The sequence below is a fragment of the Populus trichocarpa genome, chromosome 2 (genome assembly GCF_000002775.5).
Source record: "Populus trichocarpa isolate Nisqually-1 chromosome 2, P.trichocarpa_v4.1, whole genome shotgun sequence".
Taxonomy (NCBI): domain Eukaryota; kingdom Viridiplantae; phylum Streptophyta; class Magnoliopsida; order Malpighiales; family Salicaceae; genus Populus; species Populus trichocarpa.
The window spans coordinates 23968568-24040656 of record NC_037286.2 but is presented as its reverse complement, the minus strand read 5'-3'; the positions used below and the strand labels follow the sequence as shown (position 1 = coordinate 24040656).

Genomic DNA, 72089 nt, shown 5'->3' with positions numbered 1-72089 from the left:
ACAGGCATAATTAACAGGTTGTAGAGTTGCTTTACCATTTTTTAGGATTGTTTTAATGTTTGATTGTGTTTTAAAAAAATTAATATTTTTTACTTTAATTTTTTATATATTTAAATTATTTTAATATACTGATATCAAAAATAAAATTTAAAAAATAAAAAAATATTATTTTAATACATTTTAAATAAAAAATAATTTGAAAAGTAATATTTAATACACTTCTAAATAATCATTTAAATAATATATGAGATTGTGACAACTATTGTTTTTTAAAGTATTTTTATATATTAAAATAATATTTTTTTTTATTTTTAAAATTTATTTTTAATATCAATATATCAAAACAATTTAAATTCATAAAAAAATTTAATCTTTTTAAATATTTTTTAAACATAAAAACAAACACAATATTAATCATAGATATCCGGTGCAAATGGCCAGATTCAGAAAAGACGGAGAACGTGGATGACGGCCCATCCTTGCCTTGCCTTTCCTTTCCAATATTCCTAGGCTGCATAATGGCCCAAGTGGGCTTGGGATGGCTTGTCCAAGCCCAGATTACGTTTTTTTTTCCTTTTAGATTTTTTTTCTTTATTGTATGTTTCTTTTTATTTTTGTGAATCCCTCACATTTTTCTCTCTCATTTATTGTTTATTTATATAATAATTAATTATTTAAGGAGACTAAGTTATTATTGAATATATAAATTCATTTTATCAGGTTGATATAATAATAAATGAAAGAAAAAATAGAATGAATTTTAGTTCTTTTCTCAAAACAATCGTTTTTTTTAAATATTAATTATAAAAAAATATTTAGTACCTTAATGGAAAAAGAATTAGTATGGGAATCTTAAAATAATAATTCTTTTCGCTATTGAGTGGACAAATATTACCAAAAAAATAATTTAAAAAGGATAGTCAAATGAATAAAAAGATGTTACTATATATGGATGTATAATTTTTTTACTCAAACAATAATTTAATTTTCCCATTAATTGAAAAAATATATAGCTATTAATACATTTTAAAGATAATCAAATTGGAAAAAAAGAAGAAGCTTAAAATCACATTCAAACGCAATACATTCAGCTCAATTTATTACAAAATCATCAAATTAAGATGAAATCAAAATTAATTTATATCTTATCAATGATCTCTCATCAAACACAAATTAATCTCACTTCTAATATCTCATCTTTACACGTATTTTTTTAACATCTCCATCAGAACATTACTCTATTCTAAGCACTCAACCATGTAAGAACATCAACATACTCCTGGAGGATAACTCTAAGTTTATGCTAATCAAATTAATTTTTCTGCTGCTCCTTCATTTAGATTTCCAGCTCTTTGATGGATATTTATAATATATTAAATATTTCATTATACAAGCAGCAGTTGGATAACTCTAAGTGTGTGTTTGACAACGAGATACACTCTGTTGCACCAGCATTTCACAAAAAAAAAAAAAACATAACAAATAACGTCTTTGTCAATACGATACATTACGGTTGCACCGGTATTTCACCAATAAAAACACAAAAAATTATGTTTTTATTGTTATGGATCGATTTGCCGAACCATGTTAAATAGACAATTTAAAAAGTGAAAGGAAAAAAAAAGATTAAAAAAGAAAAAGGAAATTAAACACCAAAAGAATCAACATAGAGGAAATATTTGTGGACGTAAAAAGGGTAAAGACAAGTAATAAGCCTCAATGAACCGGCCATTAGGTGCCATATCCATGATGATATTCTTCAGCATTCGAAGGGGAGCAACCATGACACCCCACTGGATCACCGGCCGTGACACGAGGCAGAACCCTCGCCTCTTATTCCCTAGCCGTATCGTGCCAACTCTCCGCCTCCTTAGCCTCCTACGTCCCCTGCACCACCCCACTAACACGGTGGAGTTTGAAAACATGGATACAGTGATAGCACCTCTCTTGAGCATGCTGTGAGCTAGCTAGTGGTGATGTGTTCTTCAAGTGTTGTGGTTATTTTCTTTCTTTCTTTCTTTAATTCTTATATACTGTGTACGTTAAAGGTGGATCTAGTGTTAATCATGATGGGCATGATAGCAGCAATTATAACAATCATTATGTTCCAGGCCTGAAGCTACAGCCGAATTTAATACAACAATCATTATATATTTACTTGCTTTAAGCTCGTGCTAGTAATCATTAGCAGAGATGGGCTTTTTCTAAACTTAAAGACGAGTTAAAAAGAAGTGGTAGGTGAGGTGTGCTGAGCACTAAAGAATCCAATTATGTTCTAAGTGATATGATTACACACTAGAATTTAGACTATTATATTGTTTAATCTATGTTTAATCTCTATAATTAATCTTTTTTCTTAACTTAAGAGTTAAGAGAGGGCATTGGCGCAACCAATCCATGTGTTGGCATAGGGCTAGCTTTATGTGTTTGAATTGTTGTAATTTTTACTGTCATAATAGTTTAAAAAATATTTTTAATTATAGTTTTAAAAAAATAAATATTTGGTTAAAATTATTCTAGAAAATGTTTTTGCATGCAAAATGAAAAATATTCATAAATATAAAATATATTATTTTAGCTTTTATAAAATCTAAGTTTAGAATGTAATTATATGTAGAGTTCATTGCAAAAGATAGAAGTTATTTGATTAGTTAAATGATTTTTTATATATATAATTAGGTAAAAAAAATATTCTAGACAAAATGTTTTTTCCTCGTACGCTGCGTGATTAACGGGATTTACAGCTCACCTATGTTGAATTAGCAACCCAAGATTAATTTAGTGTAGAAAAAAAGACAATTGTTTATTCAATGTCTCAACTTTAGTGTTTTTGGCAATCTAGTGTCTTTGTTTTTATTGTTTTTTAGAATGAAATCTTAATTATTTGAAAGGAATTAAAAACAATTTCTTGTGTTCTAAGAAAATAAGGGGTTTCTTAGAAAAAATGAATTTAGTATTTATTTATACAATTTTAAATATCCCATGACTATTTGAAAATTACAAGTTAAATTATAATTTGTTTGTATTGAATACAAATTTAGAAAATGCTTTAGATTTGATACAAGAGCCTGGGACTAAAGTTGTAAGGGATTATAGTGAAACTTAGCTAAAAAACAAATCTAATTTTATGAACGAGATCAAGGTTGTAATTGTTTATTTTTGTGTTATAATTTGTTTTTTCAAAATATTTTTTAAATTATTTTTTATCTAAAAAAATATTAAATTAATATTTTTTTAGTGTTTTTGATAGTTTTATTGTAAAAAAATTAAATATATATATATAAACCTCATTTTAATATATTTTAAATTAAAAAATACTTTTAAAAAACACGAATATTAAACTGACGATATAATGTTGTAGTGTCGTCTTATTCCATTATATCATGTTTCTTATTTTTCTCCCTTTATTCACAAAAAATTGCTTCACTCTACCAATCTTTTCTTTGCTGCCGTCAATGGTTTTCCTTCAACAGCTTCCCCTCCTTTGTTTCCTCCTCCTCCTCCTCCTTCTTCTAGTTTCAGGAATACAAAATCTAGTACAGATTTGGCACTTCTTTGAGTTCCATTAACGACAGATCAAATTCTTAATATATTGTTTCGTTTGATATTGTGTTGCTCTCATATGTCGAGATCCTCTCATGGTGTTTTTGTTAAGTTATATATATATATATATATATATATATATATATATATATATAGTTAATTATGTGTGTGTGTGTGTGTATTAATTTTTTAATTGGATATTAAACATTAATTATAACTACAATTTTTTATTTTTATTAAAAGGGAATCCTTAAACCTGCAGCAAACCCAGTGGGGAAATTATTTAATTTTCTTCCTGCCCAAACCCGATTGATATAGGATAGGGATACGAAAAATATAACCTGCCTCAAACCTGTTTGTTCTATTATTATCCCTAGTAGGTGGAAACATCATTACTTATTTTTATTTTAATTATTTTTTGTTAAATGAATTATAATTAATTAGACATGGGAGTGAATTAAGAGAGGCCAATATCTTCATTGACAAATAATAAGAGGAGTGCCAGTAGACAAATTGATTATACCAAGAGCCTCTCGCAATCCTTCTCTAGGGGCCTCCCGCTTTACCGATTTCTCGGAATCGGAGGATCATCTGCCTGAACAAGAAGGAGCTGTTCTCGATGTGAGATCAGCAGCAAAAGAAAGAAGCATAAAGACGCAGCACCACCTGCTCTTTCAAGTAGTTTTTTATAGTGACACATGTAAGTAGTTTTTACAATAAAAAATAAAATAAATTATTGAATGTTTATTTTTTACAAAATAGTATAATTATAAAGTGAAAATAAATATAATAAATATTATGATAAATATATAATATTTTTAATTTTATTACTAGTATCTAGTAAATATCTACAATTGAAAACTTTCGAAAATTGAGAGAAAATAATACTTTATAAGTCATTAAATGTTAATATTTATATTTTAATATTACAAAATTGCAATATAGTCTCCTACAACAATTAATATTAATATTATAATATTTATAAACTCTTTTATTAAAATGAGTTGTTTTTTCAATAAAATCTACTAATATCCAATAAATAAATAAGCTTTTAGTGTGAGAATATTACGAGTACCATAATACTATTCATGAATACTTTTGTTTCAAAATATTTTAATTTAAATTATGTATTACGCAAAAAACGTTAATAGAGTTTTCTAAAAAGTACAATCTAATTTGCATGAATTCTTTTATCCAGATGAGTTAACAATTACCAAGAAAATAATCAAAGATCTCTTATAAAAAAAAAAACGAATTTAATAATTTATGAAGTTGAAGATTTTAATATTTTGCCTTTTATTTTCTTGGTTAATTTAAAACATCTTTTAAAGTTTCCATAGTAAAAATAAAACATCAATAAATTTCTACATTGATTCGGAATAATTTATAAAACTTATTTTGTATTATTCAGGATTTAACATAATGTTTAAACAGACAAATAATCTTAGGTAGGTATAAGATTACTTATTAATAGAGATAAATTAAGATGATACTTCATAAAAAAAAAAAGAAAAAGAAAGCTTGTGATTTTAATCATGGATTTGATTAACAGTGGATAAGTCCAGTTTACAATGGGCTCTTCTCTTAGTTTTGGATTCGAATTAGGACCCAAGGCTCGCTTGTATATGACATGGTAGGGTTAGTAAATGAATTCAAAAGGACTCCAAGTTAGCTGAAACCCTAAATCCATTGATGAAGATGAAGATGCTTGAGCCTCCCAACTAGGGAAAAGACGAAGAGAGTGAGGAGAACTGGGATTGACATGACAGATTTATTCTTTATGATGTTTCAAGTTTTCTAAGCCATCATAAACACAAAAGTCTACATAAGAAAGACAAAATACACATGTAAGAGCATCTCCAACCGGAAAGGCAAATGAGGAGGCAAAGTTAAAAACGTGTCCTTTTAGCTTTTGTTCTTTTAATTTGTCATTCCAATGCAGCAGGCAACCGAGAAGCCAAAATGGCTGTTTAAATTGGGAAGAGCTATTTCTACAGTTTCCTGTAGAAATAGCCAAAAAGAGATTAACGTTGCCAACAGCTATAAAAATAGGTGTTGGTCAACAATATTTTATTTTTCTTTAAAAGCAAGGAAAGAAACTTGTTTTCTTTTTAAATCTTGTATTGTGCCCCACTCTTCTCTCAAATTTAGAAAAACAAGAATCAATTATTCTCTGGTTAATTAATAACATCGGTTGTGTTAATTAGCTTTTTATATTTTCTCTTTAATATCTTGATTTTATAGATTTTTTGTTGTTAATTTGATATTTGTGATGATTTTTATTTCTTTGTAATTTTATGTTTTTGATATGGGTTAAGGAAAACAATATTTTATTTATGTTGTTATCTTTGACAAAATTAAGAGGAAGTAATAATGGTAGCTAATATTGATAAAAATATAGAGTGACATATTTAAAATTTATTTTTGATTGTCTGTTTTAATTTGAGGTTAATTATATTTTGTCTTGTTGAAAATGCAATTAAACCAGTATATCAATCCTCTCTTAGTTCCAAAAAATAGTCAAATTGTAATGTTAGAACAAGTAGAATGCAATGCTTGTTATTAATTCACATGTATGTAAACTACAAAATTGCTAGACATTGAATGTGCGCTTCTTTTACACTCTCCTACAAGGTTTTAACTTGAGGTTTTTTTGTTGGATTTGTTACTCAAATTGAAAATCGTCAGCAAAGTGGAATGACCGAAGAATCAAGGGTAATTTTAATATTCGTTTTCATGTTAAATTGTTTAACATATATTTTAACATTATTTAATTTCTCTAATTTTTTACTTACCAGATTAATGATGCTCGACAAATGTATGCTTCTTGCGTTGGCAAACGATTTCAACTAGAACATTGTTGGGTTATCATAAGAAAAGAACCCAAATGGCAATTTGAGTGTGCAAGTCAACATCAAAGGTCAAACAAGAAACAAAAAAGTCATGTCAATGCAAGTTCGACTTCATCAGTTCCATCTACCCCTGATTCTGTTAGTTTAGGAGAAAACAGTGAACCGTTGATTTATCAAGATAGACCAATTGGTCAGAAGGCTGCAAAGGAACGACTTAAACGTAAATAAGGAAAAGATAAAGTTGGGGAGACAACTGTAACAAATATCTTACAACAATTCAGAGATACTCTAGTTGAAATTGAGGATCAAAAGAAACAAGACAGAAAAATTATGTTAGAGCAACAAGCTATGATGATTCAACAAAGTCAAGAGAAACAAGAATTGGACAGGATTGAGAAAGAAGAACAAATTATGAAAATGGATATTTCTAATTTGGATCCAATTTCTGCAGTGTATTTTCAAAATAGAAAGTTAGAAATTATGCAAAAGAGGGGTTTTAATTATTAATTAACTAGATTTATTTATTGTTTAATGTAATGTATTTTTAATTAACTAGATTTATTTATTGTTTAATGTAATGTATTTTTAATTAAATATTTAGAAATTTATTGGTTATTTTAAATATATTGTTATAAAAGTGGTATTAATTCATAATACTTTTTTGAAGTTCTTCTAACACTTAACAACAATAAGTATGATTAATTAACTTAAAAGACAACAACCATAATGAAAAAAAAAAAACATAAAAAACTTGAAAATTATGATGACATAAGAAGTTCAAAACTAATGATTCTACTCGTTATCATATTGTTCCCATAAATGTTCAACCAAATCTTCTTGTAGTTGAGAGCTAGTTGCTCTATCCCTGATTCGATTATGAGTTTGAAGAAAATCATGTAGTTCTGGTATTTCACCATGTGACACTGATATAAAGGAATTGACTTCACATTCATGGTCAAATCCAAGGTTCATTGCTCCTTCATCTTCAATAATCATATTATGCATTATTATGCAAGCTTTCATAATATTTGCAAGCGTTTCTTCATCCCAATATCGAACAGGTTTGGAGCACTCCAAATGCCCGCCCTACATCCTTTCTTGCAGACTCTCGCTTACTTGCAAAATATTTTCTCTTTGCTCCTAATGGCCTTGGGATTGTCTTAACAAAAGTTGACCAATTAGGATAAATCTCATCTGCTAAATAGTATCCCATTGTATATTCTGCCCATTATTTGTATAATTGACAGGAGCAGTACGACCTTCAGCAAGTGCAGCGAAGATAGTTGACCAATCAAGAATATTAATATCATTTAATGATCCAGGCATACCAAAAAAGGCATGCCATATCCAAAGATCTTGTGAAGCCGCCGCCTCTAGAATTATAGTTGGTTCACGACAATGACCAGTATACATCCCATGCCATGCAATTGGGCATTTCTCTCATTTCCAATGCATACAATCAATGCTCCCTAACATCCCTGGAAATCCACGCTGCTCTCCAATTGATAATAATCGACAAACATCGGCCTCGTTTGGTGCCCTTAGATACCAATCACCAAAAACTTCTACGATTGCTTTGACGAAAGCTTTAAGACTTTCTATCGCAGTGCTTTCTCCAATTTGAAGATATTCATCAGTAAGATCTGCAGGAATACCATATGCAAGTATTCTGTGAGCTGCAGTTACCTTTTGAAGCCAAGATAAACCAAGAACACCGAGAGCATCTGTCCATTGTTTGAAATATGGATTATGAGCTTCCACTGCATTTGCAATCTGAAGAAAAAGACGACGACTCATCCTAAATCTTCTTCGAAATTGAGTTTCAGTGAATTTAGGATTTTCAGCAAAATAATCATTATATAACCTCAACTCACCTTCATTTCTATTACGATTGACAATATTGTGGTAAAAAATAGAGCCACGATACCCTGTTCTCCGCCCTTGATTATTCGATTCTTCTTCAGCAACCACAGCAGCAGCAACTTGAAAAGCAAACACAGGAGTGTCATCATCAAAATCAAAAGCATCATAAAAATTAAAATTCGAATGATTCATGATGAATTTTAATGAAATATATTTTTGATTGGAGAGAAAACAATGGAATGATGAGAAAAAATGTTAAGGTATATGATAATATTTATAGATGGATTATTTTTTTAAATTTTGAAATATTAGAATGTTGGCGGTCATTTTTTCAAAATTTGAAATTTTAAAATTTAAAATGGTGGCGGTCATTTTTTCAAAGCATGAATTTTTTAAAAAAAAATTAAAAATCAAATTTTAAAATATTGATGGTTTTTTCAAAGTTTGAATTTGAATTTACTTTTAAAAAATTAAATTTTTAACAGTAACATAAAAAACTGAAAATTAAAAATATTCATATAAATAAATTTTAAGTTTAATTTTAAATTATATCTTTTAACTTTCATATTATTTCATTAAATTTTATATTATTTTTATAAATTACTCATATTTATTATATAATTAATAACATCATAATTATATCATATATAAAATATCTAAATTAGTTACATAATTATATAAAAATGAATTTAACATGAAATATATTAAAATATAAATGGCTTTTCTAAATAGCTTTTTACCATTGGAATGCACATAATCAAAAAAGCTATATTTATACTATTCAAAAAGCTATTTTATCAATTTAGCTTCTCAATTTGGTTTTTTGCATTGGAGATGCTCTAACATGTGTGGAAAATTTGTAATGAAGGAAATGTGAACTTTCTTTCTTAATTTAATATCTCAAAGTAATTTTCTTTGTGTTTTTTTTTTGGCTTTTTAAATAAAAATATTTTATGAAAAAAATTATAAAGTGATTAATTATAATTATAAAGATTTTTATTGCAACAAAATATTGTTCTTGATCAATATGAGTAGATATTTGGGTGTAATATAAAATATATAATAATATAAAAGTATTTAAGTGATCAAGAAAAGATTTATCACTGTTAAAAAATTAATAAATACAAACAGAAATATCGATAGAAAAAATATCACCAATAAATTATAATGATATTTATCGGCGAAACATGATGTCGTTGTTTTATACAGTATAAATCAACGAAAAGATTCCTACTAATGTGTACCGAGAGAAATATAAGTAGAATTCAAGTAATAATCAATGTTGATCATCCTCAATTTAGAATTTTTCTCTTTCTAAAAATGTTTTCTTTCCCATCAAAATTTTCCATTTTACTCATTTCTCTTTTATATTTTTCAAAAAAAAAAATGGAAAAAAATGCAAAATTGATTGAAATGACTAAATATTAAATAGATATTACAGTATATATAGGAATCAAATATATATAGGTTTTTAAAACTATGATGCCCAATTGATTCATTTCATTAAATCACAGGAACTAAGTTGTTATTAACTATAGGAATTAATATATAGTAGCTTGAATAATAGGGAATGGCAATATATATATATATATATGAACATGCTGGCGGCATAAAACTTTCTGCGTCAAGTATAGTGATAGTTGGAATGGGACAATTAGCCATATTGTATTTAATTAATAATCTGTGAATTACCTGTGATAGCTGCAATTGACTTAAATTCTGATCACACATTCACAAACACACGTCGCTTCTTCGCGTACAGTATTTGCTAGAATGTTTTAACAATTTCATGAATATCTTATCTATCAGGGCAACTTGCAGGCCACAATAAGTACATAAATTGTATGATATGATTTTGCATCACAAAGGATATTATGTTTGATTTTTAATTCGGTAAATAGAAATTTTCGGTAAAAATTATAGATATTTATTAAATAATAAGTATATTAAACCGACTAGCATGATTCTATACTGAAAAATGATTTATATTTATAAAAAAATTTACGTTGTAATTATATAAATGATATTTAAACTTGATATTATCAAATTATTTTATATAAAAAATACTAAGTTTTAATTATAACTAGACGTTGTACTTGCATTTTAAATATAAATAAATTAATTTATTGAATTGATAATAAATTAAATTGTTTAATTTATTTAATATTATAATTTAGATTTGGACTAACATATTAGAAATCTAATGGATTATACACATTAAAAATCATTGATAAAATAAAATAAAATTAGAAGGATTAATCAAGCATGAATTGATTATAAATAAGTTTTAGAAGATGATGACTAATATATAATTAATACGGGAATTAAAATCTACATTTAGAAAAATTAAGTAAAGACTTAGTTGATTAAATTTTTAATAACTATTCTAAAATAAATATATGATATTTTTTAAAAAACAAAGTGATATTTTATAATTAATAGCATCTAAACAAACCCAAAAGATTTGAATTCTAGACATTTCATAAGGTTTTGGTTTCTATAATCATTGATATGGATTATGGATTAAGATTTCATTAATATAAAACTATATTTAAATATGAAAGAAACTTTGAATTTATCACAAAAAAAGCATATAATATAAACGTTTTAATCCTCTTTTCCAAGGCGATGTGTGTCTTAGACTCTTAGGCCATCGTTTGTCATTTTAGGATGTGAATTCTACATGCAAATATATGAAATTGAAAAGAAAAAAACGACATGTTTTCTTAACCACCAAATTAATCTCTTAAAATTGATTAATGTTTATGAATTAAGACATTTTGCATCTTGCGAATTGCAATACATAGACACTTAATTTTAATTGATTAATGTTCCCTCAGAGTTCCCTGTAATTGCACGATGCGATGCAAGAAAACTACAGGCAACTTGTTAATCTTTTGAAGTATGAATGAAGTGTTCAAGAGGGTCTAATCCCCTCTCCTCCCCATGCTGATAACACACTGAGAATCAAGACTTTGGAAACAATTTTAGGGCAATTTAAGGCTAAGAACACCACTGTTCTATCTTCACCTTAACCTCAAACATCAAACCACCGTTGCCCCCCACTCATCACAGCCACCACGCCGCTCTCATCTTCAATATCAAATACCATGGAAAGAATTATCAAAGATGGGATGTGAGAGAGAGCGAGAAACCTCAGTGGGCTTAATTTTAATATTCACTGCACTAAAAAAACTCTGTCACGAGGAGATCAAGAAGCACGAAGAATTGGTACTCAAGTTCTTTTTGAAGTCTGTAGCTCTAAGTTTTTGGTGGTGGTGCTGCCAACTTCCCATGGCCCATTGTTGGTTATAATGGCAATCTGTGACTGAATAGATTGCCATGATGATGCCCTGGATGCACATCTTCTTCTTTGTGCTCTGTAAAAGTTAAGGAATTTAGATTTCTTTTGTTCTGCTGGAAGAATTCTACTCTGGTGATGGCAACTCAACAATGACGAGTTAAAAAGTCTAATCAATTACATGCCTATTTGTAAGGGAAAAAAACCTATTAATTATTGTTTTTTTTTCTAAATAATATTATTGCTATAAATAAAATCATCTTTTTCTTTATAATAATGAATTTTGTTTAGGTACTGATGGATTCTCCATCTCGGCGATTAATAAATTAATTGATGAGCTTTCATGTTGAGTTGTAGAATAAATAGAACAACCAATATTAAAGTAATATTAGACTGTAATGTGTAAATCAATTAAGAGAAAAAAAGAAGAAGAAATACCCTTTCGATATATATATTTTTTATTCAATAATAAGCTATATTTTTTAGACGGCTTGCAATAATTGAGATTAAATTTTTATTTAAACAATCTTTAAAAAAAAAAAGGCCTACTTTCCATGTTTCCATGAATAATGACTCCATATGTCAATTTCATGAATTTCAACTTGACACATAACCTGATTCAAGAATTTAGATTAAAGATTAGGTAAATAAATTTAAATTCACTCAACTTGACACATGACCTGATTCAAGAATTTAGGTTAAGAGTTAGATATGGATGAATTTAGATTCACTCAAGTGAATTCATTATTTTAATTTTTTTTAAAATTATAATAATGTTGTTTTGAAAAGTTTTTTAGAAAAAATAACTAAGATTTCACTTAAATTTTAATCTAGTCAATCAAGTTATTGCTAAGTCAATTAAATTTGACCGGATCAACTCTATTTTATTTTATTATAAAACTCTATAAAATTAGTTCTTGGATGATCAAGTAACCGAATTCAGCTACAGTGGATCATGTTTAATAACATTAATGATTTTTAGGGAGTGTTTGTTTGATGGAAAGTGATTTTTCGGAAATCACTTTCTAAACTTTCATGTGTTTGTTTGTCATTAGGAAAGTTGGTCAATGGAAAACACTTTCCAGCCAAGAAAAAATTTGGATTGATTTTCAGGAAAATGTTTTCCATTTTGGACGGAAAACACTTTCCGGAAGTTGTGAAAAATTTAGAAATGTCATATTATTTGTTGATTATATCAAATGTGGTCCTCAAACTTTTGATTACTATATATATATATATATATATATATATATATATATATATATATATTGTTTTGAATATTTTTTTTTTCAATTTCATCCCTTAGAATTTAATTTTTATATTAACTTTGGTCCTCATTTTTATAATTTTTATTTGCTTTTTCCTTATCATTTTTTAATTGAAATTTTTTATCTATCAAATTTGGTACTCATTCTTTTGATTGTTACTTATTTATGGAATGGTAATTATTCTTATTTTAATTTCTTTATCTTTTAATTTTTTTATTTGTTAGATTTGATCTCTATTATTTTGATTATTATTTATTTTATTTAAAATAATTTATGAAATTATATTTTTTTTCAATTTCATTCTCATTCAACTTTTTAATTTGTAAGATTTGTTTCTCGTTATTTTAATAAACTTCAAAAAAATAAAACATTAATAAGTTATTTTTCAGCTTATTTTCTATAATATAACCAAATACTGAAAAATATTTTTCAACTTATTTTTCATTACACTATAAAAATTAATTTAATTTTTCAAAATTCACTTTTCACCAAAGCAAACAAACAGTAACTAATTAGTGGAAACTGCAAAACTAACGGAAACCAATGGGGGTGGCACAGGGATAATCGTGACAAATCTCTACCTCTTTTGGCAATCCAGCTGGTTCACATTTTCTGCATAGCTATGGAAAGGCTAATCATGGGGAAGACACGTTGAGATTCTTTCTGGGGATGGCCGGCGACGTCTTAATTGATGCAGCAGATTCACAGACTAACAACACTTCAATCCGGTGACTGCTTGCCATACATTGGAGTTCTATTGGCCAGAGCTTCCTTTTTCATTGTCTTTTACTGATAAGAGAGAGTTTTAGATGCTTAAGCAAAAGACTTTATTCTATTGCTCCTGCATGCTCTCGATCCAAAAGAGCACCAGCTTTAGATTTTCACACCTTTTATTTCTTAATAAAACAAAATTTACAAGTTTCTTACATATTCAAGAAGAAAATAAAGCTAATTCTTATGGGAAAAAAAGTCTCTCTTCACTTACCAAAAAAAGATTTTAACCATTAGATTTATGGGATAAATTAATATAATCTAGTCCTTCAATACAATGTGTTTTTTAGTGAAAGAATTTTGGTTAAATTAGCTATTATTGTTATAAAACCTAGTCTAGCTCTTGGACTAGGTTTGTCATGGAATCGAACAAGGATTTAATCTGATTAACTATAAATGATTCAAGAGAATAGCTTGCAAGTCGATTAACTTGATAAAATCTAAGTAAAATTCATATAGGTAAACTCCAAAGATTTTATTTTAAATACCCAAACAATTTGCGAGCCTTGCAATAACTCATGTTTCCTAGCATCATAAAGTCCATTTCCCCCTTTCCTTTGCGTTACGCAAGTTACATTCCTTTCCTTCCACGTCCAAGAAGCCATAGAAGGAAAGAATGGGTTGCGAGAAGGGCTGAAAGCCAAAACTGCAGATAGGAAAAAATGTTACAGAATCGCCACCGTATCTGTCGGAACTCGGAAGGATTTGATTCATCTTCTAAAACAGTAAACATAATCTGTAAGAATCCATAAGCGCCAAAAAAGCACGCGTCCATACGAGTCCCCGAGCAAACAGAGTAAGAAATCCCCCCATCCCTGCCCCCTATTAGTCGTTCTAGTCCCAATGAACCTTATAGCACCTAGCTAAGACACTTAGCCATAACATTCCATATATAGCATAAACAGACAGACCAAAATGTTAAAACAGTAGGTGGTAGGTACGTCCCAACTTTCAAGGGATGTTTGCCATCATTATTGTTGTTGTTATGTTTCCTTGGAAGAGCCCTTGCTGCCAACTGGGTACTTGATGGCATTGAGTCCCACTTTCCTCAGAGCAGCTTTGCCTAGGTCAATACCACAGATATCAGAGAGCCTGACAAGGTATAGCAAGACATCTGAGAGCTCTTCACCAAGATGTACTTTATCCTCTTCTTTCCAATCAGGAAGTCCCTTTGGGACCTCTCCTCTCCACTGAAATATCTCCGATAATTCTCCAACTTCACCCACCTAAGAATCATCACCGTGTAAGGATCACACAGAAATAAGCCTTTAAAACACTATGATCATAGACAAAAGTTACTCTCTCGTTTGTCATTTTTACTTTATAGAGGAAAAGGCAAGGGGAAAAGGTGTGTTCCAAATATTTCTTTTGACATGGATCGATGACAACAAAAAGGGCAATCTTTTTGCATAGTTGGTCACGTTTGACTAGAGATAAACATGAAATAGTACGGCACCTGTCTCACACACCTAACTTGAGATTTAATTCCTAATGAATCAAATAAAACAAATAATTAAAACCCAACTCGTTAAAAAGATGAATTCATCTGGTCAAAAACAAAAAGGTATAGACAGAAAAATGAAAGAAAACTACAGAGAAACACATACAAATTCATTCCATATGCATGATCATGCCTCTTTTTTGGGTCATGCATGCAAAACCAAAAGGTTCATATAAGTCTTAAGTACTACATAGGCAGACCCAAGAAAAAAACAAGAAACCATAAAAAAAATAGTTGTAACACAACAAGAGAAATAAAGACAGAAACAAGAACATACCAGAGCCAACAGCAGGTTCCTGGGGCTATGAAACTGGTCCCAGTTCCTTTCCTTGGCAAACTCAGCCATTTTTCCCTTGAGGAGATCAAGAGTGACACTTTCTCCTTCGGTTGCCTTTGTCATACTTATTTCCCCAAAAGAAGAGAAGAAAAAAACTTACACGAGAGAGCAAGAAGCAAGAAAAAAGCTATATGAAAAGTTGGGTCTTGGGTGTAACTTTCTTGGAAAGGGTCTGAGTGTTTATATAGACAGAAAAGGGGATAGGTAGGGGAGAGAAAGTGACAGGCCAGAAGACAAGAGGTTGCTTTGAGCGCCGGGGGGGGGGGGGGCGGCTTCAATCTATATATTGTGTAAATACTAAATAGAGTGATTTCTTTCTTCGCTTGCCTTTTCAGGCTTCGAAGGGGAAAAGCCAAACGGGTCATTGCCAGTTGACTCGGCTTTTACATATTGTTCGGAGCTAATTCTCTGTCTATAGTATTAATTTAAATCTAATAAATAAATAAGTTAAATTCAGATATTAAAATAAAATAAAATTTAATTCATTTTATTTTTATATTACTTTATATTATCACTTTAAATATATATATTTTTAAAAAAGTAGATGGGTATTTGAGATAAGGTAGTTTTAATGGTAATTTCTCTTTTTTAATATAGTAAATTGACTTCTAATTTATTTTTAACTATTATAGGTTTTGTTTGATCGAGGACTTCAATTTTTAAAATTCATTAATCCAATCATTGTACCATTAGTCTGTAAATACTATTAGTCTCTCTGTTATTAATTATTTGGCTGTTACATTTAGAATATGCTTTTTATTGTTAAAAATCATAAGAAATAGAAATAGATAAAAAAAAAAAAAGGGGAAAGATTTAGACAGATGGTATGAATATTAAAAAAAGATTGAAAAAATAAGGGCCACCAATTTTTTTTCTTTGATTTATAATTACATGTCATTAAAATTTATGAAATAAGAAAATAACTAAATATATATAAAAAAGCTCCATTAAATTCAAAAACACTTTGTTTAAAAAAAAAACTCAAAGTTCAAATCAATTACAAAATAGCGCCAAAGATCTAATATCCTCGTTCAATAACATAATATATAAATATAAGCATAGAATTTATTTACCAAACAACCTTAAACAATGAAAAAATAAATAAAAATGTTTAACTAATAAGAGGATATAGTTATATATCTGAGCTATATATATATATATATATATAACTTTTCCTATATAAATTGTTATGTAATTGAATCTAACTTTTAAAACTTGTTTATCAGTAAACTTGTTTATTAGTAAATTAGTAATCTTATAAAAAATATAATTAGTAAGCATTTAACTTGTAGGCTTGTAATTTTCATTGTTATTTAGTAGACTTATAGTTTTTTTATATAAAGAAACAGAAAATACCAAAAATATATATCAATCTATATTCTTTTGTCAAGGAATTCCTTTTAAAAAATCCAACCAGAACTAAAAAAAAAGAATTAAATTTGGTTTTAAAAAGAAAAATTGACAAAATTGAATCAAAATCTTCAATTTTTTATTTTATTTTATTTTCTTAGACATGGATAAGACTGCTCTTGTTACTTGAGAAGATAACAATATTATCTTACCAGATGATAGCTGTGATAGCTTTACATTGCCACTTGATGGAATCGATTTATTGCCTTTCTTTGGGACCAATGAGAGGAAATCCCAACTGGAAACAACCAATTTGGAGATATGTATGTGAGCTAAAACTTGCTTGTCATCCTCTTAAATGTTCTTTGGTACTGTGTTTTAAATTGTATTTGAGTGCATTTTAAAAATATATTTGTTTTTAAAAATTATTAAATTAATATTTTTTTAGTACTTTTTGATAATTTTGATGTCTTGGTGTTAAAAATAAATAAAATATATAAATAAAATATTATTTTGATATATTTTCAAATAAAAAACTCTCTATATTACAATGTTAGAGAATAATATAAATCATATCCTGGATTTCACCTAACAGCTTAAGCTTTTGGATTGAGATAGTTTTTTGACATAGTATTATAGCCTTGATGATCAAGTGGTCACGGGTTCGAATTTCATCATCTTCATTTATTTGATAAAAATTAAGTACAAGATAAAATGAGTTTGTGCAAGTTTCACTTAAAAAGATATTTTTAGAGAATAATATAAATCATATTATAGAACCTCACCTAATAGTTTAAACTTTTGGATTGAGATGATTCTTTAAGCTACGATATCAAAAACACATACAATTATTTTTTTCTTTTTCTTTTTTCCTTAGTTGAGTCGGTTAAGGGATTCATCAAGTCTTCGATTAATTACATCACTGGATCAACGTTCCTTCTTAATATTCTTCCTTTTACCTTAGTGGGAATTAAATTGATTCTCAAAATCACTGATTTAAATCCGGCTTAGCCAACCCACCCCTACCTGAAACGGTTTTTAAAAATAAATTATTTAGGAGTTGATGTATGATCCTAGTTAAAAACTCGTTAATTTTTTTTTATTTTAAAAAATTTAAAATGACATTATTTTGAGTTTTCCAAAAATAAACCCTAGTAAAAAACTCCTGTAGATAAACTCTGTAGCTTTATTGACACACAGTCCATCATTGAAGGGAGTTAATTGCTAGTAATCAGCGGAAACAAGGACCTAATTCGAGCATAAGAAGAGTTCAGGGATGATTTTGTCACCACTCTAATCTATGAGGTTAAGAAAATCGGCTCTCTAATCCGAAAGCATGGGTGCATGGTTGTTAAAAAAGTTGTCAGATCATAAAATCTTAAGATTTTACAATCCGAGACGGAATCAACCATTTAAATAGTATTATTTTAATAATTTTTTTTTTTAAAAATCAACACATTAAAAATTGAGTTTTAATAAAATCTTCTATCCTATCTGTTTTTACATTTCAAAAACATATTTTAAAAAATTCAAATTTTTTTATTTTTTTTTACTTGAAATTAATATTATTTTAATGTTTTCAAATTATTTTGATGTAATAATGTCAAAAATAATTTTTAAAAAATAAAAAAAATATATTATTTTGATGTATTTTTAAATAAAAACATTTTAAAAAACAATCGTAACCACACTTTGACAAATCTACTCCGTATAAAAAAAAAAAAAGCAAATCAATCTAATTTTTTATCTGAATTTACCCCCCCCCCCCTCTTTATTGTTTTCTTGAAATCCGAACATGATTCAGAAGCATGAATCACATGATTTGATATTTTGAAAGCCCTTAAATTAATTTCACTGTGATGAAACAATGTTTTTCTTATATTCATTGTGAACAAACCTTGTTTTGCATTAGCACAATATCAGTTAATGGACACAAAGATGATTAATGCGTGATTTTTAAGAATATTATTTAATTAAAAATATATTAAAATAATTTTTCTTAGATTTTTTTACATACCAAAACAATTTAAAAATACCTAAAAAATATTAATTAGTTACTAGTATATTTTTTAAGATAAAAAAATTTTAAAAAACAATTTAAAAAGTATATCTATCCACGAAAACAAACACTCCATACATTACATATCTGTTATTTATGATACAATTAATTAGTTACAATAGTTATTAGAGAGATGATTAATTAATTACTAGTATATTATTACCAGTAAAAATAATGATGTGGATATTATTTTTATTAATCATTATAGAGTTTGTAAAAAAAAAAAACAGGCTCCTCCATCTGGATTGTCGTCCTTCCATTAATTGTTTTTTTTTTCTTTCTTTCAAATCAGGGTGTTTTCATAACATGTATTGTGTTTTCTGAATTGTTACCAATAATCAAAATTCACGAAATAAATTTATTTTTTTACCAAAAAGTATAGTTTAAGGTACTCAAATAAAAAATCTAGCTAGGGGCTAAGTCCAGATTTCAAAATAATTTTTGATAATTAAGCCTTGTTTATTTCTTTTTTCATTTTAATAGTTCATTGAGTGATATACCGAGCATTTGAATTGTAGAAAATCATAAGAAATATTTTAAAATATTTTTTATTTATAAAAATATTAATTTGATATTTTTCTATATTTTTTTTTATGATTTCAATGTATTGATGTTAAAAAAAAATAAAAAATATATTTTTAATTGAATAACATTTTTATAACCCTCTTTTTTTCCTTACAAAACTCTTAAATTTAAGATTAATAAAGGTATTTAATTGATCATATTTGGTGAATACAAGTAATTAAACAAACAATGTATAAAATACATTTATTTCTAAATTGTCTTAAAATATATATATTTATGCAGACTACAATCCAGCTACAAACAAATGATACGAAACTTTCAAATGCTTAATATAATTGTTTGACTAGAGCTTGAATTTCTGAAGATTTTATTCTGCCAACTAAGCATATTTTCCCATTTTTCTTAGCTCTAGCAAAGATCATGTGTGTCGACACCTCTTTCAAGTGATGCAATCGTGCTGTAAGCATTGCTTAAGTATCTTTATTATTTTGCATTTAAAATATTTCGTGTCCATGTAGCCGTATTGGAGGAAGGATTTTGTTCACATAGTTTGATTAATTAGATATTAACAACCTTAATCTCCAAGTAAAAGATACATGATCTTGTCTGAAATTATTTAAGCATGTCATGTCCCACAAAAACACGTTCTTGATTAATTAATGCAAGCACTATTTACCCTTCTGTATTTTTTAAATTTATTTTATTGAGATCCTGTTTGTTTTTTTAAATTAACATCGAGTTATCTTACGTGCACCTCAACTAATCCTACGGTCCTATACTTTACATAATGACTATGATTCTTGGCACAATCAATTGATTATTTAAGTGATTTATAATATTGTTTGGTTTGATATTGTGATAATTTTATTTTTTTCCCCTAATTACATGAAAAAAAAACTGATTAAAAATAAGCTTTTTACTAGAAAAATAATGTAATTAGAGGTAAAAACGAGATCTCACACACCCATCATCTTCCACTAATAGTTTATTACCGCATTTCACGGGCATTAGGATCCCAAGTGGGGAACTCTATGGAATTAAGAATTTAAGATAGCTAGAGCAAAATAATAGTAAATAGTTAACTTGTTTTATTTTTTATTTATGATAAAATGTATTTTAGAATTAGCTTCTAAAAAACTATTTTTAGATAGTATTTTGTTACTGTTTTAAAACAAATAATATATAGTAATATTAGATAATTATATCCTTTCGTTTTCAAATCATAAAAATTCATTTTAAAAATATTACATAAACATATCTATTTTTTTATTTTATTTTAACAGCCAAACATATCTCTATTTTTTTTCTACTTGTAATTTACATCCCATTACACTAATCAAAACAACATGAAGAAAACTTGGGACTAAGAGGTTTGTTCTCTATGTGGTTTCAAGTTCGAGCCCTGTGATTGCTCATATAATGGTCACTGGAGGCTTACATGGTCTTTAATTTCAGGGCTCGTGGTATTAGTAGAGGTGCGCGCAAACTAGCCCGAACACCCATGTTAAACTAAAAAAAAAACATGGAGAAAACGTCTCCTATTTAGTTTGATATACTAATTAATAATAAACTCAAAAATTGAATTAAAAAAAGAGAACCAAATTATTTTGCCGACATAGATAAGGATTCACATGCTAAAACGTTAATAAATCTCTTCCTTTACTAGCAAATCCTTGCAGCCTCAGGATCAACTTTCAAGTCGCTATCAATTCAAAACATTATCGTAGACCGAAAGTGAACTTGTATGATGAACATGTGAGCATCACCAGCAAGATTTTTCAAAGATTCAACATGTATTTTTGGGCATGTCTCCTTGATTTCGGCTATAGAACAAAATAGTGGCTTAAAGTTTTGTGAGGAAAGCAGGGCAATTTGACCCTAGAGTCTTAGACTTGTTAGTGTCGGCCAAGGAAGGGGCACTCGACAGGGAAATGACCCGTGAGAGTTCTTGTGTTCCTTTTTCTGCTAATAATTTCGTGTTTCATACCGTAATTGTGATGTTTGGAAGTGTGTAATTAGAAACTAAATATAAGGGTCGAGTTTAATAGATTTTAAATTGGAAATTTTAAAAATAATAAATATTTAGATAATGGTGAGATCAAGATATTTATTTAAATAAAATAAAGGGGAAATGAGTGGACATTTGAAAGAAAAAAAATCAATCCAAATAACAAAAATAAAAATCCTAAAAAATTCTCAATTACCATACCCTTCACTAGGTTGACACTTAACCTCCAAAACGAGTTTACTTGTTTAACCTTTTAATCCCCCCGCCACCTCATGCAAAATACCGAGCATAATTAAATAAAGAAAATATTAATATTAATTCATAACGACTCAAGGCATTAGGTTTTTAAGATTATTTATTAAAAAACTAATGAATTTTCAAAATAGTAAAATAAAAAAATTATTCAAATTGAAAATACAAAAAATAAAATGCATCGCCTATTTTAATTTCACATTTGATTGATAATTTCAACCCAAATAACATTGGTTAAAACCCGAAACAAAAAATAAAATAAAATAAAATCACCATTGTAATGAAACAATTTATTGGGCTATATTTCATTCTAGCATAATGTCTATCCTCGGGCCTTGGCCCTCTTTGTTTCTAAGGTCACACAATTTAGTCCCTGAGCTACATTGGCTGATAGTTGAAACTGGCAAGTTCTGTCTAGCCCACTCCCCTTATTTATTATTTCATTTCATTTTCATCCACAAAGGAGAGGCCCAGTGGTTAAAAATCTGCTCAAATTATATGATTTGGGCCATGCCCTAGCATATCTTAAAATGAGAATACCCAGTACAAATGTTGTTGACAAGGTCTGTACATCGTAATAAATAAATAAATAAATAAATAAAATCTGATTTATTATGACAGTGATAAGATTTGTTTTACCTATCTGAAGAAACTAATTTACACATTTCTTGTTGCCTTGCCTATCCCAAAAACCTCTTAATAACAAGTTCAAGGAGTTGGTGGGGATGGATAAAGAGATATATTCTATTTTTTTATTTTATTTTGATTTTATAAGTTTAAGATAGCTTTTTCCGGTTATGTTTGAAAATTTAGATTAAAAAAAACTATAAATTATAGTTTTTTTACGGCCAAGATTTCAAGAGAGAATCTTCGATTAAACTCACGTAAAATTATAGTGTATATTGATTAATTAAATATTTTTAAAATTATTGTTAATATAAAATGCAATTTTAACCACACTAAAGATAAATAAATAAATCACAGTTATTAAATTAGACTCAACAAATTGACCTGAAAAACTTATAATTTAAAACCTGACACGTATTCACTTTTAAGTTGATTTGAAAAAAATATTTAGCCGGTGAAGCTTCGCAAGGCATGCTGAATTTTTAGTAGCCAGATTACCTATGATAAAACCGATCCAAACTTAACCGAAGCAACATCGAGGAACTTTTATTGATCGAATTTGAATCCAAAAGTTAATTCAACAACCCATCCACCTAGAACTTTTTTCAAGTCGCCAGGTCCAACACTAATGCAACCGAGGCTTGTGGCCCAGCGGCAGAGGCAAGGTTTCATCTGAGTTCGAGTCTCAGCATGCACGTCTGTCACCCCCGCGGTGTCTTACTTGCCTACTGGGCTTGCAGGGTGTTCAGTGGGTCCGGGGATTAGTTGTGGTGCGCGTAAGCTGGCTCGGACACCCTGGTTTAAAAAAAAAAAAAAAATTGCAATGAACACCTGCCACCTTTTTCTTCATAAAAAAAAAACAACTAGAATGTAATAATTATGAAATGAGAAGTGGGCAGCTAGCCCAGCGAAGTGAATGATTGTCTACCAACAAGAAAATGCAAACCAAAATGGGATGGTCGAATATTCTGAAACGAAAGGGAAAGTGCAGAGAAGCTGGGCCAAGAAATGCATGATGCATCCAAGTTTGAAATGTTGGCAACACTTGCAGTGCATGTTTCTGTGCTCTGCAGATGGGACCTCCATGCTCTTACGAGCATCCTTGGCTGTTTCTCTAACACTTTGCTAAATTTAATGGAATCAAACCAGTTGCCCATGTGATCCCTTGTTAGCTTGTGTCTTTGTTTAGGGACCACCTCAACATACTTGTGCCCACTTGCACATGATTCCATCCCTATGTTTTTTTTCTTTTCACATTTAAGGATATGTTTTTTTTTTTAATACGAACATTTAAGGATGTATTTGATAAAAGTGTAATGGAGTTTGCGAATTACAGCAATGGAAGCAATTAAGTTCTTTCTTTTCCCTCTATTTTGAGATGTGTTCTACGGGAGTCAAATTGGTATTTTTTGGTCGAATTTTAACCTTAACAAAGCTTTATAATTTCTTCGTATTTTTTACTTAAAAATACCACTTAAATAGTTTTTTTTTTTTATCTCTCGACAATTATTATTAATTTATATATTTTTTTAATCTCATACTATTGGAGAATATTATATATGTCAGTATTAGTTGCCTAGATTAGTGGTGGTCCTTAAGGATATAAGCATAAGTAATCTAGGAGCTGATGATTGCATATATATCCCATATTTTTAGTCTAATTACATGATAGAGATAGCATCAATAACTAGAGGCAATCCTCCATATATACACATGTATTTTGTATGAGATTGATATATAGAACTTGAGTCTTTTTTAACTTTTAATTCCTTTATGGTATCAGATGGTAATACTATTTTCCTGCTTGTATTTTTTTGTAATTTTTGTTATGGCTGTATTTTTTTGTAATTCTTGTTATGGCTGAAAACAGGAGTCATGATACAGTTGAATTTTCAAAAGAGATGGCTATCTCCTCATCCAATATTGTTGATGGAGACACCAACACTTTTTTATAAATTGAGTTCAGTATTGTTGAATGAATTTAATTATCTTCCTTGATCAAGGGCAATTACAATTGCACTTGCTGGGAGATAAAAGTTGGGATTTTTCAATAAAGCAACTAAATCTGTTGATGTTAACTCACTAGAGTATGAGGCTTGGCTGTTAAAGGACTAACTAGTTATGTCTTGGATTCTTAATTCAATGGAACACAATCTTGCCAAGATTTTTAGTTACTTAGAGTCCTCTCTGGATTTTTGGGATGTTGGTCATGATATGCATGGCAACCAAAACAATTCTGCCTGGATTTCTTAGATTCACCAGGACATTACTAGTCTTCATTAAGATGGAAAATCATTTGTAAGTTTACAAGGAAGTTTAAAAGGTTTGTGAAGCGAATTGGAGAGATCTATAGACCTTATATCGTTGATGCGGATGTCTTGTAGAAACGAATAGAAGAGGATTGTATTTTCCAACTACTAGCGGGTCTTAGTCCTGATCGATTTCGAGGACTTAAGGAGCCATATTTTAATGAATATTGAACTTCCATCCTTTAAGAATGTATGTGCCATAATTCAAAATGAAGAAGTTCATAGAAAGGTCATGCATCGTACTATTACTCCAGGTGCTCCTGATGTTCGTCTGTATCTTGCTCGTCCATCATTTGAAGAAAAACTCTACAAGGGTAAATGTTTGAATCTCAAATGGAAATAATATCACAATATTGGACATTCAATTGCTCGTTGTTAGAGCCTACACCTGGAGATGAAGCCTAAATTTGCAAAGGATCAGAAAGGAAAATGATTCACTGATCATAAGGCTCGTTTAACTACACATTCTACTAAATCTTTTTCTTCTAATCTTCCTGCCCTGCTAAATGATTTTGCAAGATATTTATAAGATAAGCACGATCAAGGAGCAGTACAAGATAGAGATGTTAACTAAAGACATAATCAGCCTTCAGCACTTCTTAGTTAGTTAGTTTGTTGGTTTATTAGCTTAGTTTGTTGGTTTATCAGCTGATGTAAATTTTGAAACTAGCCAAGGTATTTTGATTGCATTTATGACTGCATTAGAGATTGGTAATTTACATGATTCATTGGTTATTGATTTTGATGCCACATATTATATGTCAAATAAATTAACCAAAATTTATCTGATCTCTATTCTTTTTATTTTGTCTCTATGGCTAATGAGAGAGGTGTTATAAAAGGTTAGGGTAAAATGAAACTTGTTTCAAACATTATAAAGTCTAATGTTCTCTATATTTTTGCTTTTCTTTTCTTTTTGTTCTCCAACTCACAACCTTATTTAATTTTAAAGTTTTATTTACTCTTTACAAGGTTATCTTTCAGGGCCTCATCACTAAGTAGATGATTGGTAGAGGTTTTCATTTGCATGGTCTCTACTATTTCTCTCCTGACTTTCGGTTTTCAAAAAGATTTCAAGTTGTCTTTACTCTTTTCAATGAGCATCTTTTATGGCATCACCGCCCAACACATCCTTTAACGTCTATTTTTAGTAAAATAATTGTGGTTTTGCCCACATGAACTATCGATTATGATATTTATCATTTCTCTAAGTCTTTTAGGCTTCCTTTTAATTCATCATTGTCTACAACTACTCAAACATTTAAAATTATACATTCAGATGTTTGAAGACCTTTTTTCACTTCTCTTGATGGTTTTAAGTATTTTGTAACCTTTATTGATGACTTCTCTAGGGTTAATTGGGTATACTTATTGAAATCAACAAGCAACATTTTTGGGTATTTCAAAGATTTCTATATGTTGGTTACTATTGAATTTTTAGCTCATATTAAAATTCTTTGATATGAAAATGACATAGAATATATGTCTCATGACATGACAAACTATTTAATCTCTAACGTCATATTGCATCAAACTAGTTGTGTTAGTACACCCCAATAAAATAGGATAGCCGAACGTAAAAATCATGATTTACTAGAGAAGACTTGAGCCATAATTCTTTAAATGAATGTTCCAAAATATTTTTGGTCTCATGGAGTTCTGAATGCCACTTATCTTGTAAATCACTTATCCAACCGATTGTTGGATTTTAAATGCCCTCTTGAAGTATTGCAAGATAAAAAGCCGGATGTGTTTCATCTAAAAAATTTTGCTTGCACTTGTTTTATACATTTATTGGCTACTCAGCATGACAAGCTTGATTTTAGAACAATTAAGTGCATATTCTTGGGCTATTCGTAAACTAAGAAAGGATACAAGTGTTATGATTCTACCTTCAAGAAATTATATATCATTAGAGATGTATAATTTGTTGAAACTAATCCATATTTTGAGGATACTAGTCAAGGGAAGATACTATTTGAGTCTTTCCCCTAACCCAATATTGATTCTTATCATGGACATTCCACTGATTGGCTCATACCAGCTCAGAACCCCACTAAAAGTGCTTTACCTTCTGTGAGTGCCTTGATGCCAACTCATGATCTCACTAAAAATGTTTCACCTTCCATGAGTGCCTCTGATGATAACTTGGATTTTGTTGGTGTTGTATATCCATAAGCTATTATTGGCTTAAATGAACTGCAATAATTCATTGCACAAGGAAAACCAGTATCTTCTCGACATAATCCTTCACGAGCTCATCACCCTCCTTCAAAATTACAAGACTATATTGCTTATACAATCAGGTATCCAATTACTAAATCTCTGACTTATCAAAGAATATCACATTTGCACAAAGCTTTATAACTATCTCCAATGTTCATGAGCCCAAGAATTTTCAAAAAGCTCAATCTCAAGTTGTCTGGCAGAAAGTTATAGATGAAGAGTTGACAACTTTTGTGGAGAATAAAACTTGGAGTATAATTCCTCTTTCACATGGCAAACATGTAGTTGGTAATCATTGGGTGTTTAAAATGAAATTCAACTTTGATGGTTCTATTGATTGACATAAAGCATAATTTATTGCTCAAGGCTTTACTCAGAAGTTCGGTGTTGATTACAAGGAGATGTTTATCCTAGATGCTAAGATGACCACTATCAGAGTTCTTTTATCAGTTGTTATTATTAATAGGTGGTCTTTGTCTCAAATGGATGTTAAAAATGTGTTCCTGCATAGAGATCTTGAAGAAAAAGTTTTTATGAAACTTTGTTCTAAACATTCTTAAAGTGGAGATCCCAACCTTGTTTGTAGACCCCATAAATTCATTTATGGTTTGAAACAAAGTCCTCGTGCATGGCATGTGAAATTGAGTACTACTCTTGAAGCTCTTGGTTTTTCTAGGAGTTCGGCTGATTTTTCACTATATGTCTGAGTTGATGCAATTGACAAACTGATGGTGCTTATCTATGTGGATGATCTCATTATCACCAGAAATAATATTGATTTTATTGCTCAATTAAAAAAGAATCTCCAGCATCATATTTCAATTAAGCATCTTGGTCTTTTGAATTACTTTCTTGGAATTGAAATGACAATTTCCAGCAAATGGTTGTTTTTAAATCAACATAAATGCATTTTATATTTGCTTTAAGATGCTGATATGTTACAAATTAAGTTTGTTGCTACTCTACTATATAGAAAATTTAAGCTTGATTTTTTGGGAGAAGCTCCTGGTTTCCCTAGTTATTATTAAAAGCTTGCTAGAAAACTTATATATTTGACTATCTCATGACCTGATATTACATTTTCAATTAGTCTTATTAGTCAATATATGCATGCTCCAACCATTCAACATCTAAGTACAGTGACACACATCTTGCGGTATTTAAAAAAAGGCATTACTAGTTGTGGCATAGTACGCATCTTGCAGTATTTAAAAAAAAGCATTACTAGTTGTGGCATAGTTATAAATAATAATAGGCACATTAACATTATGGGGTATTTCGATTATGATCGGGTCAGAAATGCACTTGATCTTTCTACTACTGGTTAATGTATGTTTGTTGGTGATAACCTAGTTTTGTGAAAAAGTAAAAAACAGCAAGTGGTAGCTCCTTCTAGTGCCGAAGCTGAATATCATGCTATGGCCTTAGCAAGATGTAAGCTTGTATGGCTTAAAAGTCTTCTTGCTAATCTAGGTTGTTCATGCATTACTCTAATGACATTTTTTTATGATGATTAAGCCTTTATGCATATTGCTTTTAATCTTGTTTTTCTTGAACGGACAAAGAATATTGAAGTGGATTGTCACTATATTCATTAACAAGTTCAATCTAAGCGTATTGCTACTTATTATATGTGTAAAAATGACCAATTAGCAGATGTGTTCACCAAAGTTATGTTGTCTACTTAGTTTCACCGGCTTATGAGGAAGGTTGGATCCATTAATCCTTTGGAACCAGTTTGAGGGGGCTATTGAAAAATATTCTTTTGCATATATGTCAATATTAATTGTCGAGATTAGTGGTGGTAGTTGAGTATATAATCATAAGTCTAGGAGCTGATGATTGCTTATCCCATATTTTTAGTCTAATTACGTGATAAAGATAGCATCCATAACTAGAGAATTGAATCTTGTATGAAATTGATATATAGAATTTGAGTCTCTGTCGACCTTTAATTTCTTTACATACCAAACATATACATGAAATTGATATGCACCCAACCTTTCATGATAAACGTACCTCCAAGAAAAATGTAGCTTTCTTTCTAATGTTCTTCGACCAATCATTTTTATATTTTTTTGGACCTATATATAAGTTGTAACTATAACTAATTTGTAATAATTTACAGTAGCTATATATATATATATATATATTCAGGAAAGGATGTTTTATATGGATTCATGTTCCTTGGAAGCAGGCTATATATACAGGGAAAACAAACGAAAATAAAAAGTAAGGCCACCATAGCAGCTCATAGACAAAATTATTAAGCATAGTTAGTGTTATTAGAAGCAATAGCTACCACATTTGAATATGTGTTAGATAACAAGGTACAATTATATTTTTGTAAAAATATAATTGAATTGAAAATGATAAAATTTGACATGTTTTTCACATGATTTTAATAGTAATATATCAAAATTATATATAAGAAAAACATCTAAAAAAATATTAACTTGTTTTTGGGTATAAATACACTTTGAAAAACATTTTTAAAGGCATTATCATATATACACAATAATTCTCTTCCATTCTCCTGAATTTTACAATAATTATACGCACACTAGGTGCACATGTAGAGTTTGAATTATGCAGCAAAATGAAAAGAAAAGAGAAGGGAGTTAAGTTAATTATAGTCTTGAATAAAAAAGAAACAAGAAGCGTTCTAAAATGGAAAAATAGAAGTGATTGTTAAAGATACACAAATTAAAAGAGATAGAAAGATAAAAATATAAAATAAATATATTTATGTATAGTGTTGTAGTGAATTCTTTTATTTTTAAAATTAAAAATACAAAAAAATATGATATCTTTATTTTTACCGTCTTAATATTTAGTGTTCGAAATAATAATTAAAAGCCATCTCATTAATAAATGACAGAAACTTACAAGTATATTTTTCTTAAGAAATTGCATAAAAATATATATATGTTTTATCAGAAAGACAAAAATTCAAGCACCTAAATGGACGCTACAAAAGCTAATCTTGACAAGCATTGAACTAGCTAATCTTTTCAGGCCAAAAAAGAAGAAAAAAAGAAAGAAGAAGAAGCTCTTTAATTAGAGCTTAGACTTTAGACCACTAGTGGCATGATTCTTGATTAAAAAACCACACCATACAAGAACTCAACTGGGAAATTAAGTAATTATATAATCGGAAAGGACCTTGCTAGCCAGCCATCACCTATGACAAATACATTTGTAGTGGTATGCACTGTGTATTGGGTCGTTTCCCTCTACAGGAACTTGCTCAGCTCTACACTTGTATTTGCATCCTCTACATTCATTGTAAGTGCAAGTCGGAGCTGTGGAGCCAATCATCAATCTCTTTGAAGACATCTGCTCTTCATTGCCACCCTGTACGTGCGTACTTAGGAAAAATCAAAGAAAATTTACCGATAGATTAAGCAAATCTAGATACTTTTTTTTGTGTGTGTGTAAATGCTTGTTAACTAGTCCTTACCAGCGCCTGTGAATCTTCCTGTGATGGTGTACTGATACTTTGATGATAAGGCAGCAGCTCTTGATTTCTGGATCCTGCAATACATAAATGAATTGTGGTATCAATAAGCTAGATAGATTAAGTAGGTAAATTTGGGGTACAAATAAAGAAGATAAGGTGGTCAGCGTATTTTCTTGACAACCAAACAGAAGAGAAAAGATTGCAGTACTGCAAGAAACAACAAGTGAGCTTTAAGCTAGACCAAGCAGTATTAAAACTTGAACGAAGGATACAAGGATAATATTAGGAACCCAAAAGGGTAAAAAGATTCATGTAACCTTGAATAACAAACGCTGCAAGAATAAAGGTAAAGAGAAGGGAGAGTAAGTAGCATAGTCTAGTGTTTGCCATTCTTCCCTTTGTATCAAGAGGAGTAAACTTATGAGCAGGTGGTGAATATATTTGAAGGATGGATGAGGGAGAAAGAGAGGGAGGCTGAGAGGGTGAGATTGAGAGAGTTTGTGGTCAATCGATGCCAAGAAGAGATAGACTGGCAAGAAACCTGCAAAGACTGAAGGGGTCCCCAGCACTTTTAAAGAAGACAAGAGTACCTGCTAGAGGCTGGAGCTAGAGCAAGCATGGGATCAATCACTGGAATGTACCTTAAGATTTGAGTGTTTAAATTTTTATATATATATATAATATTATTTTGATTATTTATAAATAAAAAACACTACAAAAAACAGAATGAAAACGCTACCTTATCTGTAGTCATTGAACTTTTGACCATTTAATGCTTGGGTTATTTTGATGAATTTTGGAGGGCAACAGAGGCTTTTCAGGTAAGAGAATCATTTTGATTTTGTCTGAAGTTAGACATCATTCGTACGCCTGTTGAGGCGGAAGAAGCGTGGAGACATCTTACGATTCTTACCTACCGATAGAAGGATCCAGGGCTTCCAGCCCTAGGAAACAGCCACCCCAGCTCCACAGTGAATAATACCAGGAAAGATATGTTGGAAACCTGTTAAACACTAGTTACAGTATTTTGGTCAAGTAAACAAGCACTGAAAATCACACTGTGTTTGCTTAAAATATGCATGAACTGTGCCCCTGCCATTTAGAAAAGACGGCATGGTACTAGCACCGTTTTCAGCGTATCAGAATCAGAACGCGATGAAATTCAAACTTGGGAAATGATGTTTCGAGATCTTGTTTTATCCTCTGTTACTGCTACATCTTGCTCAATTTTTTTTGTTTTAAAAAAGCATTTTTTTTTTGGATTGACTAGTAGCTCATGAACTAACCCGTCTCCCTTGCAATCCAAGCCTAGAGTTAGCCTCGCCTTAATTGTTACAGTATTTTGGTCAAGTAAACAAGCAAAAATTATGTCTTAGTTCGAGAGGGTGTATAGTATTTCTTTTCTGCATGCCAGGGAGTTTTGAGAAATCCAAGCTTTTCATATATATATATATATATATAGAGAGAGAGAGAGAGAGAGGGATTGATTTTTTGAACGAACCACACTCTTTCGTATACATTAAGGTCTCATTTATTTGTTAAAAAGTAATTTTTTTAAAAGTAAATTTCGAGAAAGTGAATTATTTTCTGATATTTTGTAGTGTAATGAAAAATAAATTGAAAAACACTTTTCAATATTTGGTTATGTCATAAAAAATAAGCTGGAAAATAACTTATTAATGTTTTATTTTTTTTCAAGTTTATTAAAATAATGAGGAACAAATCTTACAAATTAAAAGGTTGAATGAGAATGAAATTGAAAAAACAATATAATTTTATAAATTATCTCAAAAAAAATAAATAATAATCAAAATAATAGAGATCAAATCTAAAAAATAAAAAAAATTGAAAGGTGAAGAAATTAAAATAATAATATATAATTATCATTTCATAAATTATTTCAAATAAAATAAGTAACAATCAAAAGAATGAGAACCAAATTTGATAGATAAAAAATTTCAATTAAAAAATGCTAAAGAAAAAGCAAATAACAATTATAAAAATGAGAACCAAAGTTAATATAAAAATTAAATTCTAAGGGATGAAATTGAAAAAAAAATATTCAAAACAAAATATATATAGCAATCAAAAGTTTGAGGACCAAATTTGATATAATCAGCAAATAATATAATATTTCTAAATTTTTCACAATTTCCGGAAAGTATTTTCCGTTCAAATTAAAAGAAAAACACTTTCCTGAAAACCAAGCCAAATTTTTCTTTGACTGGAAATTTTTTTCCGTATACTAACTTTTCTAATGGCAAATAAACACAGAAAAGTTTAAAAAATGGTTTTTCATAAACCACTTTTCAAGAAACAAACTCACCCTAAAAATCTATTAATGAAAAAAAATCGAGAAAAGCTTGAACCCAATTCCTACATAAATATAAGCACAATTGAAGTTTACATGGAGTTATACGTTTGAGTATTGATAAGACCTCATTTCAAGTTTTTTTCGCAAAAAATAATAATCGGATTAACTAGTTTAAATCGATCCATGTCAGCTTTGAACCGATGAATAATCGGATTAACTCGTTGGATAGGCTGTTTATATATATATATAACTATGCTATTTTGTTTAGTTTCCGGTCATTGGGATTGAATGGTTTTGTCTCCTGAGTCTCCTCCCTCTCTTACAATCCTCTTAAAAAATAATGAAGCCCTCGAAGATTTCTTTATGAAATCTGAACCACAATGACTTTTAAGTTATACTCTCAAAAGAAAAAGGAAAAACAGAAAAGAAAATTTAAAGTGTACATAAAAATTAAATACGACCCCTTGATTGAGAGATCTATTGGGTGGTCATGAGCCTTGTTAAAATGGGATAGTTCAACTGGTCAGGTTTTGGGTTTACTCTTTAATGGTTACGAGTTCGAGTTTCCTCAGGGTTACTGGAGGCTTACATGGTCATTAACTTTAGGGTCCGTAGGATTAGTCAAGGTGTACGCAAGCTAATCCAAACACCCACGTTAATAAAAACAAATGGTTTATAAATTGTTTTTAATGCCTTTTGAAATGTTCTACACAATATAATTCTTATATTTTATATATAATACTAAAAACTAATAAAAATAATCAATTTTTTATTTAAGTGTTATTTAATTGGGGTGAATTTAATTAAAACTATTTTATCAGACACTTTAAATGTCTATATTACAATCCTTACATTATTGGTAACTTTATTATTAGACGAGGCTCTGCAATATTACATAAATATAAGTAAATTAATTATCATGATAATAATAGTTAATTTACATTGATAAAACTAAAAAACACAAGCATCAAAGAAATTCTACTAATTAACAAAACTCTAAAACGCATTGGATTTTTATTGTACATGAATGCACTGTGAACCAAGAAACAATTCACTGTGGATTTACTGTACATGTATGTACTATGGACCAAGAGACAATTAACTGTGGACTTGCACAGTTGCTATAAATATATTAAAACGCATAGGAAAAACACTATAGATTTACTGTGGATGCAGACTCATTGCATTATGAACGACACTGTAGCCATAAACTGTTTGCACTGTGGATGACACTGTAGCACCTTGAGGGCATTGCCTTTGCTGTGTTTTTGGTCAAGAATTGCGTCTAGGGGCGTTGTCTTTTTTGTGTTCTCTGCCAAGAGCTGCTGGGTCTGGCTTAGAGCCATACCTAAATCGCTTCCAAAATGTTCCAATAACTTTGGGTCCAAATATGTCCACTTTTATTTGTTTTTCTCTCTAGATTTTTTCCTTTTCTCTTATTTAATTTTGGCGTAGCTCTCGGGCCAATTAGTAGAATGTGTACGGCACGTAGGAGGGAGTTCGGTCTATGGAACCACCAAGAGACGTGAATAATGCATTTCAACAACATAAGGGAAGGGGGTATATAGTTCAGATGGACTATCTCCTATGACCTACACTTATAGAAGTGCATCGAGTTCTCCTACATATCAAGCAACCTACATATCTTGATAGTTTCATAAGCATCTTTCTTTTTTTCCAATAGCATTAGGTCCAGATATTGTCAATTTTATTTATTGCCCTTTTTAGATTTTTTTTTCTTTTCTCTTATTTAATTTTCCCCCCCCCCCAGCAAGACCCGTCGGTGCTAGATCTTGCCTCAAGCAGGACCCAAATGTTTTGGGTTCGAACCCCTTAGAGTTGGGTCCTGCCCCTAGCATAACCCAAAATAGCTTTGGGTCCGACTGCATCCAGACTCATCATTATCGGGTCTTGTTCCAGCATGACTCAATAGCGTTTGGTCCTACCCCCAGCGGGATCCAAATAGCTTTGGGTCTGGCTGAGAGCATGACCCATTTGAGTTGGGTGCTGCTGGAAGCAGACCCATCTGTTTTGGGTCTTGCTGCGACCAGGACCCTTCAACGTTGGGTCTTGCTTGGGGTAAGACCATCAGCGTTGGCAGGACCCATAAACATTGGGTCCTGCCCCAGTAGGAAATTCAAATTTTGTTGGGTATGGCTCCTTAGGTCTGTCATCACATCAAAATAATACAAAAACATCAAAAAAAATATTAATTTGAAATAAGAAAAAAAATAAAATAAAAATTCAAATTTTCTTAAAAGCTTTTTGAAATGCAAAAAGAAACATGCTTTAATAAGAAAATTCATGCCAACTTCAAATGAAGAAAAAATTATCATCAAAATATCTTAGATAGAAAAAAAATTCAAGGGATAGAAATTAGTTGTATGTGTATTATGTGCTATTAATGGTGATACTGTAGAAAGTACTTTATTTGAAGATAATGATGGTGCAAATACATTCTGTACTTTTAATCCAACTCAAGCATTTTTAAATTTGAAAAAAAAATTGTTATTGACCCGTTGTGGAGCGCGGGCCAAAATGCTAGCTATTCTATTATTACGTAATGGTTATTTGTGAAAATATTTTTAAAAAAACATATATTGACATAATATTTTTTTATTTTTTTAAATTAATTTTTTGTATCAACATCATACAAAAACATCAAAAAATATTAATTGGAATTAAAGAAAAAAATGAAAAATTTTAAAGATTGTGCTCCTATAGAAAATACTTTATTTGAAGATGGTGATGGTACAAATACATTTCGCGCTTCTAACCCAACTCAGGAATTTTTATATTTTGAAAAAAAATTGTTATTCATATGCTATAGAGTTCTAGCTAATATGCTAGCTGTTATATTATTATATAACGGTTATTTTTGAAATATTTTTTTAAAAAAAATATTTTAAGATAATATTTTTTATTTCTTTAAAATTATTTTTTATACCATCACATCAAAATAATACAAAAATATCAAAAAATATTAATTTGAATTAAAGAAAAAAATAAAAAATTTCAAGATTGTGCTACTGTAGAAAATACTTTATTTGAAGATGGTGATGGTGCAAATACCTTCCGTGCTTTTAACTCAACTCAAGCATTTTTCAATTTGAAAACAAAAAAAATTTTACTCGCTGTGGAGCGTAGAACACAGGCCAATATGTTATCTGTTATATTATTATGTAATGGTTATTTTTAAAAAATAAAAAATATATATTAAGATAAGATTTTTTTTATTTTTAAAAATTGATTTTTTATATCATCACATCAAAATAATACAAAAACATAAAAAAATATTAATTTGAATTACAAAAAGAAAAAATATTTTTTTTTATACGGTAAAGAGGAAATAAATTGTTGTGACTTTTTTTATATTATACAAAAGTAGGGTAATGATAATTTTTTCTCTTTCCAGGTTGGGTTGAATTTCCTGATTAAAGCATGCTTATTTTTGCGTTTAAAAAATTCTTTGAAAAAAAATTGACAATTTTAAATTTTTGTTTTTACTTCAAATTAATATTTTTTTATATTTTTGTATTATTGTTTAAAGATTATTTAAAAATAATATATTGAGATTATGTTTGGCTGGGCACCTAGATCCAAGCCTTTTAGGTCTAGCTGGCAGCCATACCCAATGATATTGGGTTTTCTCTCCTCTTCAAAATCCATGGCTAAACAACAAAAGCTCGACTCCATATCCACCCAAACAACAGAAAGAACTGCCAAAGAAACAACAACAATAATAAGAACCATAAAAGGAAGAACCTCAACAAGAAGAAGAGGAAGAGGAAGAGGAAGAGGAGGAAGAGGAGGAAAAAGATAATGAAGATGATCCATATGAAGAAACCAATCAAAATGCTCAGATCTCAGCTATTGAGAATCTCAACGATGATGGTGACGAAGATGAGGAACCGATTGAAAAACTTCTTGAACCGTTTGGAAAAGACCAGTTAATTAATTTACTTCGTGAAGCAGCGAATGGTCACCGAGATTTTGCAGATAAAATCCAGCAAGTGGCTGGCCAAGATCCGGTTCGCTGGAAGATTTTTGTTCATAGGCTTGGTTGGGATACAAATGTTGAGGCTTTGATGAATGCGTTTAAGCCGGTGCTGGACCCTTTGGGCCGATTGATGCTGTTGCGCAAACACAATAACCAGTTTTGGAGTATACGCAAAGGAAGAGTTATTTGAGTAATGTGGGAGCAAATTTGGATTAGCAAAAGCTAATGAGTTTCTTTTTGAAATTTGGAGAGATTGAAGAAGGACCATTAGGGCATGATCAGCCATACCCAATACTAGACTCAAGACTTTTAGGTCCGACTGCCCAACCAGACCCAAGATCGCTGGGTCTGGCTAGGCAACCAGACCCAAGGGTAACGTGGGGTCCTGGGTCCTGCCGCAAGCATGGCAAAACCCAACACTCTTAGGTCCTGCTTGGTAGCAGGACCCAACATCTAGACCCAAGAGGATTGGGTCTAGCTGAATACAAATCACGAGAATATATATTCTTCCTTGAAATTTTCATTGAGAAAATTAATTAGTAGATTGTGTTTCATACATAAACCTTTAATAAAAATGAATATTTAATAAAAAAAATAATTAATTAATAAAAAAAAAAACAAAGTATGTTGATTATATCAAAATTATAAGGCATCAAAAAATTTAGTTTATCATGGGTAGGGACACTCTTGCTAACATAATAACCTCTATACAATCTCTTTGAGTTTGGTTGTGGAGCCACACCCAATCCTTAAGTCTAGCTCTTTTGGTATGGCTACACAGCCACACCCAGTCTCAATATATTTTTTTAAAAAATAATATAAAATATAAAAATATTAATTTGAAGTAAATAAAAAAATAAAATTTTTTTAAAAGAATTTTTAAAACACAAAAACAAATAAATGTTAATAAAGAAATTCAACCAACTTGATATGAATAAAAATTATCATCACTCAATTCTGTACAATATAAAAAAAATCACATCAATTTATTTTCTCTTTGCAGTATGAAAAAAAAATTCAATAAGAGACAAGAAAAAAATTAAAGAGGAAAATAAAATTGAAAATATCTTAAAAGGAAAAAAATTACAAGAAAATAAATTAGTTATCGATGTATTAGGCATTGCTTTGCTATACACTACTCATAGTATTATCGAAGAAAATATTTTATTTGAAGATGGTGATGATGCAAATACACCCCGTGCTTTTAACTTAACTTAAATATTTTTACATTTGAAAAAAAAATATTATTACCCCGCTGCGGAGCACGGGTCAATATACTAGTGTAAAGCTATAGAGAGTAATTTGTTAATTTATATTTACTATAATATTATTTACAAACATAAAAATTAGGTTACTTTTCAAAATATGCCTTTTCTTCATTAAATGTAAGGCAACAATTTATAATAAACAATAATTACAGTTAAATTACCCTAAATCGAGTTATTTAAAAAGAAACTAAACTAACCATTACTATTATAAAAAATATATATAAAAAAAAACCAATCATTTTACCTCTATTAAAACGGATATACAGTAAAACATCCATAAATATTGTGTTATGTGCCAAAAAGAATAGTTTATATAAGTTTTATTAGAAAGAATATTTTGCTTTGATTACTTTAAATTTTACTTCATTGTTACCCTCAATTTAGCAATTTTTTTGTGTTTGAATACGAATTAGAAATAATAAATTTTATTATTTTAATTTTTATTGCACGTTATAAAAGAACTTATATAAGTCTAATTGAATATTGAAAGACACAGCATCTCTTAAAAGTAATGACAATAAAAAAAATATTGCAAGTGGTTATTGAGTATTATTATTATTATTTATATAGTATAACTACTAAGTTACAAAATACTACAAGTACCTATTAATTTTATAATAGTCAAACTTATAAACATTAGAGTATCTTTCGAGAAAACTTAATACTTAATAGTAAAAAGAAAAAAAAGAAAAAAAACCTTCAATTCATACTTAGCTGATTTTATAGAGTTATGTTTCCACTCAAACACAAATTTGTAACATTAGGATTACAAGTATTTATCAAGTATTGTTTATGTAAACCCTTGTCTAAAACTGGTAAATCAGTAATAAATTGGAATCTAACATAAATTGATATATTTACCTAAAAATTGACAAAATTAGTTTTTGCTTATGCCATTGATATGTATGTTTAATATTTATTTGTTGCAATATACTCTAATGTTATAAAAATAAATTTTTTTTAGGATTATCATTGACTCCAACAGAACAATAAATCTTATCTAGTATTTCTTTTAGTTATGTGATGATAACAAAATTTATGTAATTGTAAAAATAACTTGTATATAAATGAAATCACTACTAGGAATATTTGTAATTTAATTATTACTCTTCCTTTACTAGATTGTAATATGTGATTTAAACGTATTCTAATTTTATTAAATTAATATTATATGTATTTAGTTAATAATGTTCATATATTTTTTTATTTCACTTTTTATAAAATGATTTATACCATGATTGTAAATGAATTGTTAATTAAATGGAGAATTAGGAAGGATAAATAATTACTATTCTTGACTAATGAAGTTGGTTAAGGTCTAAAATATTTGAACAGTATTGATATTGTGATATAAATATGTACATAGAAATTGATAACTTGGAAAAAGATTCATGTTAAAATACGGGTTGTTATATATATATATATATATATATATATATATATATATATATTAGCATAACTATTAAATCTTAAAAAAATACAAGAAATCAGACACAACCAGTCTTCATTTTCAACTATAATGAGAGGTTTGGCTTTTATTTTTTTTTATATGATAATTTATAGAGGTTTGTAATGATATAAAGGTTGAAAGCATATATTAATATGTTAAAAAAATTGCTATATTTATTATGAGGTTATTTTATATTAGATAGATATGTTTTTTTATATAAAAATTTGATAAAAAAACAAGAAATATTATGAGTCTTGGGGATAAAAAAAATAAAGTTCAATATTTCTATTAAGGTTTTTATAAATATAAAAATAAAAAGTAAACAGATAATGCTACTCTATTTTTATAACTTGCCTTTTGAATTTCAATGACCAAAATAGAAATCTTATGCATATAAAATATTTTTGCACAGTCCATTTGTCTAATTAGTTTCTTATTCCATAGTTTTATTCTTAGACATTTTACATAAGTTTCACTAAAAAAAAATTACTTTGATTGCTTTAAATTTACTTAATTGTTACTTAGTATATGTAAGAGAAAACAAAAAACACAAATGATATAATTAGAATTTTACTCTAAGTTTACTTAATTGTTAATTAATTGTTCTCAACTCATATTAGTTCACTTAAAACGTTAAAAATAACATTGTTTGGATTATTATTTTTAAAAAAATAAATGGATTAAAAATTAAGTTTTATATTGGTCAACCAAGTCACAATTCAACTTAGGTTTTGGACTCGATCAGGCTTAGTCAAAAAAAAAAATTAAACTTGAACTGATATAGATTCTCGACCAACTAAATCATGGATAAATTTATTAAGTCAATTCAAATTTTATAACCAAGATCAAATAAAAAAAACCACCAAAAGTGGACTTTTTGAGAGATTAAAGAACAAATAATTGGGAAGAAATTTGGCAAGTGAAGCCCATTAAAACAGCAAGGCCATGAAGATTTGAAAAACGGATGGCAGTTTGAAGTGGAAATCCCGCGAATAGAATACCCAACCCATCGTTGAAGAATACCAAACCTTGCCGCCTACACCACTCTCAAATCTCTTAAACAATCCCTTTCCTCCTCTCCCTACCTCTCCCTTAACTTCTCAAGAAAAGCATCCGTCTTTGATTATTTCTTCTTATCACCACCACCATGCCACCCCCTTCATCATCCACTCCCTTTTCAATTCAGCTTCAACATCATCTCGACTTCTCTATCTGTTTCTTGTATCAATCACTTTACTCTCTTTCTTTTCTCTCTGAATCTCAACATGGCATCTCAAGAATCCATAATAGCCTCTCAAGAACCCAAAATAACCTCTCAAGAACCAAAAATGATCTCTCAAGAACCCAAAACAACCTCTCAAGAACCAAAAATGATCTCTCAAGAACCCAAAACAACCTCTCAAGAACCCAAAATGATCTCTCAAGAGTCCAAATTGGCCTCTCAAGAACCCACAGTAACCTCTCAAGAACCCACAGTAACCTCTCAAGAACCAAAAATGATCTCCCAAGGGTCCAAATCGGCCTCTCAAGAACCCAATACGTCCTCCCAAGAACCTGTAACCACCACCTCATCCAATCCATCATCCAAATACTCTAACCGGGTGGTTTTGAAAACCATTTTAGAGCCAAGTGACAGATGGAAGGAATTTGTGGATGAGAGAGTTGTGGTTGGTGGTTGGGTGAAGACTTCCAAGGAGGTGAATAAAGAGCCAGCTGTGCCGGAGCCCCAACAGCAGGCTACTGAAGCGCCTAATGTGTCTCCAGGGCACAAAGATGTGAGGTGTGTGGAGATTTTTCAGTCTAGAATACCTATATTTAGATCAATAGCAAAGATTTTTGGAGGGGGTGGTAGCAGTCATCCTGTTCGTGAGAAGCCGGAACCAGCAATTCCTGAGCCGCCTCGACCTTCTGTTGCTTACTTGCTTGTTAGTGATGGTTCTTCTGTTGCAAGTCTTCAGGTATATATGCTAATTTCACCTTTTCCTCTAGATTCAGAATCTGAAGCATTAGAATTTAGAGGGTTTCATTTCCCTTCACTAGATATGCCTTAAGCTACTGTCTCATTGCCCTATGAATCATGATGTGATCAGGGGTACTTTTCTATGTCACCTTTTGACTGTTGTTCAAAAATTCTCAGGTTGTGGTGGACTCCTCTATAGCTCCCCTCAGCCAGCTGCTGCCTATCGGAACTTGTATATTAGTTGAAGGTGTACTAAAGGAGCCATCAATGCAGGGAAAACATAGCATTGAGCTTAAAGTAGAGCAAATACTTCATATAGGGAAAGTGGAACAAGACAGGTATCCTTTATCAAAGAAACGATTGCCATTGGAGGCGTTGAGAGACTGTTCTCATTTCCGGCCTCGAACAACAACGGTAAGCTTTTCATCCATCACTACTTTTCTACTTTGCACGTCTTGAAGCCATGTCATGTTTGGTTATAACATTTTACTTACAGAGGTAGTAGCATGTATTCATTTGGAAATTAACCTTACTTCCTGGAATGTTATACTTGAAGTAGAACCTGGAAATGATATGTGAATTGACCATTACAATAGTGCTTGCAAGAGGCGGTGAAACATATGGTGATGCTTATATTTGCTTAGAATGATGGCAATTGGATCATATACATTCAAGGCCCCAACCAAGAATGTGACATAGCCTAAAGTTGAGCCGTTTCAAATGATTAGTTGAAATGTTTTCATATTGTGCAGGTGGCATCTGTTACGAGAATCAGCAGTGCCCTAACTTTTGCGACTCAGACATTCTTCCACGACAAGGGGTTTCTCTATGTGCAGGTGCCCATTATCACAACAACAGATGGCGAAGGATTTAGCGAAAAGTTTCAGGTCACAACTGTTTTGGGAAAAGATGGCAAACAGAATGATACAGGAGGTGTTAGCCTTGAAGTTGTCAAGGCTGCTGTGATACAGAAAAGTAATCTAGTTGAAGAACTAAAGAGAAGTGAAAGCAATAGAGAGGCACTGGCTTCTGCAATTCAAGATTTGCGTAAAACGAACCAATTAGCATCACAATTAGAAGCAAAAGAGAAACTGAAATCAGGGCCTTCAATGAAGGCTGATAAACCTTCCTTTTATGGAGATTTCTTCTCTCAACAAACTTACCTTACTGTTTCTGGTCTTCTCCATCTGGAGAGCTATGCTTGTGCAATGGGAAATGTTTTCTCATTCGGACCTAGATTTCGAGCGGATAGAAAGGAATCTGCAAAGCGTATATCAGAAATGTGGATGGTTGAGGTTCAAATGGCTTTTTCACAATTAGAGGTATGGCAATCATGTTTCCTCCTGTTGTCAGGTTCATGACACACTAGTGCTTAGAAAATCATTTGAAAGCATCATTTCTATAGTCTATTATGATTGAACAGAAGCAGAACTGATTTTATAAACTTCTCCTGGCTTCCAGGATGCAATGAACTGTGCAGATGAATATTTCAAGTTCCTCTGCAAATGGATTTTGAAAAATTGTTCAGAAGACATGAAATTTGTTTCTAAACGTATCGACAAATCTAGCAGCTATCGTCTTGAATCAATGATATCATCTTCAATTGAAAAGATTTCCTACATGGAAGCTTTGAAGAAGGTAAATTGCATTTCCCATCTATTTTTTGCAAACATATTAACCTCGAAACAATTTTATATCATAAATATCCTTCTGACAAATGACGAGCAGGTTGCAGTTAAATTCGAATTAAACCAAGAATGGGGCATTGCTCTAACTCCAGAGCATCTAAGGTATGCCTAATGTGATGTTTCAAATGCATATATCCATGACCAAATATCGGGAAAGATGCGAAGTGAGGCATTCTTTCCTAATGCTGGTACTTATTATATGTTAATGGATGACAGTTATTTGGCTGAAGATGTCTATCGTAAGCCTGTAATCATATACAATTATCCAAAAGAACTTAAGCCCTTTTATGTACGACTGAATGATGATGGGAAAACAGCTGCTGCATTTGATATGGTTGTACCCAAGGTAAGCTCAAAATTTCTTCAAAGAGAAGCATGCTTTATAATTGAAGCTTTCCTAATCCTACTTTGGACTGCTTATAAACTGGATGATGTATATTTTGCAGGCTGGAACAATCATCACAGGTAGCCAAAGTGAGGAACGGATTGATATTCTAAACAAAACGTAAGAAACTTGGCACTACTTTCATCTTATACTTGATTTAACTTTAAGGCTAGCTCATCTCGATGAACATTCAGTTTGACAAATGATCAAAACACAGTTGCTTGTTACTGACCAAAACAAGGGCAATGTTTCTATTCTATGTTGTTTATATTTTTTATGCAGGATTGAAGAATTACGCTTGCCAAGAGAGCAGTATGAATGGTACATGGATCTTCGCAGGCATGGAACAGTCGAGCATTCTGGATTCAGTTTAGGGTTTGATCTTATGGTTCTGTTCACTACTGGCCTCCCTGATGTTAGAGATGTGATCCCTTTTCCAAGGAGCCGCGGCAAAGCAAACAACTAACCAGAATTCAAGAAATTGGTTTCAAGAATCAAGAATTAAATATCATACATTCATACTCTTTGTCTCATGGACAAGAAAATAAAATAAGGAAATATGTAATGGCATAAGCATAACAACAGCATACAAGAGAGGCAAGATGTACTAGTGACCTTATTCTTATGTGTGTAAAGGAAGTTAATTGTTGAAACAGGACAATTCCTATGTTGAGTGATTCTGATTTTCACGACACAAACTAGGGATTAGCTACAACCATTGAAGTATTAACCAGGGAATTTCTGGAATCAATGGGGAAGAAAAATGGATAGAGCTCATATCGAACGTAACAGATGCTATAGAAAATTCGACATCCCTTTCTGTCATCACAAAAGTCAGGGAAACTTCCAATAGCAATAGCCAGACACTGTGCACAGTCTATCCGAGATAGGTCCCTAATGCACTGAACCAGAGCATAAAGTTTCACAAATCTAGATAGTTTCTTTTCACCCTTTCCCAGCCCTCTATTCCCAGGAAAAACAGCTTCAGCTCTTATCTGATCCGTCAGAGCTGCTAGCTCGTCATAAAAGTCTTCAAATTAATTCTGTTGCTTCTTCAACATTAAAGTAGACTGTGCTAAAATCTGTATCAACTTTTCCAATGAAATTTATGTTGTCATACCGTAAAAAGCAGTATTCGAACCAAATCCTGGCATCGGCCTGGTCTGGACAAACTTCACGGATTTGCTTTGCTGCATCTTGGATACAACTGAAGCAGTCTTTGCTGCTCACATCTCCTCTGCATTGTGCTAGACCATGGACTTTGTCTTGTCCTTTGCCATATGTGACAGTAGCAAAACCAGTCAAGGCAGTCCTGAAAACCAACACAGGCAATAACCTGTCAATATTTGCAAATATCTGGCTGTTGCCACTTATTTCGCTGTCTGCATTGCAGAACTCTCCCGCACGATCTGCACTGCAAGTGCATAGCAATAATAGGAGGAGAAGGATGGATAATAAATTCATGGTTTACTCGCAATTTGCTTGAATCACCATTACTCGGTACCTCCTATATTATCATGAATTGTGGGTGGTGGTAGTTGATGAAGGGATCCCACTGCAAGCCCTTATGAACAACTGGCTTGTTTTGTTAGTGGTGGAAAGTGGAGGTAACATGATATTTTTTTCTGCTAAACCTATTCATGTTAAATTCTCCGGTGGTTTCAATGCAACCATCCTATCAATGCTTAATTTGCATTCCAGATTTAGTGATGGTGCTGTTACAAGCTGAGTGCACTTAACAAGTAATGTTTCTTGGCACAAGTTAAGCAATGAAACAGTGTTTTAGCATTTGCTGACAATCAGATTAGGTGAATCCAGTGAAGTAAGACCTCAATAATGCCTTCAACCATCTTGTGATTGTGATTCCAAGTCATATTCCACCAATCAAATACCTAAAGTGTGCCTCGTTCTAGCTGATGATGTAAAAGAATAATATAATACTCGGTTTAAATTTTTAGATTGAGACGAATGAGAAATAATTGTAATCTTCATTTATATACAGCTATGAGAATTACATAGACGAGCATGTATCAAGGTAAAATACTAAGCAAATCAAGATTTGAGATTGATGATAATACACATAAACACACAAATCAAGTATCTAATCATGCTACAAATAAACGATCGCATGTCCAACATGCTAAAACTTCAATCAGAACGTAGTTTAAAGATGGAGTTCTGCCTGCTTTCATTCATCATATTCCTTCATTGAAGCCGATTTCTGCACAATCTATCAGAGCCAAGTCCCTTGTGCATTGTGCCGTGGCATGAAGAGTCTACAATTTAATCTTTTCTTTTCCAAGCCCTTTATTCTTTGCAGCACACAGCTTGCCATGCAACCTTATCGTGGTTATTAGACATGATTTAACATTCAAGTTACGGGTTAATCAAATTAACTCGCAATTAAACATGTCGACCTAAGTTTATAAAAAATTATTGTCGTCATGAACAAAAAAGTTAAAAGAAAAATAAAATCATGTTGTTTTGACAAAAATTAAAAAAAAATATTCTTGCATCTCACTTAAGTTTAGACAAATTAAATAAATCACTAAGGTTACTATAATTTGAACATATCACCTTTCTAAACAGATTAAAAGCAAACTCAGCCTAAAACAGACTTGGAATCAACAAATTGACTTGTCAGACCAGTCTCGGTTTGATAATTATGCATCGAATTGAGCTCTTTGTTTCTATTAAAATCTTGAGGGTTCGAAACGTTATCTAAAATCAATTAATAAATATCCTTAGATGTGTCTCTTTTCCAAAGAAATCCTCCTTGCTATACCTCAAAAAGCAGTCGTGGTACCAGTAATTCGTTGCATCAGCTTGGTTTGGACAAAGAAGGTGCTTTGCTGCAATATTTCTAAGGCAAGTCGAGCAGTCTCCTCTGCTCACGTATGTCACGCCTACGTGGTTCCAGGCCATAGTCTTTTCGCTGGCGTTTACCAATGAGCTACCAGGAGGAGGCAGTTTTGGAAAGTGCTTATTTTCATCCAAAAAAAAATAGTTCGATTAATTTTGATTCATAATCGTGGATAATTTGGATCATTTTGCCTTGTTTTCTGAAGGATTAATTTTACACCATTTTTCCTTCAGTGCATGACAACAGGACGGGCAATGCTACCCATTTCGTAAAAGATAATATTTAGCGGAGCCTGCAAAAAGCATGTCTCATCAATCTCATGCTGCAGGTCAACCAAGTTACACAAAGAAGTTGGTATTCATGGATAAATCTGCTAAAATTAGAAGAAGTGCTGCAGCTAAAAAAATCCATGAGATAAATCAATAAGCCATGGCGTTGTAGGGAAAATTAAATTTAGCGTGGCAATGAATAAAATTTGTAATTAAACGTGGTAATAAAATCAAAATATCTAGTAGTTATTAGTTAATAATGTTAATAATCCTCGAATCAATCAGCTGGTTGTTCTACACATACTTTAATGTATTATTTGTTGACGTAACAGACCGGATCGGGTTTAGTATGTGTTTGATACTAATGTAGTTTCTGTAGTTACGGTTTGAAAAAACAGGTTTTTAAAAATTTATAAATTATAGATTTCTTTGAACCCAAGTTTTTACGGCAATTTAAGATGAAAAAAAAAAGCAGAAGTTTCCATTGCTGTATATGACCCTGCAGCAGTTCCCATTGCTGCAGAAGTTTGGAAAATTGTTGACCGCAAAAGCTAAGCAATGAGCAGAGAGCACAATCTACTGCGGCCAAGTCCCTTGTGCATTGTACCAGAGCACAAGTGACGCGAAAGTTGACAACTCGCTCTTTCCTGTTCCAAGCCCTTCATTCTCTGCCAGAACTGCTTCTGATCTGATCTTATTCATCAAAGCTCCAAGTTTTCTGTTAAAATCTTCAGGATCCGTTACACTCTCAACAGTAAAGTAATAGATACCAAAACCTTTGTCGACTTTTCCAATGAAATTCCCTATTGTTATACCTTAAAAAGCAGCAGTCATACCAAATCCTTGCGTCCGTATGGTTTGGACAAAGTTGGTGGACTTGCTTTCCTGAGCAGTCTTTGCTGCTCGAAGGCATATTAGCTCAATTCGTTTCGACCATCACCCCTGCATTGTGCCAGGCCATAGATTTTAGCCGCCTAACCATTTGAGCTGGCTATGGAAACAGGTTTAGCCGGTAAGTCATCAATTTTTGCTGATGTAGAGCTCTTGTTACCTGTGTATTGAAGAGGGTTAATTCACCTTCTTCATTAAACAAGTTCCCCAAAGGATCTGTGGCAATGGAGGGGTAGAGAAGTAGCACAGCAAGAAGAGCACGGTATAAAACGTTTTTCATTGTTTGCCTCAAATTGGAATGCCCTTGAAGCTCCATCGTTACTTTGAGGTTCTTCTTCTGAGCTTGACTTATGAGGGTCTGATTAGTGGGTGTGGTGGGGATATTGAAGCTGACATTCTTTACTAATTGGCTCGCCCCAAGAGTATACCACAATGAGTGGACGAAAAAGATGGCTGGTTCAATGATACAGCACATTTTCACCTTCAAAGTCCAAGCAGTGGCCTAGCTCGCATAATTGGGGCCCGAGTGGTCTCTCGTTTATTTATACTAGCATTGAAATATATCTGCCCTTGGCCTGCTGTCACACACTACATATATAAATTTCTCGGAGGATTTGTTGGCAATACAACTATCTGCTGTTAAGGATCATTACTAGCGAATTGCACTAATTAATGTGATGAGCTTGAACCAATGGGTGCCTTCACCTAGTTTCTTGTTTTTACATTTTAAAAATATTTTAAAAAATATTTTAAACTTTTTATTTTAAATTATTTTTTATATTTTTAAATTGTTTTGATATATTAACCTCAAAAAAAAAAAATTATTTTATTATATTTTTAAATAAAACAATGATTTCTATTGTCTGCAGAAGGCCTAGAAAAGTGATCTTTTAATAATTGTCTAAATAGGGTTAGAGATATGTTTTTATTAAAAGATGGGGCAGATTAAGATTGATGATTTACTAATCATCTCATTTCTTAGCCTCTCTTACCTTCGTGACGTTAAAAACCTGATTACATTAACCGGATCAATACTTTTAAAAAAAAAAAAAAATCCTACCTAAATTAGGTTTGGAATTGCAGATTTTCCGAATTAATATGCCCCGTCGAGCCACGCTTATTATTTTGATAATTAATGGTTATTTAACCTGTTTTTTTTCTTTCTGTTTGACAAAAAATCCTATAATAAATCAAAAGGTTTATACATATATTTAATTAAAGAAATTATTTTAAAGAATACATATTAAAATAGTGATAAATAAATTAAGTGTAAAGTGATAAATATATAAAGTATAAAGAAAACAAAAAAAATATCAAAGCAAGTTTTTTATTCACAAAAAAAAAATGCATATGAAAATTACAAACCTAGTACTCATAATAATAAAAAAAAATATAATTTTATCATCGTTACAGTAAAATATTTACAAAATTACTATTTCTACTGTGTTTTTTCATTTTTTTATATAATATTGTATAATAATGAATAGAACATCAGATTCAAGATATTCCTCGTTATTTTGACATTTTTCATTATTAAAAAGAAATATATAAGAGTACTTTTTCACTAGGAAAAAATTGAAAAGATATTTTTATGAGCCTTTAATTCTCCGACCACAAACTGGAAAGCAATTCTAAAAGCCCCAACTTCTCTAGTCAAAGCCACCGCCAAAATCCATCACAAAACAGCTCCGCCAATTACGCAGCCAGTCTGCACCTGTCTCAGTGCAAATGCTAGTCGCCCCTTTCACACATCCCAAAACGTAAGAAAATCCCATCACTAACTATAATAATCCACACGTAAACCAAAGCAACTCCTTCTTGCTGCAACAATGGGTCGAGAACAAGAAGAAGGGGAAGGGGGTGAAGAGTACTTGTTCAAGATAGTGGTCATAGGAGACTCTGCTGTTGGGAAATCCAACTTGTTGTCAAGATTTGCTAGAAATGAGTTTGATAGCAATTCAAAGGCTACAATTGGGGTAGAGTTCCAGACCCAAGTGGTGGATATTGATGGCAAAGAAATCAAGGCACAGATCTGGGACACTGCTGGTCAAGAGAGGTTTAGAGCTGTCACCTCTGCTTACTATAGAGGTGCCGTTGGTGCTCTCATTGTTTATGATATCACCAGGAGGACAAGCTTTGATAGTGTTAAGAGGTGGCTTGATGAACTTGGCAGTAAGTTTCTTGTTCTTGTTCGTTCTTTCTTCTTTCTGTTTGGCTGCTGAGAGAATCGAAATGTTAATTGGTTGTGGCTTTGATGGGCTCAATAGTTTAGGTATGTAAACTATAATATTGTTTTATTTGAATGTTAGGAATAGCTTAAAAAATTCATCTTCTCATAAACAAATGGTAAAACAACATGAAATGTTGCAGATCAAACATGTAGCCTTATTAACTAGTAGACGAGTGGTGAGCAGAAACCGACTTTACTCTGCCTTCCCATATGCTAATGTTGCAGTAGACCAGTAGCATCTTAAAAACAGAAAATGCAGGGTTTTGAAGTATCTTAGTGATTGTTTTCTTAAGTCTAATACTTCATTCATACATTCGAGTCTAAACCGATAGCACAAATACGTGTGGCTTGTGAAAGCAAAGCGTAGAAAAAGCTGAGTTATAGCAACATTTGTACTACATTATGATGATCAAAGAGGATTGATATAGCATTTAGATTTATTAGCATCTTAAATCCAGTTTCCTCTCTTCAGGACCCCCAACGGTGTAGCAATCTAGGCATTGGTAGTTTAAAATGAACATTCTTGGTACCTTGACATTATAACTTGAACAATGATTGGCGAAAACGAGAGTCGAACACTACTTTCTGTTAACTCAACAGCCATTATCAACTTAGAGTGACCTTTCAGGATGGTTGGCTCATAACCAATCCAAGCATGAAGTGGAAAAGTGGGGGAAAGCAGGTATGTTTCACGGATGTGTATGGTGCAAACATGTTACAAGGTCTTAAAGAGTGTAGTTGTTGATTTTCAGTACTGTGGAGTGCTTTACTCACCTGTTGTGCTGCGAGCCTTAATACCTATATACCTTAATTTTGCTGGACCTGGCACCAAAGGACATGCCGAAAGAGTACTTGTTGAGATCAAGGTTTAATTGAGTTGAGTTGTGCACTGTTTACCATAATTATCACCTCCCATCCTCCTTAGAGTCAATAGACAGTACTTTATCCTTTGGATCTGGGAATTTGAGAAGAGTGAAATTTCAGTTGTCTGATAACAGTTTGATTCGATAAATGTAGACTCTAATGATACTAATTGGTAAAAGATTTTGTTCAAATCCTTTACTGAAAAACAGTGACAGTTTGGAAACTAAAGAGCATTTGATATTTGAAATATGTGAAATTCTAGCTTCTGTTATCCCCTCAAGAAAAGAAAAACTCTTAGCCTGACAGGTGTTTTTTCATCCCTTCAAATTATTCTTTCAGAATTGTCAAAAACTTGACCTTTTTTTGCATAATTTGCAGCTCATTGCGACACTGCGATCGCTAGAATGCTTGTAGGGAACAAGTGTGATCTTGACAGTATCAGAGAAGTGAGTAGAGACGAGGGCAAGAGCCTTGCGGAGGAAGAAAGTCTATTCTTCATGGAGACATCTGCCCTTGATTCTACTAATGTTGAAGCTGCTTTCGAGGTTGTTATCCGTGAAATCTACAATAATATGAGCAGGAAAATCTTAAACTCTGATTCATACAAGGCTGAGCTGACAGCCAATCGAGTGAGCCTGGTGAATGGGGACACCTCGTCCAAAAAGTATGGCTTCTCTTGCTGCAATACATAGTCTCTTTTCTTTCTGGAGTGTAATTCGAGTCCGGTGTTTGAATTCTTTTTGTCAGATCGGCGCTGCATTTTACTTACTATTATCCTTGGCAACAAGTATAAAAATCATTTAAGCTTTTTTTCGAACTAGTAGTCGTCTCTGCGTGTGTTGTATGATGTGACTTGTTTTTTGAGAATTCAAAACGCTGATGATGCTTGTACTGCATAGTGACCAAGGAGAAACAGATACGGAGACCGAATATATATTTTCATTTATAGGTATTTAAAAGTATTGTAGTATTTTTTTAAAAAAGTATTTTTAAAATATATATATATTAAAATAATATTTTTTAATTTTTAAAAAATTATTTTTTATTAGCCTCTCAAAATAATTTAAAAATGTCAAAAAAATAATTAATTTAAAGTAAATAAAAAAATAAAAATTAATTTTTTTTTGAAAAACAAACTTACCTTTAATATTCAAAATCAGATGTTCCAATTTCCCTTTCCATCGTTCCTAATACCTTACTCTACAAATGATATAATGTCTTGAAAGGAGGAGTGAAGTGAATTATGCTTGTCCCATCTGGCCACACAAACCAAGGCTGTCATTAATTTTTAATGAATTGTTAATTTTTATGCATAAAGTTGATGACGTACTACACTATTAAAGAATTAATTAAATTATTTATATATCATTAATCAAAATCACAAAGGGAATCACATGCAATACGTATGAGAATAGCTAGTTTCCACTAAATAGTTCGATTGGCATTTTTGTTATCTGCACCCCATGACTTGGAATCCAGGCAAATACCAATACAAATGGCAGTGTATACAGCTTCTTATACGTATATTATAATAATAATTTCTTTCCCATGACAAAAACTAAAATTGTGTTGGAGGGCAAGATCCCGAAAAAAAATTAAAGGTAAGAAGAAGGGCTCTAAGGATGGATTTACATGACTAGAATAAACAAATGGCCGAATACTGATATCTTCGGAACTATGATAAATACCATTTACACTAAGCTATAATGGAAAGGTACATGTTTTCACCACATATAATGGGAAAGTATAAAAGAAATTAGGGCTTCCTCAAAGCAGATGCTGCACCCATGACAACAGCCAGTACAATGCCAAGACCGGCCCCGAGGGAGGCGCCAACAGCTGCGGCGGTTAAAGAAGATGCCTTGGCTTTAGAGTTTCGACTGGCATCTATTGCCAGTGCATGTTCTCGTGCCAGCTCTGCCAAAAGCCTATCTCTAGCAAATTCCTTGAATCAAAACCAACAAGGCATTCAGAATTTGTCCAAAGCATGTCAAGGAGATCGATATAAATATCACAAAAGAGTAGGAAGTGCAGCATGCACATGGTTTCCTGCTTGATGTGGAAAGAAATCCAGTCAACATTATTAAATTAAGTTGACTTCAGCATACGAAGTGTGAGTAAGTAAAAAGGCCATCTGATCAATGAGATCCAATCACCACATGGAAATTGGATGTCGCAGTTGTACCGGAACATGTGGCAGACAGTGGAATGAAACTGTAGTTCCTATGTTTTGTTCTTTTCAAGCCAAACCAATTGCTCGATTATCAATACCTTCTTTAAGTAATTTATTCCCAATGGATTTTCAATATGAGAAAAGAGCTTTTTTAATTGGATTAAGAGTCAATACCTGTAAAGAGGCCTCTTCATGGCTCTGCAGCACACGGTGGACAAGTTGACAAAGTGAGTTCACACCCTCAGCAGCAAAAATGGTGTCTCGTTTCTGAAATGGCCACCGGACAAGATTAATTGGATCAAAACTAAGCTTTTGAGCACCTGTTTTCCCATAAGAATCTCCATTACTTGCAGTCAATGATAATGAGGCACTTGCTGCACTGGACATGACATAGGGACAGGAATTGACAACTTCTGCAGTATTTGGAGATGCTTGGTACGCCTGCAAAACAGCATCAATTGCTGCCTTTTGTTGGTGTGCACTCACAGAGAATTTGTTTGTTACAGCAATAACCCAAGGAATTCCAAGAACTTTAGCCTCATCTAATAGAAGTGAAAGGACTGGCTGTTGCTGTGAGGCATTCAGTTTACTGCAACGAGGAATCTTATGGGAGAGGTTGTGCACAAGAATTATCAAATCTGTCTTCCTACCAAGGTCACGAATTCCCATCCACAGTTCATCCCTGAAATGAGAGACTTCCATATGCAGCTCCTGCAATAAACAAACATCACCGTTGTTTGTCCTAAACAATGGCTTGTGGAAAGAACAGAAAAAATAAAAAACATAATTCAGAAAAACTAAAAGAATGCAAGTTCTCCCCACAAACTCACTGTCAGAACTTGGAACAAAAACCATAAAGGTTGGACTAAAGGAAAATGGAAAAAAAAATAGGCTCCTACTGATGCAGGAGTTTTATTAAGGTTATTTTAAGTTTTCAATAATCTTGTTAAGCCTTGTATCTGCTCATCTATTGCTGTTCTCCCAACTAATCTATGCCACTTACCCTTCTGGAAAGAAGAAAGACATTCTACTAAATGCTGTACAACTAAATTTGACAAGAAAAAAAAAGGGAGAGCTAGAAAGATTTATATCTACATGCATGCCAACATTGCAAATAGAGTTCCAACAGAGATGCAGTGTGAAACATACCTGCAAATTTACTCCAGCTGAATCTGAGTAGCATACACCACCAGCAACACCTTCTTGAATATCAGCCTCTAAATTAATATTCTCAAAATTGGTAATGGTGGTTAGTCTGCCTTGACCCATAATAGCCTTAAAAAGAGAAGTTTTACCCGCACCCTACACAACAGAACTCATCATTGCATACATTGAGTAGAAAACTAGCCAAACAAAATTTGTATAATCAGAGTTACTATGTTGAATATTCTCACCTCAAGACCAAGTAAGCGCACTCTACGTGTTCTGACATGGACCTCCTTTGAGACAGTTGCAAAATCACTTGTACAAAAAATACAAAAATCACTCAAACCATCTGGTCGGAGGAACTTCTCATCATTTCCTGAACTGTTTTCTTTAATGAGATTCGCAGCATCTGAATCAATAGAAGGAAAAACAGGCATAAAAGAATCTGTTACTATTGGATGCTTTGGTGGTCGTCTCAGTGGTGCCCCAACTAAGACCCTTATCTTTTGTAATTCTGGCTGTGATCCATTATTTGAATAGTAGCTGGGTGCTGAAGGAAATGACTCCACTGTAGTTGAACACCTGGACGCAAAAAGCATATGATTAACATAAATTAAGTAAACTACATAGCTTTCATTCATCACTTCTTGAGATATTATTTTTTTTAATTGACCAATAAACTTAAGATGTTGATGGCTCTAAGTAAATTCTAAATGCAGCACAAACAAATATCTGGGCAGGTTGTGAAGAATTTAACCGACAACATTGACGTTCACATATAGCAAAATATATCCATGGAGGCACACAATACTTGAAAAGCATTGAAAATTCATTAAAGGAGTAAAAAATGGAGAGTACTTAAGCAGCATCATTGCCCAGGTGGAAAAGAAGCAAGCCAGGTTCAAAACAAACTGAAATTACAAGGCATGATGATTAGACTTGGCAACTGGGTCTGGTTGTCTCAGGTTTGGAGGTATGAAGTGCTCAAGTCTGTGCGTCTTGATCCTAACCCTAACCCATCAGGTTTGGGCAAGTTCAGGTCATCCCACAGGTTTGAGAGCATTTTTTTCTTGCAGATGAAAAGATTTGACTATTATTACAAACTAAAATCTACATGCATGTATATGAAATTATGAATTGTGCACATCTCATACAATTATGATAGTTACCAAAACATATATATTCGTATTAGCAATGAATTAAAAGTCAAAATTTAATGGAGTAACTTTTTGTCCAATTATTTCTGCATCACTTCTTGGTTTTCAAGAAAATAACAATGATCGAAAATCGAAGTATTTGTTCTGTTTTAAAGATATAATACTTTCTCATATGGAGCAAACACATCACACATGCATTTTTTTTCTATGAAAATTATCTCATAAGAAAAGAAAAGATGAGAGTGTGGCAACATATTCAATTTTTTTCTTGATAAGCTAAACAAATTTGTCAAACCACAAATGCCATCTTTATATATGTGTGTGCTTGTGTGTGTAAGTTAGACAGCAATTGTGTTATGAAAACCACCAACAATACAAAGAAGAACATCTAGATATACAAGGAAAGACAACTGAGGAGAGTACAAATCTTAATGGAGAGTAGAAAAGGAAAAAAAATAGATTGCTTTTGTTTTTTATTTAACCAAATGGAAGAAAAAGTTTAAAAGTTTTGAAGTAGCATTGTTTATCTATTACTTTAGCAGACTTCGTGTTTGGCAAACTTAAAGTTTACTATAATGCTTGCCCCAAGGATTACCCACGGGTCGTGTAGCCCAACCCAAAAATTTCGAGTTATTTCAGGTTGGGTCTACCCAATATAAGCAAAAGCTGACTTTATGTGCTGAAGGCATGCACAAAGAGAAAATAAGATCATCACCAATAAATGAGGTACATGCATACGAGATAGGATTCCAGATGAAAGGAATCATGATATGATAAGATGCCAAATGAATAGAACGACATCATTTATCGAATGAAAAAAAACGTATGCAAGCATTATGTGATTAGGTTGTATAGATGTACTGAAAACTTGAAGTTCTAAACACTGTTTAGCCCCATATTGGATGCTCAAGATAACCTCTTGAAAATTCTATATTGCATGAAAAAGAAAATAGGGGGCAGACAAGGACAATACCAGTTACCATTTACTTGAGCATGAACCAGATTACAAAGGTGCAACCTAAAACCCGTGATATCAACTTTTAAGGGCTCTCCATTCTTATCATCAGGAATACCACTCCATCCAAGAGGAACAATTGAAGTAGCTGTGCGAATAACTGGTAAATCCACAATATGTGCAAGCTCTACAGCACCAGCAACTGCAAGCCCAAGCCACTGTTGCAAATTCGGAAATTGAGGCAGTTGCTCAATTCCTAGGAAAGATGATGTGCCATCCCCCATGCACATATCATAGATTCTGCACACAATAAATGGGAGAAAATATGCATCTCATGCCAATTTTAACAAAAAGAAACTTGCATGTAAGAGAAGAATTTCCAAATTCCAAAACATAATGCAGATGTATGAGCAATCTAGCTGCTTTACAATCCAACCATCTAGAAACCATGTTTTCCTGTTCCAAGAATGATGTGGCCTAGTAATTTAGGCAATGGCAGATTTGTAATTTTGGAAAAAAATTCTGCGAAGACAAATATTTGCTAGCAATTTAAGAAATGTTGAGCACCTTTTACTTGGGAAAATTAATTTCTTATTCAGGTTTCTCTTAATTGGTCAAATAGAAATAGTTATGATTCTTATTTACAAATCCATGCCAAGTAGGAATACGAATAACTCAAACCTATAAATATGCTTATAACGTTTTAATTTGAGCATCAGTGAATTATTATTAATAAAGTGTGGCCTTTTGCTTTGAGAGTGATGCTTTCATTAAGGAGTGAATCCTTAAACCCTAGGTGAGAAGCTTAGGTAAGGAAATTCCTTGAATCTACTAGTGTGAGGCTAGTAGGTTTAATTCTGTTTTTCTTTAATCTTTCTACTTACAGAACTGTTCTCAACTACCAAGTCCCTAAACAAAATAAACATAACCCCAAAACACAGCTGGTTACAAACTTCCCCTACAATTGGATTACTGATTTCTAGAGGGAAGGTGAGGACATGACCACTACATTTCTACCATGCCACCAAACTATTGATATAGAAGGAGACAAAAGGAAGAGTGCCTATGAAAAAGATGAGCATTAAATACATCTACAAGCAATCATTTAGATATATGAGCAACAACCTGAAACCTCCTTTTTTTGGAAAAGAATGACAAAGCCCTACCCCTATGTTGACACCACTACCATTTGTTACTGAGTGAAAATTCCAGTGTTGGAATTAAATTGAATTCAAAATTCCAGGTAGCATAACTTGCCAACAGATTGGGGCTTGAATATTTGCTTGTTCACAACATCAATGAGCTATTAACCACAAAAAGTGATATGGAGCATGCTTCCTTTCATCTTCAAAAGAGTTGGATTCTAATCAATGGGAAGTCCCATTTCAGAAACAAGAGACAATATTACTGGATTAACAAAACTCTCAAACTCCAGTTTATTTCTAATATCCCAAACATGACACGTAACTAGAGAGGAGGTAGGAAATCACTGAACTTCTCCTCCTGATTGGCAATGAACCTGGTTCGATTGATAACCTTGCATTACATTTCTGTTGGTAAAAATTATTGTATTTTTCAGCTTCACAACTAATTTTTCTCCCAAATGACACCTGCTCACAAGTTATGATAATGCTGGACAACTTTTAGCCTTGAATCTGATGCTATGTGAAGAGTTCTTTGCATTCCATTTTAGTTGTCCAAAGAAAGAAGAGAGAGGTAAAGGGGAAAAAAATGAGAAAGAGAAGAGCATTCAAAGAAGAGTAAAACATCTGCAGAATTTCCTATAGCAGAAAGTTGCAACTAAATTAGAACTGCAGCTGCATCATGTGAAATTAAAGCTGAAACTGATAAAGCATACAAGTACAACTATAAATCTAGGCATAATGATGGTTGCATATGTGAGGGAATGGAACATGCGCAAGCCAGCTGATATGATTGATACTATCAATCCAGGTGAAAAAATCACACCAGCTGAAATTGCAGTTTAAGTTTTTCAAATACACCAAGTAATCTTCAGCGGACAACAATATGGTACCTTTGAAATCGAAACCTATATGACTTCATTGAATGTGATTGAAGTCGTTCCCTTAGCTCAGCAATCACAGATCTGACCTGAAAATGTCTTTGCCAGAAGAAAGCAAACAAAATGAGAGATCCCAGAGTTTTTACCTCCTGGCTTCAGCAGATACTGGTGCACAAAACACTACTAAAAATTGTGCAATTTATCATGATGTTCAAAAATCCTATCACAAAAAAAAAGCTGGAGTGAAAACAAATGGGGTAAGCAAAGGGACTCGTACCGATGTCAATTTAGAGTACTCTGTACCCGACAATAATTCCACTGATGAGTTCCCCAAGAGAAAGAGCTGGCATGAATGAAATATCTTTGTTAATAATTCATTACTGAGCAAGATGAGCCATGGAAACTATGACTTCTCTGAGATAAGAGACCACTCATTGGTGCAATGGTAAAATATGTGGCTGACAACCACAACCACAACCACAAGGGTGTAGATTCAATTTTCAAGAGCAGGTAATTCATGCATAACAATTAATGTGGTGTTTGGAATATCTGATGGTATAGGACAACCATGACACTTCAAATGCACTTGTTATTGGTGCATGCATGGAAAAGGACAAAAGACAAGTTTTGTACCCTCCTGTAGCCAGAATTCCATGTCACCTCCCCAATGAGATAATTTTGTCCTGTCAGGTGTATACTCATCAAATATACCCTATAAGAAAAACTGTTTCCAAAATTCCCCTCCCATGACCCTACGATGGAAGACCTTAACTATGTACAGCCTTTTTATTCAATCAAATAATAAAATGAAACACCACAGTCATATACTTAAACTGAGGCCACCTTGCAGGACAAATAACAGATGCCTTGAACTAAATATCCACTGCCAGTTGATTTTTTTCCCTTTCTGTGGTGAACTTTTTAGTTGTATTTGGTTAAATCCAACTCAAACTTAGGCTTGGGTATCATGACAAGGAACCGCACAACTAGGGTGAAGGAAATAAGAGCAGAGACCGCATTTAACTGCACTAGAAACTTAGGTGCTCTTTACATAAAAATGAAAAACCAGGGAAGTAAACAGCTAGAATGTTGGCACTTCCTCACATTCCACAACGGTGGTTGAGGATTGATGCACATCTTGATGGGATACAGATTAGAAATCCAACAAGGTGTTCGTATTCAAATGTACCACCAATTGCTTGCCTCCATCAACTGGTTTAGCAAAATTGGGTTAAGAGGTTGAGTGCGTAAACCAATTTACTTGATGTTGGATTATATGAAATTTCCAGGGCGACATATCCAAAAGGACTAATATTCCCAAGCAAGCTCATATGCCAAGATAAGACCACAATTCTAGCATAATTGCAAACTGTTCAAAAGTATCATTACTTCTCCCTCCTCACCAAAGAAATCCCTAGTGACCTATCTATCTTAATAGTCATGCTAGCTGAGATCATGAACCAACAAAAGGAAACAACAGTGATAATCAATGCCTGTTATGTAAGGGAAACACTGAAGCAAAGGAGCCTAAGCAACTGAAAACCATATTTTGAGAAATAAAATTTATAGAACAAAGGAGGGAAGCAAAGTAGCAAAGTTTTTGTTCAAGAATGTACGTTAACGGAAAAACACAGAAGACTAGTCCAAGGAGGAATACCCCTCATCACACTATTACATACTATCTTTTGAAAGTATCAAAGAAAATTAAAGGGCACTCATCCAAACATGCTAATGGAACCCATTAATGAAAGGAACAGAAACCAAAACCAATCAATTACCGATAATGTTTTTACAGTTCATTCATATTTCATCTCTCAAGCATGTTAACATGTCCAAAAAAAATACCAACCAGAAAGCAATATAAAATAAAGTATCAGTTCATGTAATTACCTGACCAAATGGGACATATGAAGGCAAATAAGGTACTCTATTCCAGTTCCTTTTATTCTCACTTTTAGCATTAGTTTTTTCAGCCACTTTTCCAGTCATTGCCTCGTTTGGCAGCCCATTATTACTGTCAGATAATGGCTTAAGAGATATGCCATCAGAACCCTCTTGGATTTCAAGAGATTGCGGTTCAGCTACATTCTCGATTGAAGGTCTTGCAGAATTAGCTGCTGATGTTGCTTCTATAGGATCAACTTGTTTTCCATTGTATTTATTATATTGCCTTCGAAAACCTTCTAAAGGCACAAGTTTTGCAAGTCTCCAAAAAGAAGTCTGCACAGGGCCTAAGCCCATAACCAACTGCTCCCCCTCATTCTCTTTTGGCTTCTGTGCCCTTGGTTTTTCTGTTCTTTCCTCATGTTTTGACGTAATTCCACTGGAACTTTCAACCTCGGCATTTTTTGACAAAGGTTGAGCGTTATAATGATGAAAATAAGCAGGAGATAGGATGCGGGGCACCAAATCCTCTGGTATGCAGTAACTCTTAAAATGGTGTTGCCAGCCTTTTTTATGGACATAACTGAATGAGATTTGAGAGAGGAGAGAGGATATCATAAATTAACATTTTTTGCAGAAGAGAGCGAACAAAAAGGTGTATCTAGATTTTCAATTATTTCATCATGTGAGAGAGATGGCAATCAAAGAGGTGAAATGGAGCGTACTCTCGTAAAGCAGCATTCCCAACTGGGGGTTGAGAAAATGTGATGCATTTAACCTGGATTCTTTCATTTTCTTTCGATGGTGAGGATGCAGCAATGACCCTCAGAATGGCAAGGGTAGCTAAAGCTGCCACCTGAAAAAGACAGAACAGGAGAATATGAGAAATACAAAACCAAAGCAATTAATCCACTGAAGCTTACAGAGCAAGCCAGTCAAACTTACAGCTCCACCGAGTGAATGTCCACATAATACAAGTTTTCGATTCTTCTTCTGAGCAAGCTTGTACAATTCTAAAGCAGGAATCCCCTTAGCACGAGCCATGAAACCCTAAGATAAAATTTAAGAGGAAAAAATCAAAACAGTAGATAAGTATAAATCTGCACCAGAACATGGACAGCTAAAGTCAATGATATAATTGAGAAACGCAGTATACTAGATCATAACAGTCAAAAGACATTGGGGTATACAATTGAACCATATTGAAAGGTTTTGAAAATGATAGATTGCAAACTTACTCGATGGGCAGCAGGCTTAATTTGATCTTTTAGTTGTTTTGGTTTTGATTGGGAAGCATTCAAACAATTTTCACCACTATCCTTCTGGCTTTCACATTGGCCAGATTCAACAACATCCATCCGGACAGTATCCTCTCCAGTATCCTCATGAAATATAGCACCTTGCAGTATATTTGCATCGGTCATGACATCCCTAGTCATAACAATTTCAATAAACAAAATCACCTTCTCAGAACCAAAAGATCTTTCAACATCCAACCCACAAAATATCCACAATACTTACTTGTACTGCTTTGTTCCAATAAATGAAGCAAATAGCGTGTCGCCTGCTTCTGCCAATAAGTACCTTCACAAACCCCCCCAAAAAAAAAGCAAAGAAGCCATAACATAAGCCCAAAATCAACAAGCACTCCTTGAACAAATGTTCACCCACATAGGCACAGTCAAAACCTCATTCAAATTCTACATAAACAGAAACGCTCCAATTCATCCAAATCCCATTATATTTACACCGCTCTAAGGATAGCTTGAGGTTGCATTGAACACTAAAATAATAAAAACTCCAAGTGCAACATACATAAGAAAACAAATAATTCTACCTTGTTTATCTTATCAATTAAAAAGGAAAAAAAAAAAAAAAACGAACCTGTGAGGTACGTGATCTGCAGACTGCTGCACGCGTTCCAGAGCAACGATTTGCCCTCCAAAGTCAGCCTTAAATTTATTCACGACTCGAACCATCTCATCAGCAGGTCTCTATCAAGAGAATAAATAATTTTTAAAAAAAATATTTGATTTTCTAAGAAACCAAACAGTAAAGTGTGGTTTAATTAATTTTCTTTCTACCTTGTAGACGCATTCAGAGAGTACCATGCAACATAGAATGTCCTGCAAATCGGCAACGGACTCAGCCTTGACGGCATTACAGAGATCGTGAAGCTGTTTCTTCCTGAGTTCGTACTCTTGTTGAATTATCTTTCTGTGTTCTCTTTCGTCTCCGTTGATCCACGGAGGCCACCGCATTCTCCACTGCAGTGGCCCCCATGATACCTTGAGGATCCTGGCTCTCTGGTCTCTGATCCATGCCTCTACTCTGTTCTGTATCGAATCCATTGAAGAAAGATTTTGAGGATTGGATTGGAAGGTGACGAGGAAACCCTAGCGACAGAGTGATTGAAAAATAGATTCGAAGGAGAAGGCGCCAGGGAAAGAGAAACGTGTGTGGTGACGGGTGACTGTGACTGTGACCGTGTCCGTGGAAGGAACTGCAACTGGGGCAATCTGCGTGTAATGTACAAAGTATATGCCCTCTGGCTGCAGCCAAATATAATAATAATAATAATAATAATAATAATAATAAACAAAGAAAAAGTATTTTGCCTTTAAATAAGGCATTTTTCGCATTTTCTTATTTAAAAAAATAAAAGCATTTTAAAATATTTTTAATCAAGTTATGATTTTTAAACTATATTGTTGCAGTGCATAGAGTAGCTTTAGGTTTATTTTGCTTTAAAATATATCCACAAGTTTGATTGTTTATATGGTTACCCGCATGGTTGAGTTCATAAACAAATAAATTTAAAAATATATATATTTTTTTAAAAAAAAAACTGCAAATTTAATCAACCGAAAACATTGTTAAGGTAATCTTATAAAATAATTTATTTGAAGAATAATGTTTTTTAATTTAAGAAAACTGAATGAGTTATTTTTAAAAAAATAATTTATGTAATTTTTTAACTTTATTTGGAAAGTGATTAGATAAAAGTTAAGGATTTTTCGTGGACTTTATTTAACTATCACGGGTTTAACACTATCAATGATGATTAATGGGTGTGTGGTTGAAATTTGGGAAATATCGAAAAAATAGTAGTAAAAATAAATTTTTCCTAAAAAAAATAGAGTTTGCTTTCGAGAACTTGTGATATTTATTTTGCATTACTTTTTTTGTTCTCTCTCTTTTTGTCTCGTAACTAAACCTCCATTTATTTTTGTGTTTCAAAAATATTTAAAAATATATATAAAATTTTATTTTTTTTTTGAAATTAATATTTTTTTAGTATTTTTAGATCATTTTGATGCGCTGATATCAAAAATGATTTTTAAAAAATAAAAAAGCATTATTTTAATACATTTCTAAGTAAAAAGCACTTTGAAAAACAACCACAACTACACTCCCAAATAGGTAAAGTTTGGATTAAAAAGCATTATTTTTTAGATCATTTATTGTAAGTTTGGATTAAATTGGATTCCTATGAACACTAGAACAAACTTTTACTTTTCAAACATGTATGGTCTGAGCGTTTTTTGGAATGTGTTTGCGGTTGTTTTTCAAAGTGTTTTTCACTCGAAAATATATTAAAATAATATTTTTTTATTTTTAAAAAATTATTTTAGACATAAGCGTGTTAAAATAATCTAAAAACACTAAAAATATATTAAATTGAAGTAAAAAAAATAAAATAAAAATTTAAATTTTTTTAATAATACTTTAAGACGTAAAAACAAACAAAATTATCAAAAAAAGATTGGAAGCTCACTGCCTATAATATATAACGGCGTGGCTCTTTTACTAAGGATCCTCCTACTGTTAACACTCTCGCAGTTAATTGTGGATTGTAACACATTTTCACAATTAATTGAGAATTGTAACAGTATTTTGTTTATATTTTTTTTTACACAATTAAGCTATTTTGAGCACCCAATTACATGTTTTTTCGGGAGGAATAGTGTTAAATTAAAAAATAAAGGATTGAAGTGAAAAAACTCGGGTAATATAAGTGGTTCTTTAGAATTTATTTGAAAAAAATACACTTTAGCTCCCCATCTTTTTAATCTATTAGTTGAGCAGTCCCTTTAATTCCAGAAAAATTAATTGCAGTACCAAACTTTATTTTCATTATTTTTCAGTTTTTTTTTTTGTGTGAGGACAGAGGGAGGCTCGCTAAATTCCAATCTAGAAAGAGAAAATTATCATTGTAACGATTTCGACTATAAAAATGGTTGATTTTTGTACCAAATAGTTCCACATAACAAGAAGAATTCAAATTAGGTGTCTTTTTGACCTTGAAAGTGCATGAAAAAAGAGATCTAAGCTCAAAACTTTTTTTTTTCAGGGTGATTTTAGGTTTTGACACAATTTATTTTGTTTTTAGAGGTTATGAATTTGCTTAACAAGATTTCTAGGATGTTTTCTAGGTGATTTGAGTAAGAAATGAGTTGAAAATTGGTTTATAAGAGGACAAAATCAACAACCTTGTTTTTCCAGCCATTGTGGTGCCCGGATTCTGAGGATTTCAAACAACGTGTCATCTATTTTTTTGTCAAAAAATGAGACGGATAATATGTTGCCCGCCCCATTAATATCAGAAAAAAAAACAGCTTGCTCGTGGACACTTTCTTTGTGGGCCATGCATTAGGCTTGGCTTACTAGGCCCGCAATGTCTGACCTCATTCTTTTTATTTTTTATTAAATTACTGATTTTTACATGTATTTTTTTAAAATATATTTTTTTTCATTTATGTCTTGGTTAGTATCCATTCTCTATGATTTTTTTTTTACTTATTTAGCCTTTTTGAAATAACAATTATTTTTTATTATATTGAGTGTCTTTAATTATTTTATGACGTTAGTGTGATTTCTCTATGGTTTTTTTTTATATTTTATATAGATTAAATTTATTTTTAAAATTTAAACATTTATTTTTTTTGCAATATTTTTAACATGTATAGCCTTGCATATATATTTTTTTATTTTATTTTATTCAATGAATTTTATGTATGTGTTGATTTCTGTTGGAAAATGATTTTTATAAATAATTTAATTAAACAAGTAAATGACTTGTATTGCGATATTAAATATCTTGACCTGCATCCACCTCCTAATTTTTCCACTTTTTTTTGTTACTATTAACTAATTTTTTATTTATTTTTTTACACAAATGATTATCGATTTATTTGATTAGATACTTGAATGAAATTTTTTATTTATACTTTGATGTTTTTTAGAAAATGGCCTGTATAGCCAGGGTTTTTTTAAAAAACAAATTTATGACCCGTGGTAGCGCGAGAGTAAAATAACTAACTAGTATATATATTCTATATTCGTAAGAAGAAAGTTTTTTTTTTTTAATGTGGGATAAGAAATCTTTTCGGTTTAAATATTTGAACTTAAAAGGAGAAAATAATATATTTTTTAATGTGGGATGAAATTTTTTTCAAAATAATTTTTTAAACTTCATTATTTAGAACATGTATGGCTTACTCTCACATAAAAATATTTTTAAATTTTTTTCATGTGAGATATTAAAACTTCAAATATTTTTACTTTAATTGGATTAACCCTTATAACCCATAAATCAACCCCTTAGCCAAGTCAACGAGGTTTGACAACTATGCTCCATAGTCTTCTTTGTTCTCAGTTACTCCCCCACTTCACAATTCATTAAATAAAATGCATGATAACATTAAGGGGTGTAGCTCAACTGGTCAGATATTGGGTTTGTTTTTCAAAAGTCACCTGTTCGGGTGTCATAGATCTCAGGGTCACCGAATATTTACTTGGTCGTCAACTTCAGGGTCCCGGAGGATTAGGCGAGGTGCGCATAAGCTGACTTGAACACACATGAACATTACTCCGGATACAAAAACCAATTGAGCTTGTGTTTTAGGCTTAATATAATTTATTTTGTTTTTATTTACAAACCGGTCCTTACATGAAAATTTTTTGTTCTTGTTAAAAATACACTTTAGTCTTTTTAATGGAAAACCTTTTCTAATTAAGTCCTGACATGGAGTGTGTGTGTACGCACGCACACATATATAATATGCTTATAAGGTAATAAATCATTACAATTTTTAAAATTACATAACCAAATATAATAAATCATTACAGTACATGATTTGTTATCTCTAACTTAACACGGCGCAAATATCATGCAATCACCGTGGCTATTGCTATCATCTTTAAAAACTTGACTGTCCAAATTATTTTTTAATTTTGAAATAAAAAGATTATTCAAATAACACGTGGTTAATGATGTTACACGTATGGGGTATTTTGGCAATCATTCTAATCTTCAGGTGTGGGTGGAAAGATTAATGAATTCTTGTTCTTCATTAAAACCAGATTTGGAGTTGTCACCTAGCACGTTGATTATTAAGAACCCTTACTAGTCTTTAGAGTCTGGATAAGGGGATTGATTGTATATAAGAGGACAATATCACCTCTAATACACTCTAATTAAGGTAAGTTTCATTGTTTATTTATCTAAATATTAAGATATTGTTTTGTTTTTCTAACATTTGATTTGTCTACTAGTTAAAGAAGGTGCCCCCTTAGTAGAGCGAACCATAATTTTATGGCTAAGCCTAGTCACTAAAAAGCTAAAACATATTTTTTCATTTGTTTATTTTAATATTGAAAATACATCTTACGTATAAGTTTATAATTATTGGCATTAAAATAAACAAATTACTTGTTTTTTTTGTGTTTTTTTAATTTAGACCAGGTCTATATGGTTTTAATAAACTTGTTATTAAAATCGCGACACATGCAAAATATAATAACTATTTATTTTTGGTATTTTCAAGAAATGCTAAATCATGTAATGTATTTTTTATTTTTAATATTAAAAATGCAAACATGATTTTATTGGAGAAACATGGCCATATACAATTTAAAATAATGTTGTATCTTTTGAAAGAAATATTTTTATTGTTTTTTAAAAAAATCAGTTGATTTAATACTATAAAAGTGCTTCACATTTAGGTTCATGATCCAAAAAATCAAACATAAAAGGGTAAAAAAATAATACAAAAGACCTAGAATTAACTGCAAAATGATCCCTTAAAAATTTGGAAAATAATTAAAATTAAACTAGGACTTGTTTGGAAAAACACAAAAAAAAATAAAAAATAAAAGCTATGAATTAAAAATTAAAAATTAAAATTAAACACAAGAACATGTTTAACAAGCCCTTAGCTAAAAAAAAAACCCACAAAATTAAAAATTGCTTTAGGAATAATAATAATAAAAAAAAGCATTTTTTCTCTGACAGATTTTAACTCAACCTTGAAGGCCCGCCCAGACACATGGACTAGGCTTCCTAACCCTGGTCCATGGACCAAAAAATACAGCCCACAAAGCAACCAAGACCAATCCAAGGATTCAAAAAAGAAAACAAAGCCCAACTCTTTATGACACAAATCTAATGACCCAAAGCCCAAGCTAAAAAAGAACGCAGCCCAAGCATAGCCTATGTAATCAACAAAAACAAAGCCTGTAGAAATAATTAACTCAGCTCCTGCAATCAACATAGACAAAAGGCTTAGTCCAGATACTCTCTCTAGCCTTGGTTGGAGCTGACTCCAGAGAGGTCAGAGAGAAGAATGATAGAACCAACGAGCTGAAGCTTTACAGGGACGACGTGAGGAGATTCTGGTCTGCCTTGGGTTATGATTCCGGTGATGAACGCCTCAGGTCAGTAGGCTAAAGCGTGAAGGACTGAAAGATGATGACTAGGCGTTGCCGATTCTATGGGTATTTTTGTGACCACTGTTAAAAAATAGAGCTATTTACAACTACTTCATGCATTACAAATAAAATTAAAATTCATTGCTAAAAAAATTTAGTAATGAAATCAGTAACAAATAATATCAGATGCATATTTATCATTGCTGATTTATAAGCAACGAAAAATCTATTATTGACATTAAGCAATAGACAATTCGTTGCTGATTATATGAACAAAATTTCCATTTCTAATAAATTAATATTCACAATTAGCAGTAATTATATGATTCCTTTAATTAATTTATATCATTTTTTACCCAACTTTTTAATTAATTATTTATGGATATTTTGAAAGTAGTAGAATATGTATAAAAACATACATTAATATTTAAAATTACTTTATTAACAATAATAATAAATGGAATAGAAATAAAATTCACAATACAATTGAAAATGAACTAGGATATGATGATTTCATAAATATATAAAATCATTTTATTTTCTTTATCTTTTTTTACTTCATTTTGTAATGTCCGACAAGATGAACTAGGATATAATAAAAAAATACATATTATTGAAGACTCTGGCATATGAGGTGTATCATATACTATACCCTTTGTAACTACTCCTAAAATCACACTTCAAGTTGCTCTATTAAATGAAAGATAATTTTCCCAATCAGTTTTTAAATTAGCAACTGAATTATTTTGTTACTAAAATTTAATGCTAATAGTCCTAATTTTTAGTAGTGAATAATGTTGGCGTTGACTTGATAGAAGATAAAGTGTCATCTCGTTCGATGGCAGGGGATAATAGGTCATGGTTGGTTATTTGTTGGGGTTGGATTTCAACTTCAACTTTCTTTTCATTAAGGATCTTTTTGAGATTGTGGTAACAGTTGCGGTTCAAAATACTTTTTGCTTAAAAATATATCAAAATAATATTTATTTTATTTTTTAAAAATTATTTTTGATATCAGCACATCAAAATGATCTGAAAACACATAAAAACAAATTTAGCAAACAAAAATTTTCAAAATTTGAGGGGACGCGGTTTGCACCGCGTTCCCAAACACTTTCTAAATCTTTCTTAAGTCCATCTTGTCAAAATATCTCAATTTAACTATTTTTCTAATATTTTTACTTGTTATGGCCTAGGGGCTTATATCCTCGTATCTTGATTTTTTTTTAATTTTGATTTTTTCTGAATAATAAAAGATATATATATTATAAAAGAATTTTTGGGTAAGTTGTGTGTATTAACTAATATTTTAAAACGCATGAGGAAAGTACTGTAGCTTTCCCCATATGTTTTTTTTTTTTCCTTTTTTTTGGGTTTTACATGTTTTTTTCTTTTTTTTCCAAGATTGTCTTCTTCTTTTTTTTGTGTTTTTTTTTTAAATTATCTTTGTTGATTTTTTTTTTATATTGAACTGGTTGAAAATTTAGTTATGTAGTTTTTTTCTTTAAAACATTATGGATTACTACAATGTTTCCTTACATAGTTTTTTTTTCTTTTTTTAATGATTTTTATGGAGCTGGTTGAAAATGTAGCTTTGTAATTTTTTAAAAAAAAAACACTGTGGATTGCTACAGTGTTTCCCCACATGTTTTTTTTTGTTTTTTTAATGATTTTTTTTGTTTTTTTCCAGAATTGTCTTTATCGATTTTATATTTTTCATATTGAGCTGGTTGAGAATTTAGTTTCGTAATTTTTTTCTTTAAACATTGTAGAGTGCTACAGTGTTCCCTCACATGATTTTTTTAAAATATATATTTTTTTAAAATTGTCTTTATTGATTTTATTATTTTTAATATTGAGCTGGTTGAGAATTACAACTGTAGATTTCCTCATGAAACACTATAGATTGCCACAGTGTTTCCCTGCATGGTTCTTTTTTCTTTTGTTTTTTTTGTTATGATTTTTTCCAAAATTTTCTTTGTTGATTTTATTTCTTTAATATTAAGCTGATTAAGAATTTAGCCTTATATTTTTTTTTAAAAAAAAACATTGTGGATTGCAATGGTTTTTCTCCATATATATTTTTTTTAACTTTTTTCATAAACCCATGACAACGCACAAGCATGTCACAAGCCCGCAGCATCGCGCCTGCATAGCATCTAGTATACCTCCATTCCATGTTCCAGGGGTGCTGTGTAATTGAAAAGCTTAGCAATGGCTAACATTAGCCTTGGCATCTAGCAACAGAAGCTGGTAATAGATTCATGGTAACAACGTGAACATTAGTAAATATACAAGAACCAATTTAGCTTGTTTTATTTAGAAGATGTGAGAAAACAATAGACATACAGAACAAGAAACTTGCAAGGCCATCACTCTAGGTATAAGGATGATAATGGTTACCCATAAATTAATTGGTGTTTCGCAGATACTGAACTTGAATATAAAATAAATATTTAAATCTGATCTAAACTCAACTGTGTAAGGATTTTTAATACTTGATCTTGATCTGATTAGGTTTTAGGTATCCCTCGATGATTAATACTTCGAACTTAAATGCTATAATTTATAATTATTTTATATATAATTAGTTCGATATACATGTAATTTTTTTAAAAATTTAAATTATTTATTTATTTTAGATCGGGATAAGGTGAACTAGTATTCATATCCAATTCAAAACTCTATTTTTTACTGGTATTTATACCAAATACAAAACTTGATTTTTTGCATTCGGGATTTTTCCGAGGCCATTCAGGTTTAAAAATTTTGATATCTATTCAAGTTTATTGGAGTCAATATCCATGAAAATTGTCCTCCCAACGGCACTCAATTCTCTAATTTTGGCTTCTCTGACGTTCATGATTGCGGAAGAAATCAATAAAAACACGCCTTTGAAGTCCCAAATTCCCAATTGCCCACAATCTGCAAGAGAAAAGAACGTGGACAGGAATTTCAGAAATGAAGTCAGTAAAAGATATACATGAATTGATGGGCGTAGATGCCTCGACCACATAATGGAAGAGATAAAAAGCAAAAAATTTATATATATCCGGTTGTAATATTTTTTACTTGAAAATATATTAAAATAAATTTTATATCACCGCATCAAAATAATCTGAAAAATCTAAAAAATATTAATTTAAAACAATTTTTTTTTCAAAAATGTTTTTGAAACACAAAAACAAACAGGATCTTAAAACGCTTGTTTGAGCAATCTAGCAAAAAGGACGGTGGGCTTTTCAGGGCCTATTTGAAAATGTGGTTGTAGTTGTTTTTCAAAATACTTTTCATTTCGAGATGCATCAAAATAATATATTTTTATTTTTTAAAAATTATTTTTGAGATCAACAAAATAAAACAATCTAAAATATAAAAAAATATTAATTTTTAATAAAAAAAATAATTTTTTAAAAACACAAGTTGATATATCTTTTACTCGTGGTGTAGTGCGGGCATGGAGGCAGGAGAATTTCTTTACGGTGGCGTTATCTAAAAACTCAGGTCTCACGCAAAATACATCGACTGAACTTTTTATGGGTTCGATTTTAAAGAAGATTCTAACCATTACGAGCTTAACTATATTTTAAATTCTATTCCCTTTACATTTTATATGTATACAAAATTTATCAATAATCTACTACGTAAAGGTTAATATTTATACGGAGAATATTTATCCATAATTAATATATATATATATATATATTAAATATTTATTCTTCATTAATACTATTTAAAAAAATTATATTTAGCTTTTTTTTCCCATAAAAATACAAGATTTACAGGTTATAAATACTTCATAAATCATTTAGACTCTAAGTTCACACTCTTTCTATTTTTAATATTTTTAATATATATATTTTTAGAATTTTTCTCTCTAAAAAAATATTTAAAAATATAAAAATTCTCAAAATTATAAAAAAACTTTTTATAAATACCCGATACTTTGGTTTACCAGGTATCCCAGAGAATGGGATTATTCCATAGCGTGCAAAAGAAACATGTCGGCCTAAAAGGCTAAAACCAAAGTCATGATATCTTTTCGTTTGTCAACATTTACGACACATTTGCCTATGATATTTTGTAATAATATAATATAATGGAACAATTCATTACATTCATTTATTTAGTTGCAAAACTTTCTTGTAAAATAATTGAAGTTTGATAAAATTTCATTCTAGTCCTTTAAGTTTTAATATAATGTAACATTAGTTTCTAGATTTTATTTTTATTTACAAATTGATCCTTGAGGTTTTTTATCCTTATTTAAAATACACTTTAGTCTCTGTGATGGAAAACATTTTCCAATCAGGTCCTTACATGGCCACTCTTAATTATATAATGGTTAATATATGTTTTTTTTAATAAATAATGCCTGTAGTGTAATAATTCATTACAATTGTAATGTTCCATTACATTACGATTTTAAAAATTAAATAATAAAAAACAATAAATCATTACATCATGAAATTTATCACTTTTATTACTGCTATCTTTAAAGACTTGACCGCCCTAATTAATTTTTAGATTTGAAATAAAAAATTATTTAAATAACACATTATAAATTACATGAACAAATTCAGAAAAATAATTGATGAAGC

General features: G+C 31.3%; 7 protein-coding genes across 8 annotated transcripts; 2 read left to right on the top strand and 5 right to left on the bottom strand.

Moving 5' to 3' along the window:
- Positions 1–1524: 1524 nt before the first annotated feature.
- On the bottom strand, positions 1525–2021 carry LOC7459514 (uncharacterized). Its single transcript, XM_002301784.3, has one exon. It carries the CDS (start codon positions 1953–1955, stop codon positions 1662–1664), a length of 294 nt encoding a protein of 97 aa, XP_002301820.1. The 5' UTR covers positions 1956–2021; the 3' UTR covers positions 1525–1661.
- A 12033-nt stretch (positions 2022–14054) lies between these two features.
- Positions 14055–15724, bottom strand: LOC7459513 (uncharacterized). The gene is made up of 2 exons (XM_002301783.4): positions 15377–15724; positions 14055–14824 (listed from the first exon to the last, which is right to left on the bottom strand). The coding sequence occupies exons 1-2, from the start codon at positions 15497–15499 to the stop codon at positions 14582–14584; spliced, it is 366 nt and encodes a 121-aa protein (XP_002301819.1). The 5' UTR covers positions 15500–15724; the 3' UTR covers positions 14055–14581.
- Positions 15725–29667: 13943 nt separating this feature from the next.
- LOC18096557 (EPIDERMAL PATTERNING FACTOR-like protein 9) lies at positions 29668–30821 on the bottom strand. Its single transcript, XM_024595162.2, has 3 exons — positions 30573–30821; positions 30256–30329; positions 29668–30149 (listed from the first exon to the last, which is right to left on the bottom strand). Exons 1-3 carry the CDS (start codon positions 30643–30645, stop codon positions 29973–29975), a joined length of 324 nt encoding a protein of 107 aa, XP_024450930.1. The 5' UTR covers positions 30646–30821; the 3' UTR covers positions 29668–29972.
- Positions 30822–40329: 9508 nt separating this feature from the next.
- Positions 40330–43975, top strand: LOC7459512 (asparagine--tRNA ligase, cytoplasmic 2). The gene is made up of 8 exons (XM_002303042.4): positions 40330–41245; positions 41425–41661; positions 42000–42569; positions 42709–42885; positions 42976–43037; positions 43152–43281; positions 43382–43440; positions 43603–43975. Exons 1-8 carry the CDS (start codon positions 40553–40555, stop codon positions 43784–43786), a joined length of 2112 nt encoding a protein of 703 aa, XP_002303078.4. The 5' UTR covers positions 40330–40552; the 3' UTR covers positions 43787–43975.
- LOC18096556 (cysteine-rich repeat secretory protein 55) lies at positions 43866–44866 on the bottom strand. Its single transcript, XM_024594685.2, is given in 2 exon segments — positions 43866–44360; positions 44362–44866. Coding segments are annotated over 2 exon segments (765 nt in total). The 5' UTR covers positions 44785–44866; the 3' UTR covers positions 43866–44018.
- A 4068-nt stretch (positions 44867–48934) lies between these two features.
- Positions 48935–51333, top strand: LOC7459510 (ras-related protein RABA5e). Its single transcript, XM_002303041.4, has 2 exons — positions 48935–49515; positions 50816–51333. The coding sequence occupies exons 1-2, from the start codon at positions 49173–49175 to the stop codon at positions 51127–51129; spliced, it is 657 nt and encodes a 218-aa protein (XP_002303077.1). The 5' UTR covers positions 48935–49172; the 3' UTR covers positions 51130–51333.
- Positions 51334–51933: 600 nt separating this feature from the next.
- Positions 51934–62310, bottom strand: LOC7459509 (uncharacterized). 2 transcript variants are annotated; one of them, XM_052450615.1, is made up of 14 exons: positions 61860–62310; positions 61660–61769; positions 61297–61359; positions 61014–61206; positions 60721–60825; positions 60501–60631; positions 59782–60358; positions 58169–58234; positions 57904–57980; positions 55887–56168; positions 54005–54338; positions 53760–53912; positions 52785–53321; positions 51934–52486 (listed from the first exon to the last, which is right to left on the bottom strand). In XM_052450615.1, exons 1-14 carry the CDS (start codon positions 62124–62126, stop codon positions 52325–52327), a joined length of 3057 nt encoding a protein of 1018 aa, XP_052306575.1. In that variant the 5' UTR covers positions 62127–62310; the 3' UTR covers positions 51934–52324. The 2 variants fall into 2 exon arrangements, with proteins under 2 accessions (XP_052306575.1, XP_002301816.4); XM_002301780.4 differs by having other exon boundaries at positions 51934–52382; positions 61860–62308.
- Between the last annotated feature and the right edge of the window lie 9779 nt (positions 62311–72089).

Excerpts from the sequence above, each read along its gene's own strand:
- LOC7459514 (XM_002301784.3), bottom strand. The coding sequence starts at position 1,955 with ATGCTCAAGAGAGGTGCTATCACTGTATCCATGTTTTCAAACTCCACC.
- LOC7459513 (XM_002301783.4), bottom strand. The coding sequence starts at position 15,499 with ATGACAAAGGCAACCGAAGGAGAAAGTGTCACTCTTGATCTCCTCAAG. Across the intron at positions 14,825-15,376 it reads GGAACCTGCTGTTGGCTCTG|GTGGGTGAAGTTGGAGAATT; the intron begins GTATGTTCTTGT and ends GATGATTCTTAG.
- LOC18096557 (XM_024595162.2), bottom strand. The coding sequence starts at position 30,645 with ATGGCAAACACTAGACTATGCTACTTACTCTCCCTTCTCTTTACCTTT. Across the intron at positions 30,330-30,572 it reads TGCAGCGTTTGTTATTCAAG|GATCCAGAAATCAAGAGCTG; the intron begins GTTACATGAATC and ends TATGTATTGCAG. Across the intron at positions 30,150-30,255 it reads AGGAAGATTCACAGGCGCTG|GGTGGCAATGAAGAGCAGAT; the intron begins GTAAGGACTAGT and ends ACGCACGTACAG.
- LOC7459512 (XM_002303042.4), top strand. The coding sequence starts at position 40,553 with ATGGCATCTCAAGAATCCATAATAGCCTCTCAAGAACCCAAAATAACC. Across the intron at positions 42,570-42,708 it reads TGGCTTTTTCACAATTAGAG|GATGCAATGAACTGTGCAGA; the intron begins GTATGGCAATCA and ends CCTGGCTTCCAG. Across the intron at positions 43,282-43,381 it reads TTGATATGGTTGTACCCAAG|GCTGGAACAATCATCACAGG; the intron begins GTAAGCTCAAAA and ends TATATTTTGCAG.
- LOC7459510 (XM_002303041.4), top strand. The coding sequence starts at position 49,173 with ATGGGTCGAGAACAAGAAGAAGGGGAAGGGGGTGAAGAGTACTTGTTC. Across the intron at positions 49,516-50,815 it reads GTGGCTTGATGAACTTGGCA|CTCATTGCGACACTGCGATC; the intron begins GTAAGTTTCTTG and ends CATAATTTGCAG.
- LOC7459509 (XM_002301780.4), bottom strand. The coding sequence starts at position 62,126 with ATGGATTCGATACAGAACAGAGTAGAGGCATGGATCAGAGACCAGAGA. Across the intron at positions 57,981-58,168 it reads AGTACTCTAAATTGACATCG|GTCAGATCTGTGATTGCTGA; the intron begins GTACGAGTCCCT and ends AGACATTTTCAG. Across the intron at positions 54,339-55,886 it reads GCTCAAGTAAATGGTAACTG|GTGTTCAACTACAGTGGAGT; the intron begins GTATTGTCCTTG and ends TTTTGCGTCCAG.